The sequence below is a fragment of the Simochromis diagramma genome, unplaced genomic scaffold (genome assembly GCF_900408965.1).
Source record: "Simochromis diagramma unplaced genomic scaffold, fSimDia1.1 OVJJ01000602.1, whole genome shotgun sequence".
Lineage (NCBI taxonomy): Eukaryota > Metazoa > Chordata > Actinopteri > Cichliformes > Cichlidae > Simochromis > Simochromis diagramma.
In genome coordinates, this window is record NW_024387040.1 from 6,564,892 (window position 1) to 6,636,980 (window position 72,089).

General features: G+C 39.0%; 1 long non-coding RNA gene across 1 annotated transcript; it reads right to left on the minus strand.

Annotated features, from left to right (window-relative positions):
- Positions 1–22,538: 22,538 nt before the first annotated feature.
- LOC120741549 lies at positions 22,539–36,019 on the minus strand. Its single transcript, XR_005697637.1, has 6 exons — positions 33,633–36,019; positions 31,274–31,453; positions 30,774–30,880; positions 28,493–28,564; positions 26,661–26,750; positions 22,539–24,628 (listed from the first exon to the last, which is right to left on the minus strand). It is a non-coding gene; the product is annotated as an uncharacterized LOC120741549 (long non-coding RNA).
- Positions 36,020–72,089: the final 36,070 nt, after the last annotated feature.

Here is a 72,089-nt window from a genome sequence, read left to right on the forward strand (position 1 = left end):
GTGAGGGCAATGTTGTGGATAAGAAGTTGGATTTACTGAGCTAGTACATCATATTTTGTCATGCAGCAGCACAGCAGAAATAAGACATTTTTAGAGCTAGTTGTATCTTAAATTTTCTATTAACAATTGGATCTAAAACACGAAGAGAACAAGAACTGAAACCAAAACAAGGATGCACAACACAGCGTCCTTTGGTGAGATCTTAATGTGAACAAATGGTGCTATTTACAATTTGCCAATTTTTATATCCACGAATTAAAGTGAGACTGATGAAGTTAGAATATAATCATCCAAATGCATTGCTGTATATAGCAGCTTAATCTGCTTTATATTTACTAGTCATGTTTTCTATGGAAATAAGAGGTTATCCCACAAGGCCCTGGATCAGCTGATTGGAGTCTTCCCATAATTGGGTTTATGGAAGAAGCAGTTTACTTTTTATACCGCTGAGGTACTGGATGTCCCTGGGACATGAGCAATGGAGGAAATGATGTTTACAGAAGGATCCGAGTGCCCTTCTCTCAGAGGTGCCTAACCACTTTACATTACAAAAGAGAAAAACAGCGACAGGGAAAGCTCATTATGCACCTGATATTTACCATTCAGCCAGACAATCTAACACATTGGGTTGTTTTCATAATTTTTGTTTCTGTATTTGATAAGATATGGAACACAGAGCTGACTTTTAATAAGGCACATGTACCACACTGCCTTTTCTGCTCCCCAAGAATCAACATTCCACCAGAGAGAGGCAGAAAGATGCATACCAAATAGGAAATCATTATTTCTGCCTTTCACAATGCGGAAAATGAGGGGCATAAGGTTTTTCTTTGGTAGCAGAGTAGATGGAAAACATTTAATTTAATTTTTTTTTTCTCTAACTTGGAGCTCAGCTCTCATATCAAGTTACTGTAAGCTTCAGACAGATCGCCATGCTTCCACTTGTGCTATGTGTATTCAGATGCAGACACCCAAAACAAACTAGAACTCTCTCATTTATATGCCATAAGGCCTATAACCTCAAGCATAACCTCAAGCACAGACTGACTGATATATGAACAGTAAACAGTGATTTGTGTCTCTAACAGTTTTACGAACTGAGAGAAAAAAGAAACAAATACTAATTAATAGCTTGAACCTAATGCTTCTTTCACGTTGTGCATAAACGAGTCAGTGTCACCTGGTCTTGCCCATTAAAAAATATCATTATTTCTAATACAATGTTGGATCCTATTAATGATGCTTTTTCAAATGTTTTGGCCGATGGCAGCTCTGTGGATCCTTTTTAACAAAGTTTTCCCAAAACTTTATTCATCACTGCTGAGTTTTTTTTTTTCTTTATTCTTTTTTGCTGGTTTGACAGCTTCATGGTCAGACACTCAAACTTATTGGCAATATTCTCCTGTGTCCTGAGGAAATGAGCCCCTCATCTGAGTGACTGTTAAGGAATAGCTAATTAGCCTGATTGTGTTGAGCTGGGAAGTTTCTACTCTGTAATCTATGTCCATGCAGCTGACCTGACGCTGATCTATGGTCGAGTTCAGTTATGGGTGTTCCAGTTCCAGGTTTTCATCATTTCATCTGTTAAACTAAGCTTTTGCGTTAATACTATTTTCCCACTTAAATGGGTTTGAGTGATTTAGGTGACTTTGAATGTGGCATAGTTGCTGGTGCCAAATGGGCTTGTCTGAGTATTTTGAGAAACTGCTGATCTGGTAGGGTTTTCCAACCATTTCTAGGGTTTACAGAGAATGGTCAGAAAAAGAGAAAATATGCAGCTTGCAGCAGTTCTCTGGGGGAAAATGCCTTGTTGAAACCAGAGGTCCGACTGCTTTAAGCTGATAGGAGGGCAGTGGTAACTCAAAAAACAACTGCCTCCAACCAAAGCATACAACGTTGAAGCAGATGGGCTACAGCGGCAGAAGACCCCACTGGGTGGTGTTCCTTTGAGCTAGGACAATATAAGATCTGAATTTGGTAAAACTATCATGAAAACATGGATCCAGCCTACCCATGGTGATAATTTAAAGGACGATAAAAAAACGTTTTAAATGTTTCAAAATGCCATATGATGCTATCACAATGATAGTATCATGATACAGCAATTTTGCAATATGTGATAAAAATCAAGAAATCATACAATACATCACAATTTCTGTCTAACGGAAACAAACAAACCAAAACAGAAAAAAATCATCTTAAAAAACAGGAAAATAAGCATGTTAATACATGTATTTATTAACATGTATGTATTAACATCATTATTCAATTTTAATGAAGTGTCATTTTGAATAATTAGCCCTCTGAATTGTTTCCTCATTTTCTCGCTTGGATTTCTTTTCCTTTTCTCTGCAATTAAGTTAACTACAGTCCGCTTTACCTTTACTAATACCTCTGAAGTCCCTGCTTCAAGAATCTTAAAGAGGTGGCTCTGTTAAGTTAAAGTGCCAGTAAATTAAAACAGTAAGATTTACATTGGATCACCATATCAATAATTTTCCCACCGCTAGAACTTTAAGATATTTGTTAAGTTCTCACTTGCATTTTCCTTATACAACATTATTTTTACTTGATTTATACTTAATTCTTATAATTATCTTGTATAAGAAATGTCAACGTTAAGACAAAACACAGAAGTAACATCCATCCATCATCCTTTAACCCATCCCTCCTCTTTCGCTTATCCACTCATGAAAAACAGTTTCCAAATGTTCGTTCACCTGTGTAACATAAATGTGTGCTGCAGCGTATCAACAAGAATAAAAAAATACACGTATTTGCATAACTTTTCTGCCTCAGCTAAATTATAGTGCATGCAGAACTGTTGATGCAGCAACCCCAGTTAAGGTCAAGGCTGTAATACAGCATTGGTCCAAAGTTGAGTGTATTCAGATTCGGCTCGTCAGTACCAGATCATACAGCAGGTCAAAGTGCATTTCAGATTTAAATACTAAAGCTTTGTGGTTTATAATAGCTTGACTTGTAGGCCAAATTCATTTTTTCATGGGAAAAAAAAATAAATCTTTTTAGGTTTCATATAAACGTTTTCTCCAGATTTGTAGTGGCAATATAGATAGTAATAAATTATTTATTATTGTTGGCAGCAGATATTGTTTTATGCCACAGTTTGTAAGGGTTGAAATGAAATTTAGCTTTATTCCCTTTCCTTTGGTAAGACAAAACCGACTACTAATAACATATATGTACGTCATACATTCATACATGCAGTAACCTTTATCATTAAAAAAATTAAACATCCAGGGAATTTTGGTCATATAAAGAATTCACAGTCAATACACTATTACTGAATGTGCTTTATGAATATGCATTTATTTTTCTACCAACAGTCACCGTGCACAGAAAACAAGCCACAACATGTTATTTGGAAAACTGGCTTAATGCACTTTATTTCTGCATTAATAGAACAACAAACATGGAAAGCAGGTTATTTTTAGAGGGCTAAAGGCAGAGGGATTACTGTTGGGGGTCTCGTCCACCAGCCACTCTGGCTTGCTAACAGATGGCCACTCTGTCAGACCTGGACCACGGGTCAACATTATTTGCATATCAAATCAGTCTCTGAGCAGGAGTCGCTCAGCTTGCTTTCACCTGTTCCCCTCATCCTCAAAGACCATTTGGAATACCTGTAAATTATGTTTCTATGTACAAAGCAGCAGACGAATAAATAGTTTATAAAAGAAAAGAACAATTCCCCTACAGCATCCATTTTTATGTGTTTCACTACATATTTCTTAGATTAGCTTCTATAATAAGCTGAATTCTAACAGTGGCTTCCAGTGGCACCAGTACAGAACAATCAGTTCATCTTGTTCTTTACTGAATGTTTTAGTGTCCTCCTCGAGCTCTGGTAAAAGAACCAAAAACTGAGCAGCAATGTTCCCTCTAATTTTTCATGTGTCTGAGCGAACACACAAACTCCCTGAGCGGTTCCTTGGACCACTGTGAGCGACATCAGAGGTGTGCACAATTTTGAAAACACAACTCTTTTTTTTTTTTTTTTTTAATAAAGCTCTGACTTGTATTATGAGTATGAGTCTGTGGTCTGGGAGAGAGTCCTGTAACTCTCTGTCTGCAAAATACTTTATATAATGACCAATGTTGGGCAATTAATTATATAGTTACTTATTCAAAAAAGTAACTGAGTTATGCAAACAACAAAGTTTTTTGCAGCTGTTTACCTAAAAATGCAGCCGAGGCGTTTTTTTTAAATAAACATTTCAAGCTATTTACAGAACAATCAGCTGTTCTGCATCAAATCTGATGCCACACAAATTATTTGTGCCACTCCAAAAAATAATTTCTGTCCACTATGAGATAAAGGAGAACAACAGCCTGATACCTGCAGGCCTGACAACAGGAGATGTATCACTGCTGTAACACCTGTAACATTCAGCAGTCGCCTCATTGTTCTGACACACACAACAAAACTATTGACTACACTACACACTAACTACACAAGATTTGCGCTAAACGTCTAAAATCTCTCACATCTCAAAGCACCGCCGTCACTCCTAAAACTTCCCCCCCTCCCTAAACAACTAAATGCCATGCTTTGATTGGTCGACATGGTACATTTTTCGACCAATAGGAAAGGGCGGGGTTTTTTGGTTTTGATTTTTGCTCACATGCGGAGAGTACTTTCGAGCATTTTCCTTATAAAACGCAGTTTTTACAGTTTCTTCCCGCAGTAAATATAAACAACGATAGTATTCAGGAAGAAAACCAAACATTGCACATTTTTTTATCATAACTTTGGTTTTACGTGGTCTATCAACACAATTTAAAAACTGGTATAAAGTCCACACTTTTCCCGTCAGTTGTTCCGTCTGTACTCCTCACATCTCCAATGGTTGTACACGTTGTCATTAACGTGGCTTCACTCCACATCAGCCACGCCGCTTGCTAGCTAAAACACCGGTGTCGGCACATAAGGACGCTGTCATAGCCTGTCGACGACGTTGATTAGCTGCGTATAGACGAATGTGAATCGCATTATTGGCTGGACTATGCGATAAGGTGGCATTGTTCTGATCCCATACGGGAGCAGCCAGTCACTCACTGACTAACACTGAAAAACAGAATTGTTAAAGTTTTAATTTTAATTTCAATTCGGGTTAGATTTTTTTGGTGCGCAACGCAGATTTTTTCTGCGCAGAGACCGTGCCAGCAGTGCGCAATTGCGCACGCGCGCAGCTTAGAGGGAACATTGCTGAGCAGTCTTGTTAATTAAAGCCACACTTCTTTGATTACATGGGTTTGATGTGTCACATTCAGCATTTCTACATCAACCGTGGAATGAAATGTCCACAGTTTAAAAAAAAAAAGGGAAAAAAAAAGCTTAACAGAATGATAATTTGTTCTGACAAATGTTAAAGTTTTCTGCAAAATGATTTCTCCTGTCTGAAAGAAAGGCCTTCAATTTTCATGCCTCGTAACAATGATGAAAGACAAAACCTTTGCAAGGACTTAGGTGCAACATATTTTCTACCTTTTCTCCAGGATTTCTTCTCTGTCGTGGTTACGGACAATGAGGTTTGTAATGAACTCACTCACTTATCCTGCTCGCAGGGAGAGACGCCGTGCATGACTTCGTCTTCCTTTTCAGGTTTTCCTCCACCGCTTTTCACCAGCGGTGTTTGCTGGGACACAATTTGATCATATAACACTGGCTCACCTCCATAAATTAAAGCAGGGAAATGTGATTTATCTTCTTTCTCTTGCGGTTCCTTTCAGCTGACTCTCTGAAATAACAGCAAACATAAATAGGGGGTATAAAAAGGGGGCTCTGAACGCTCGAGAGAGTGGATTACGCCATGAATCAGTTTATTAACGGTGGGCCATGGAGCAGTGTCGGTGCGAGGGGAATTTATTCATTCATAAAGCAGTGTTTACAGCATTTATCTTCACCCGAGAGCAGGGCCCTAAAATGTAACAAAGCACACTAAGACAATGATATGGCGTGATGGATCTAGGGCTTCCTGTGTCAGGGCCGCAAGCCGACTCTGAGGTATTCCTCTGCTGCTCTAGGTTTGGAGAGGAATAACATAATCTTCGGCGCAATGAAATGGAGCGGACAATGTTACTATTGTTTCTGAATCATGACTGGATCTGGTTAACACAATATAATCCTTAGTCAGAATGACAAAATGAGAATGAATGTTGTGGGACATGCACAGAAACACATATCCAAATGCATGCCTCACATGAAGAGACTCACAGACTCAAATATTCTTTCACTACAGTGGTTTCAAACCTTTTTCCACAAGCTACATCTTAATGAGCTAAACCCCTGGAGTGTACAATATGGTCAGAAGAAAACTGTTGACTTTGATTTTGGATCCAAACCATACGGGTTTTTTTTCTTCTTCTTAAGTGAACACAGTTACTGGAGGCAGACTTTGATGTTCGCTCAAGCTTGATAGCTGACTCTGGTTAGTGCTCTTTAGTGATGGGACATTCAAAAGAGCATTAGGATGTTTGAAATTTCAAAAGGTAAATGATGTCAGTGTCAGGCCACAGACTCAATCAGATTCCTAGCTCAAAAGCAGAAAAGCCAAAATAGCCCAGTTCCTTTCAATGAAAGCTAAGTGCTTTATACAAAAGAGTTTGGTCTCCTATCAGAAAAATAGAAACACACATTAAAAATACTCATTAAATTTAGAAATATATAGAAGGTCCTGTGTTCAATACCACCATCAGGCAGGGTCTTTCTGTGTGGAGTCTGCATGTTCTCTTTGTGTTTACGTAGGTTCTCTCCGGGTACTCCGGCCTCCTCCACAGTCCAGACACATGCAGTTAGTGGGGATAGGCTAATTGAAAACTTTAAATTGCCCATAGGTGTGAATGTGAATGGCTGTCTGTGTATATGTGTTAGCCCTGCGACAGACTGGCGATTTGTCCAGGGTGCACCCTGTTTTGCCCTAAGACAGCTGGGTTAAGCTCCAGTCAACCCCCCCCCCCCCCAAAAAAAAGGATAAGCAGAAGAGGATGAATGGATACTTCACACCTGAAAATAATCACCAACAAGAGCAGCTTGGTATGGCTTCTTGAAATTGTTTTTCAAGGTCAACTTTGACCTTGGCCACTAATAGTGAAGGTCAAAGTCAAGAGCTTAGCCAAGAGAAGTACTCATGTCCCCCAAGGCGTATTATCTTGTTGTGAAGTTTGAAGCTGATAATCATGTTAGGTAACATGAATTTATCATTTGGTTTGACGCTGACCTCAATCAAATTTTCACCAGAATTAAATCAGCTGGAACTACCATCACACAAAGTTTGCAAATGATATCTTGAAAACTGTGGATGCTAGCCTGTTAACAAACAGACAGAATGCAGCAGACAGGAAACTTGGAAAGTACTGAGAGACTCAACAGATTTTAGTAGGGTTTAAAAAAACATATAGGATTTGGGGGCAGAAGAAAATTTACATTAACTCAGCATTCTTTTATAACACCCACTAATATCACTGCACTGACGTGCAATCATATATATTGCAGTGAAATGATTATTTTCTCAGTAAACATTTTGAGTGATACTGTAGATCATATATTGTGGGGAGAAAAAACATCAGGTCCCTACAGACTAGCCCCATAATGTCAAAATCTAATTGCTTGCCCGACTCCTCCGAAAGTCCACCAAGTGTACACCAAGCAAGCACAGAGATGGTAAAGGCATTTTGAGATGAAATGTTGAGCAGATGGCACCTTGTGGGTGGTACCGGCCATCTCTGATATGGGCAGTCATGCTGGGTGAGATGAAGTCTGTGGCTGATTGGTGTCTGTCTGACCCACTGGTTGGTTGATTACTAGCATCACACACCACAGGATGCAAGCCTAGTGTTTGTGCAGTGACAGCTCCCTGAAACAATCATTTACTATGTATTGACTTCATTGGTCATCAAGAAACACAGCAGAAAAAAAAGAAAAAAAAAATCAGACAGAACGGTAATCTGTGTCACATAGCTGACAGTCAGAGGCAAGTGCTACATTATGTGTCCTCCTTGTACTAAGGAGAAATTCATTTCAAAATTCCAGGCATGAAATAATCATTTGTGCTGCCTGTTTTGTAACATTTTCAGTGTTTTCACAAAGCATTTCCACTATGTCACGTTTTCTTTACTCACACAAAGGTGCCTTGGCATTGTTGCATCATTAGATCCAATTTAGTAAACCATGTGACCCAGCGATATTCTTCTATAGCCTTGATAAAAATAATAGAAAGCAAATGCATTATGTCAAACAACATGTCAAAAGTGCATTAACTGTGGCCAATTTATGGGTGGAAGCCTGTATAAGCACTGAACTCTGCCTCTTTGCTCGCCAAATTACTGTCTGCAAAATGATTGCATTACACACAAAATTGCATTTTCCTCCAAGCCTCTGTATTTAACTGTAGCTGAAGCCACAACACTGGCCTGCTGTGAGTAAAATACTCAGGCTGCATCAAACTCAATTTGTCGAATTATTGCCAAATCTTTTCAAAAGGTTTTTGCCGCAACAGCATTTCTGTCTTTGTAGCTCAAACAAGACCTTCCTGTGAAATACTAGAGCAGGGACAGATATTAATTCATGTATATATATATAAATAAAGACAAATGTCTTAGTGCCCTGTCCAGGGTGGACCCTGCCTTTCACCCAGTGTCAGCTGGGAAAGGCTACGGCCCAGCAACCTTGAATTGGGTAAGTACATTTTAAAAAATTGATAGTTGCATCTAAAGATACATAAGAACAAACTTGTTGTAGGTCTCTTTGTCACTAGTTATTCTTTAAGCCTATGAGTAACACACACAAACTGTAAAGTGATTCCAAGTAAAACTTTAGTGAATAGTTATTTTAAAGAAGAACAAAATAATAACGTTAAAAAAATTGCTAATAATCTGATGATTGATGTTACTTTGTTTCCATTCATTATAATATGAAATATTAAAATAATAAATTAGCACTGCTGCCTCACAGCAAGAAGGCCCTGGGTTTGAATCAACCATCTGTGCAGAGTTTGCATGTTCTCCCTGTGTTTGCATGGGTTCACTCTCGGTATTTGGGCTTCCCCCCTAAGTCTAAAGACATGCAGTTAGTGAGGTTAGGCTAACTGATTATTCTAAACTGTCTGTAGGTGTGAATGTGAGTGTGAATTGGTTTCTTGCCCCACAACAGGCTGGCAATCTATCTGGGATGTACCCTGCCTCTAGCCCCATGGCAGCTGGGATGGTCTCCAGCCCCTCCAGTTACCCTGAAATGAATAAGGGGAAGAATATGGATGAGTGGATAAAGGGGCCAGCTAAGGTGGTTCTGGAATGCCTCCAGAGGGCCTCCTAGGTGAGGTGTTTTTGGGCATGTCTGACTAGAAGGACGCCCCAGTGCAGATCCGGGGCACTTTGGAGAAATCACATTTCTTGTCTGGCTTGGGAACACCAATTAATTATTTTCGCAGTCATGTATTTGTCTTTGATATATTGTTTATGAAAAATCTAGGGTGGGTGGATAGAAAAAAATACTGGCCTCATTAGTTATCTTGGTCAAATGCTAGTCCTTGTGGAAGCAACTCTTGGAATGAATCCAAGCAGTTATTTTGATGTCACGCTCTAAATTACTCTACTTCCAATGATCAGACAGACATAACATACTGTGTGGCACCGATGAGTCTTAATACTATACAAGCAAACAATTTTGCAAGGGTACATCTTCCCAGCTTTAATATCGGCTCAATATAGATTTCCAACGTGCAAAGCGCCACCACTAATCCCACAGGAGCACTAAACAGTCGCCATGCTAAATGTATTGAAGACTGTGAGGTAGTTCAGGCAGGCTATGATGAACTGAATCATACACACTAGCACTCCCGAGCCTCTTCATGCCACAAACACACATTCCCAATCTGCTGTTCGATTTAAGCTGCAGAATTTCCTATCCCTATGGTATATCAACGCCCTACACTCCCTATGCAACACTGCCTGCTATTCCAACTCCTCCACCAACACCGTCTCTACTTTTAGGCTCCAGAGGGATATTTACTCACTATTCCCCAATTTCTGTGTGTATTATATTTACAGGGAGCAATGAGCTTGGAGGCTAGATGTCAAATTGTATACTGCTGCTTTAATAAATCAACAAATCAAAAGAATAGGTTAAAAATAATTTTATTTTTATTACAGTAACACTTAGAGAGCTGCATTTTAGCCAGCATTTTAGACTTCGTAGATAGATTTCTATCCAGGATTATTTGACTGCCATAGCTTACAGTGGCAATGGTAGGCTCCTTAAATTAAGGGAAGACTTTACAGTGTCTGATTTAATCTTTTAATCTTTCATGAGATAAATGTCTTTAAGTTAAATACTGTAGTTGATATTCACCTTAAAAAAAAAAGCCTTGAAATGCAGCACATTGTTGTTTGGCACTCCAGCTGTTACTGCTGTTTTTGTCCCACTAAACAGCGAGGCCCCACTTGGCTCCCAGCATCTCATTTCTCCTCCTTCATTACTGGAGCGCAGAATATTGATGCACGTCAGATTTTGCTGCATTCTGTCGATACGAGACAGGAGAATGGAAAAAAACAAAATTCTAACACACAAAGAATATCCCCAGATAACCTGGGAATAGCCGCTGCAGCGACATGGCTGTCAATTATCAACATCACAAACAGCATGTTTATCCCAACGCACCTCACCAGCACCTGAGCAGACTGGTTGACCATGTGTGGGATTCAAGTAAACAAAGGTTTGAGTCGGTACAGTTTGATCATGTTTGATATTTTGCTTTGTTGTCCACTTGAAGAATATAGTGTATGAAGGCAGAAGTGTGATATTTTCATTGGGATAAGTCTGCTTTATCTGCATGATGGTTAATAACTGCTAATATTTTTTTTCTGTTATTAGTGAAAACACTGAGTATTGTATAATAATAATGATAATAATAATAATAATAATAATAATGCATTTTATTTGAGGGCGCCTTTCAGAAACCCAAATCTAAATGAACATATGTAGATGTTCATTTAGATTTGTGTGATGATGGGGTAATGGTAAACACTGTATTACATAGAAGTGAGAGACTTCTCTATTTCAATAAGCCTACATGCTTAAGTGTGCGTTTGTCTGTAAGCCTCTGTTGGGGTTTTTTATAAAGCAGCTGTGGCCAAGACTAGCTGTTGCTAGGAGGCGAATGAGACAGCTGCATATGGTGGGGAAAGGCACAAGCCAGCGGGCAGGCAGCAAAGAGGCAGAGAGTGACATGGGGCTATTGTGAGCCAGTGGCTACTTATGTCACGGAGCAGAGTTCCTGCTCCACATACATCACTAAAGTGGACAAAAACAAGAAGGAAAGGACATGCATGTGTATGTTCCAGAGCAATAAAGTACTGAGAAAGAAAGAAAACTACTTTCTCAAGTAGCACCTTTCAAGCTTATAATACATGGTGACTTTTCCGATGTCCTAATTTAAAAGCATGTCGTTGACAACATGACCACAAGATTCAATCTAAAAAGCACAGAATTAAAAGTTAAAGCTACATCTTGCCAGCAATTTTGACTACAGCTGATCAACTAAAATCATCACCATGCATTTGCATGTTTTAGCCGACCAGTTAATTGCAGCTTTCATCTACATGTATATCCCTCCTGACTTCTATTGGTTCAGCATTTTACCCTGTAAGACATTTCTGTGAAAATGTTGACACAAACACAAAAAAGATTTTTGGTACCAGACACTTTTTTTTTTTTTTTTTTTTTTTTACAGTTGTCACATCTAAGGCAGTTTGGAAAACCTGCAAGTAAAGAGTCAGTGAGCGATCAATGCACCATCAGTTTTTTTGTTTGACAACAAAGAGTTTTAATTAACTAAAACTGTTAATGAATTAATCACATTTGCATTGATGAGACAGCAAACAATAACTTGGACACTGAAAAGAAAGCCATTATTTGGATACCTGTTGGCTACAAAAGAAGCACTGGCAAGGCAGTCTGAGATTTATGGTCCGGTTCTCATATCCATTTGTGTAGGTCTTGTGTAGTTATATAGCGATGCAGCTATTCAAAGAGCTAATGGTGTATTACCCACCGGTGATGGCATTATGTGTTGAATGCTGTTGAGCCAAAAGGTTTATATGAATAGGAAAGAGTACATCAGTGACAGTCATGAAGTGAAGGAAAGAACAGAACAGTAATAATAACAACAATAATAATAATAATCATATAACACCAATTCTTTGGAACTCATTATGCTTGTTTGTTAGTACAAATGATAAATTTGAAACCGACATTTTTCTGGAACAGCAAAAGGATATATTACCACTTGAAATAAAAATATAAAGATGTCTTATTACTCTCAAGTTCCAGTTCAGTTTTATTTTACCTACAGTTAGTTGAAACTGTGAAATATCTACCTTAATTAATATGATAATTATCATTAGCATCAGTAGTTCTACTCGTGTACCTGAAAAAAATGTTGGTAGGAAATAGTAACAAAGTTTGTCCATGATGTGATAAAAAGCAATCACTTCAAAGTTATGTGGAGCTTACAGTTGGATAACTACATTATTCAAATTTAACAACAATCCCATTTTGGTATTTAGCGATGTTGTTTAGTGAAACTGAACCAACAGATTAAGTGTATTTCTCTAGGCAGCCAAAGCAGCTGTGAAAACAATGCCGTCTTGGAGTCACAGATTGGTATTCTAAAGACCATGAAGGCAAGAAAGGGTGGAAACATAAGCGGGGTGCTTAAGTGTTCCCTCCTGCAGTGATGCTCTTGATTTGTCCGTGGCCTTTTGCACAGATGAAGCATAAAACACTGTCCATGGTGCTGAATTCTATCATCCCCGTGTGCGCACCCTTGACAACCATTAGTTACAATAGCATCTGAGGCCTTCTGGATTATAGGTGTGATCTTACCATTTAGTGAGCTTTGCAAGTGTGGGAGATGTACTCTTATTTAGCTTTGGAAAGTGCACAAAGTCAAAAAAATTGAAGGTTATTTAAGTTCTTTAAGCTGCTGCATCTTAAAAGCACTCATTCTGTTTCATTTGGAGGTCTTTCAGTCAAAAGCATACCAGTCCGCATCTGGTGCTAGATTATTTGCATGAAGCATTAAAGAAGGGCACCACTATTATACCTGTTCACCTGACCTTCTGCTAAGAAAAAGGTGAAAAACAGAATCTTTATGTGTGCATCCATAAATTCAAACTACCCCGCTGAAATAGTGTTAAGTGTGTTTTGTAGGCAACCATTTACTTTAGTTTGAGGCTGATCACACTGGGTTAATGCCTTACGGTGATTTCGTTTATGGTGATTATATTTACGGCTCTGCCAGAAACATAAAATGCATCACTTCCTGTGCACCCGGGGATTGAGAACATCAAAGACTTTCCTGAGGGTTTTGGCAAGCTATGTGCACAATGCTCAACTCTATTTGAATTTTTATTATTGAACCTGTTTCTCAGAGAAGATACAAACAGGTGAAGACGGTTCAAAGAAGATATTATACTCTCAAATTAGTACTAGTCTTTTTTTTCCTCACAGATGCATGCATTTCATGTAAAACCATCCTGTTTCTGTAAATAAGTGACATAAATGTGCACATGTATGTGTAGTTCTCTCTTATTGATATTGCTGCATGTGGAGATAAACAAAAAGTGATTCAACGCACTTGTTCTTGTGAATAGCAGAGGAGACTATGCATACAGCTATTGTCCAGGCCCCTTGTAGCAGCACTGAGTATACATTTCTAATGTAATGTTTTTTTTAAAGCTATGCTCAAACTCTGCCAGGGATTCTGCACAAAAAGCTTCAGCAGTGCTGAATGCGCTTGCATATATTACTTGCTAAGCATTCATATACAAATCCCTAATCCTCTCTGAAAGTCATGCAGTGTTCACGAACCTTCTCCCTACAGTTATATTGCTAGCTTGCTATAGTTCTACAAGCTGATCTCATCCAAGGACCTTATTAACTACTTGTGAAGGGTCTTATACCGGGGGTCTTCCCTCTAGAGTCTTGATTAGGCTAATAAAGCATATCCACAGGCATGTACCGCACAGTGATTTGGCCAATTAGGAAGGTGACAAACCCTGGACGTAATCTCTATGCAGACACTCAGAATCTCATGTTATGATAATGACGCGAGGGGAGAATCTTGAAAAAATGGCCAGATACAGCAATGTGCAATACATTACTACATCCTCCTTTCGTACTGTTGTACCAGGCAGGATACAGCTCTAGAAGTGCCTGCACATCATAAGGTGACAGTGCTTGGATGGAACTCTCTGTGTCTGTGAGAAAAACAAAGATACACACACACACACACACACACACACACACACACGTTCTGTTGACAGTCTTTTGGTCCTGATGAAGAAGTTGCGCTTTACCCAAGGCCTAAAGATATTTGCATTGTGGTGTCTACACAGGCTCTTCAATTTCTAAGCTACAACTTTTGCAACTTTAATCAGCAAATGACATGCTAAAGGCGATTATGTTACAAAATGTAAATTATTATATCAGGTATAATAGTTGCCAAGTGTCTCCTAAGGCATACATCTGATGATAGGATTTTCTTTCTTCATACTTAATACTTTCAAGCAGGTATATTCTCAAGCTGCCAAGACAATTAAGAGAAAACAAAAACAAGACGGCGTATTGATCCCAAACGGCGGGGTGATGTTTGCAGCATGTGGAAGCATGTTTGCCAAGCACTTAGAAGCAGGTAGATTTGAGATGAAGGAAAGGAACATTTTATTAAACTGTGACAGCCTGATATCACAAAGCCAAAACGGAGCATGCAAAGCTGACACCGCCTCTTAAAGATAATCACCAATCCCACCTTAAGATGAATATTTGATATCAAGAAAAGACACAGCGTTGTGGGATGTAGCGTCAAAATCAATATGACAACCTGGTTTTGATAATAAAGGAAGTGTGTGTGGGATTTTTTTTTTCTTATTCGGAGTGCCAGCTTTTTTTTTTTTTTAACCTCAGTTGAAGGTGACATAAATCACTTTCTTAGTGAGAGCTCACATTCCACCTTGAGAGCACCTAGTCCCATTTTTATCAGTATTAATGGTTGTCCCCTTACTTAGCCAAAGCTATTTCACACTTGGTTAAGTGCGGTATGAGAACGTCTCCTCGGCTGTATATTTAGCTTGGCCTTCCTAAATATTTTCGAGATCCCTAATCACTAAGCAAAAGCTACCATGTGCACTAACACACAATGAAAGCTCACAAAACTAATTCATTCTTGTTTCCTCTATTGAGCATTTCTCGGCTAAAGCACCACACTGCCTGTGGTGAGGTTGTCTGTGAAACCTAATTGGTAAATGTTCAATAATGTTGAGCAGCTTTGACTGCGTTTTATGTTCTGGTCGCACACGCTTACGCACATACAAATCCACACAAACCCAAAGGCGGTCTGATGTCGGCCCTCTTAAAAACCATCGGCTTCCAGTGATGCTTAAAACGACGAAGCGACTTTTACAAAAGGGCACAGGACTCATGGATTGGACTCTTAATAAAACACTTCTAAGAGAGCCGGTTCACAGACAAAGTTGAACCAGATTTCACAGAAAAGCCTTAAAATTAGACTTCCCAGGGCAGAAGCTTTGCTGGTTAGCTATTGTTAAACTTCCACAAAGCTAGTCTTCATCCCTCACCCCATGTGGCCTCAACAGAAGCACAATTTCTCCCCCCCTCCTGTACTTCCACACACTGAGGGAATGTGGGTCAATATCCACATTGCTTCCTGTCTTCCTTTTAACCCCCAAAATGCTTATCCTCCTTTTACACCTGGCTCGCTCACTTTCACATAGATCCAGAAAAAAAGAAAGAAAAAACACAAACAAAGTGTGCACAGTTATCTCATGCACATGTGCCCACACCTCCATACGCACAGAGACACACACAAAGATGGGTTCTGCACCAGGTGGAAGCATTTAACATTCAATACCCATTCCTAAATGGAAAATTCTGGTTGGCGATCTAGCCATAGCTAGTGGGGGCAGTATGTGCATATAGTTTACTTATTATCTAGAAAATATGGAACTTTGCTTTCATAACAAAAAATAATACATAAATAATAAAGAAAAAAAACTGTATTTCATAGAGAAAAAGCGTAAAAAGGGTTAAAATTTTAAACATTGACATGGTTGAAGCACAAACACATATTTGTGTGAAAGTCACGCCTGTAACACTAACATATTGCAATAAAAATCCTTAAAATATAACAAAAAGAAACACAATAGTTCCAAATAACTGGAGATTCTTTTCCTTAGAAACTTCTTAAGGGCTTATCTGTCGTACTTTTCTTTAACTGTATCGTTACTGTTACGGTGCTGGTGCATTACCGTGGCCTGATTCAGCCCGTTAACCACTATTATAACAGCCTGCAGTATATTCTGTGTAGCACACTCAAACACACTAGCCTTAAGATATATCTTCCTGAATGCCTTATAATACTCTTTAAATCTAACAATGCATGAAATAGAGTTTGTTGGTCCATTCATGGCCGTGAGATTTGCCCAAAAATTCTATTTGACTTTGACAAATTCTGTGCTGCACAGGAACAGCATGCAGCATTATTCTGGGGGAAAAAAGGGGGTGGGGTGGGGAGGGAGTCTCAGAACAATTGACTGCAGATAATTACAAAAGCAAACACACTTGGTGGCCATATAGGCCTAAAGTATTTCTAATTTCACAGATGTGATCAACCTTACCGGGAGTCTTTTCTCCCTCCCTGTATGTGGTGAATTGCCTGACTCCTCCTGGATGTCTATGACAGCAATGATGAAGTGTTAAACAGGTTTCTGCTCCACACTTTGTCACTCTGCTGTCTATATGATCCTGAGAGTCTCCTAGGTAGTGGCAGAGAGCTTGCAGCACAGCACTGGACCATGAAAGTGCCAAGTTTGCCCTTAAAGCTGCTGGTATACCCTTGGGAAAACACTCTGACCTGAGTAATTTTAAGGTTTAAAATTCAACTCCAGCGAGGGCAGAGGTGGTGTTAATACAATGATGACAAACATTACTTTGACAGGAATAATGAGTAACAGCTCTGTAGCAGGAATATTGAATGTCAAGGCTTCAACCAGCATTAAGTGCTATTGTTGACTATGTTGAACCCAACTGTTCATTTGCCATGAAGGTCAATTGAAAACATTTAATGGAACTGTTAGGCTCTCCTCCTTCTCTGCCAAGAGCCTACTAACATTACCTTTAAGTGCGACTGCAGGTGTAATCTGTCAAATGGGTCCCTCACAGTGAGTCATTGGCTGAGCGCACCGATTCCGCCCAGACCTCTGAAAAAGCCTGTGATTAAATGGGAAGTATGACATAACTCTTGTTTAATGGTAGAAAAACAGCAGCGAGTGTTGGCATACAGCCTGACCCACGGATCATAAATTCTAGTTCCGCACAGATGCTGCTTGTAAAAGGTCAGTATGACTTTGAATCATTTTACTTATAAAAATTAAAAAGCAGAAGAGGCTAAAGCATTGTTTTCATTTGTTTGCATAGCCCCACGTGTAGCATTTGTCAATGCAAGCCTGAGGTTGTTATCAAAGCTTGGTAAAAAAATATGGAAAGAAAATCAATGCAGTTGATCTTTAGGGAAGCGTCACTCCTTATCAATGTGCAGCATTGCACGTGTCTGCAGACCAGCTCGCCGCATGCAAATCGGCTGAACGAAACAATCAACACAATGCATTAGGACACGGGCTTGTCATAAACTTCACCCAAGGGTGTGATAAAGAAAGCTTTTTTTTTTTTCCAAAGAAATATAGTTTCTGAAATATTACAGCCAGTGGATCATCATCAAAGTAATCATACTGGAGGAGACCACACACACGGGCTGCGTCCGTCCTTTCACAATTTCCACCCTTTGTTGCTGTGATTAGAGAGCGCTGCAAGATAGGAAAAGATGATTTTGAGGGAGGAAGGTTGCACTGAAAACAGGGGGCGAAGCTGATGTTCCTTGCACCTCTCACTGCACCTTGACAAATATCACCAAGCGTCAGTTGTCTATACAATACGACAAAGTCAAAGTCACTGTTTGCCTGACGTCCGTGCCTTTAAGAAAAAGTCGAGCAAAGCATATGACACAAAATCGACATTGCCTAGGGTCCTACTCAGCACAACCAAAGCGGGACAACAACTCAGTGACTTATTGGGAATGATCGACTTTTCCCTTAGAGGATGCAATGAATAATTCTCTTTTACCAGGAGAGGAGGAAGAAAAAAAAAGTCCCCCAGGGTATTGAACCAAATCGTCTTTTCTCTCTTCATTAGGAAAAAAAAACGTCTACAAAGTCTTATCAGCATTCTGCATTCTCCACCATTGGAGCTCAGATAATTGATTATGCTTAGGAGGTTCACTATTGGATATGGTGTGCCTTAGTAGTGGAAAGAGATATAGCAGTAAATTAAGTTTACCTTCCCAGGGCACAGTGAGACAGATTCACTGACCTCAAAGGACACAGTAAAATTGAAATTACATTATAGGGAAAAAGTTTCATTCAGAAGCATTATCCCAATTGGCCACACTGCTTCCTCATATTTCCTCCTTTAAATGACAGATTCATGAAGTGAGTTTTCTTGTCATCTACATAAACTACGTTTTATTGACTCAACTAATACTGCTATACTAAAGCTACTGTTTTACTGTCCAAATAAAAGCATGTAACACTTGCAACTTTTCCCCTACTTTGACTTTGCAATTAAACAGTTTTTTGCCCTTCAATCCAAAGCACATTTACAACAAGAAGCAATTAAACCAGGCAGTAAACCAGGCAGTTGAGAAATGGCTCTCTGAGTCGCGGCCACGTCAGCTTGTGCAACCATATGAATTACCAGGTGCGTTTCATTCAGCTCCAACTGGTTTGCCAAATGCGATGCTGGATTTATCTTCTTTTGTTTGGGCTGAACTGTTTGTCTATCGCTTTGTTCCCTCTGATTCAAAACTCAAGTAAAAGAAGATAAAACTGTTGTTCTCGCTCAGGCAGTGCCCTTTAAAAGGAGCAGAGTTTTTCTTAAGGTTAGAGCTCACAAAATCATTAACTGACCTTCCCTTTGCCTCCTTCTGCCAGAGTACTTATAGTTGCTCTCTGAAGAGTGTCAAGCTCTGTGCGCTGTACGCGAGAGGTGTTGACAGGAAAAGCCTCCGGTTTTGTCTAGAGCACAATAAACACAACAATCTGCCATGCTCAAAGTAAAAAGCTTCAACTGAAAGGGTGTAATTTCACTTCTTTCATTCTTTAAGGCACAACAAAACTACATCTGGTGAAGCAGTGGAGTTAAAGTCATATTAGAATCAGAAGACGATTCAGCGGGTTTGTGGCTGTGGTAGTTGGAATGGCATCTCTGTTAATGTTACAGATAACAGTTTTTTTTAATCTTCATGATTTGGTTAATATTTTTTTCATGTGAAAACAAAAGAAAGTCACTCACAAAGTCAGATGCAAAAACATTTCATGCGGCAACTTGATATCAAGAAGAACTGCATGTATTGTTATTCAGTCTAGTCTAGGTGAGATTTATGCAACTGCCTGAGTCGTATTAGCGAGAGTCAGAGAGACTCATTTCATGGGTCTCTGTCGGGAAATGTTCTATCGCTCCATCTGGGTTGAGGGAAAGTTGTCGAACCAAGCAAAGGAGTTTATCCATTTCAGAATGGTATTTCTCAGAGTGATGGGAAGGTGAAGCACGATACGGACAGGGGAGATTGCTGCAGCACTAACGCGGCTGTTGCACCAGACTGTTTTGGTGAAGAGAGAGTTGCGCCAGAAGGCAAAGCTTTTGATTTACTAGTTGATCTACATTTCAGCCCTTGCTCGTGGCCATGAGCTCTGGGTAGTGTCCAAACGAAAGAGATCCATAGAGTGACTTGGCTGCGCCCTGCCTTAGAGATGGATGAGGAGCTTAAACAGTGGTTTCAGAGGACATTTGTCAGTGAAACTTCTGGTGCCAGTTGGACTCGTTAGTAAAGATATCATACTATGAATTGACAAAACTATGTTAATAATAAATGTAAAATCATTTTTCCCCTTGAATTGCTAGTGGCAGAATCTGTACTGTTCTCAAATACTCTAAGGATTCTTTGTAATTTATGCCATGCTTAATTTAGCATTACTGCTTACTGTTCACTCTCAGGCGAATCACATTCAAACTAGGAGCAAATTCTTTAGTCCAATGAAATCTTAATCGGGTTTGTTTTTACCTTTAGTTTCTTTTGCCTGGCAGACGTAAACACGGATATTGTATTCGGGTGCAGTGTGGTCTCAGTTTGGTCCTAGATACAACTCTAAAGAAGTTAATTTGAGGCAAAAACATGATTCAGGCTAAGGATCACACAATCTTTTAGCTCCATTGAGTGGGAGTGTTTTGTATTTTAGGATTCAGCAGAGCACACAAACTGTAGCATTTGTGGTGTAGTGATAGAAGCTATCCGGAGAATGAATTCGGTCTAACAAGAAATGTCTCTTTCAGCAATATATACACTGGTTTACACTACAGGAATTCCTGCCTTTACTTCTTTGCTGCCTCTCCAGACACATCTGAACAATAGGCCAACTTTTTCAACTAAGGGGAAAATGCTCCAAGTTTACAAACTCATCAGTTACTTTATATCAAAGCGAAGTGTGTTCACTGTATTTTTACCTGTACATCATTTTTTTAAATAAATTATGCAATGCAATTGAGCACAAAGAACCTACAGTGAGCAAGAGACGACACCTTGAGTTAAACAGCTACTATTTCCTGTATTATGCAAAAAAGGGCACAAAAAGACCACACCGTATTACAAATGATTAATGATTCCATTATACAAAAGAAATACAAGTTTTTCTTGGAGCATTGCAAAAACAGCTCCTCTGCTACATTTCTGAAAAAAAAAAAATTAAAGAAAAGGAAAGTGTTTGCTGAACGTGTGGTCAAACAAACCACTTAAAATCTTCTCTTAGTGTTAATGTCCCCCATAAAACAACCAGGGACACTTGCTCCACGTGAAAATGTATGTTCAGGCAAACAATATAAACTGCCCACTCTCTCTGATTACTGTAGAACATGGGCAACCATCTCAGAACACTATCTTACTGGCTGAGAAACTGTGGGTTCATTTAAGGCCTCCCGAGAAAGTTGAGACTTTTCCAAGTTGGTATATAACAAAAACCTCCAATAAAAACATCTGAACCGCAGCTTCTTTTCTTTACAGTCGGATACATCCTCTGTTCATGAATGTTTCTTTTATCACAGTCCACAGAGGGACCTTGGGAGATGAAGGGGCAATTAAGGAAATAAATAAGAGCCTGTACAGACACTTAGCTTGATCAAGACCAAGCATTAAATAATTACTGTAATTCACTTAGGTTTCTTTTAAGCTGTGTAACGATTTTCCCTGTTTCCCTCCTGCATAAAATTGATCTGATGAGGAGGACTAAACAAACGACCTCTAAATTAATTGGGATTCTCTTTGCGCGAAAGTAGTGCATCTATCTGTGAAGGAATTGTAGCAAAGCTTTTAAAGAAGAAGATAGAACATCGCAAATTAAAAAGAAAGAACATTCTGAAAAGGCTGCTGCCAGCTTTGCATCAGCCGGCATTGAGAAATGTAATGGAATCGAAGGTCAGTGATACATTGAAAGAAGCATAGCCACCAAGTGAATTGGAATATCACCTTGTCCTGCTCTTCAAAGAGAGTAACAAAGAGAATAAGAAGAAAGACGCCGGGGAAAAAAATGTTCATGCACACACATTTATCTCCCAGCTCTGTTTTACGGCATCAGTGTTGAGGTCAGTGAGCTGTAAAATAGACCACATGTGGGGAAGGGATGAAAGAAATAAAGAAAAGAAAGATACTACAACCAGCAAAACCTAAGGTGGACATCACAGGACATGATACAAAGTTAATCTCGACAGCTCTGGCCAAGCAAGTTTAGGGGCCAAATCCTCTCAGAATCAAATCACATTATCTTTCTAACGTGGCTGACGATCCCCATCCATCTTCCAGAGGCAGAGGCGAAGCCACGAAGTGCACAGCAATCACCGCGACGTACTATTCTATCCATCTCCTACTCCTGGTTGTGGATCAAAGAACCTGTGCTCCCTTTGAAGTGGAGGGGTTGTTCGCTCAGGGAGGAAGGTATGCTTCTTTCAATAGGGTAATGAATCACATTCTTCCTCTAATTATCTCTCTGCACGAAGGGAAATTGCAAAAACATCATTGGTCCTCTGGCTTTCTTTCTCCAGCAATGATGGCAAATGTGAGCACAGCGTTTCTGCAGGTGTTTGACTTCAGTCCATGGCGCTACAGCTCTGCCTGCTCTGTTAATGTGCAGCGGAGGAAGAAAACCCACAGACGGCATTAACCCCAAACCAAGAGTGATGTTCGTGACTAACGGAGAGACAACACTGACATGTAATCATCATCAAACCAGAAATGATACATTGCAGAACCTCTAATAATAAAATAATTAAAGGCAAATTTCCATGCAATGCCAAGTCTTTCATTTATAAGATAACTTCACATAATGATGGAACCGGAGTTTGTGGGGGCTGATGCTACACATACTAATAGAGCAATTAGAGAGAGATAATTTCCAGATGAGCACCACTAATACAGTAAATACACTGTTATTAAAGGTAATTACAGCTTTAAAGGAGCAGGACCGTTGATCATCCTCCCACAACATGAGATCGATCTTGCCTTAAGACAACATGTGTATATGTACGAGCAGCAAAATGATTAGAGGCAACCGCGCGACCAAAACAATTCCTCTGTTTTTTTTGTGTGTGTTTCATAAATGACTACAATAAATATTTGATTAGTTCCTTGAGACTTCCTGCATGTACTGCAGTATATTGCTCTATTTTTTTATTATTAATTTTTAATTTATTTGCCACTTAAAGAACATTAATTTGTCAAATTAATGTAGTAATATGAACAAAATGCATTGCATTATGTTGTTTCTAGCTGCACATTATGCTTGTAGCAACACCCCTATTCATTTTTTTAAAAAATTCATAACATCCAACATTAAACTCAACTTATTGTAACTGCACTCTGTAAAGTGTATGTACTCTACAGGTATGTTGCACTACTCTTTATCTGTACTATGTTAAAATGCATGTCTGATAACTACAATAGGATGCAACGTGAAAAGGATTGTGCATGTATTTTCACACTGTATACATAATTGCAGACTGCCTTTGAAGTTCACTTAACTGTTTTCATGTAAAAACTGTACACAGTAGCAGGCAGCTATCTTTAGCCAAACAGACCGAGTCATAATTTATCTGACCAAAGAAAAATGTTAGCAAATACCTGGTAAAAGGCTAAATTAGTTGCTAATGGATCAGGCTATTTTCTTACTGGTTGCTCGCTCAAAAAAGAGAGAGAAAATCTGACAATATTCACCAGGTGGTAAGATGCAAAGAACTCTGAATGAATGCTGATGTTGTTTCATGTTTGTATGTGTTTCTATTTCAACTGAATTAGTGAGACAAAGGTCAGTGTTTTGTTGTTTTGCAGCTGTTAGCTCCTGTTTTATATTGTGCATGTTTCTTTCTTTTGTTTCTTTCTTTCTGTGAATGTGAAATTAAGTTTGTGTTTCTCTGGTTTCTTGAAACTTGCAACTTGACTAAAATTCAATGTTGACTTTTTTTTTTATTAATTAAAAGAAATCCCATATTTGCAACCCAATGGAGACCGTGGAAGAGGACGGATTTATCTGTAATTGAGCAATTTAAATGAAGACTGTTCTCTTTGTTATCTTTTCAGGGACAAGGACCATATCACTGTGCTCTTGCACATGAAAGTATAAAACGCTTAAGAGAACATAACAGCAAAATGACCACCAGTAAAGAACAGATCAGAAAACGAAGGTAGGTTGCAAAGTGGCTTGCATATGTAACAGGAGTTGTAGATAGAGTATGTAAGCAACTTACAGTACAATTTCTATCTGAGATTTACCAACTGGATGCACTGAAGGGCATGAAGCTGAGCTTCCAGCTGATATTGCCAGGCATTGAGTTCAACTGTTATCATGTGATCTACCTCGACTGGAAGCTGAGCTTGACTTCGTGGCCTGCCTGAACTAACACTTCGGTCAATATTGCTGTCAAGTGAAACAAGATACAGGCACCATCAGTCACATGAATCCTAAGCTGACTAGAGCCCCTTTGGGGCCACAATTTCCTAGTTTCTTTCCTTTAAAACATCTTTTATCAGCATATCAGTGAAAGCACAACATTTTCTCAAAGTCAGTCAGCTCACCACCAATATAATATGTAGACTACATCCGCTTAATGTCCAAGGGCCTTTGGAGGCTTGGTAATCTTTATGCAAATCAAATTTTTGGTTGTGAAGATAAAGTTTGACCTCTACTTTGCAATAGCTTGGATGACTTACTTGATTCATAACCCAACTGCGCAGACCAGAAGTGAGAGAAACTGCTGCCAGCTGCCCCTTAACGGTCTGTCATTCCTGAAATATAGCTTCTCCTTTTCTCTTCTTCATACTTTGCTGCTCTTTCCATCTTTTCATCCGGGGTTCATTGTCAAAATTCAGATCTATGTTTCACAAGAGATGATCTGCTCAGCAGGTGTCCAGAGAGGCTGACTGGGTCCTGGACGGGGCTGATAAACAATAAGGAAAAAGTTATGGACAGAGACCTTCTCATTTATGACTGCAGTCTTCGACAGCACATATATAGCATTCCTATAGAGAAGGCAGCCTGACTTGGCACCTGTACACAGGCCACAGCTATACAGGCTTCCTCTGTGATGTGTTTGGACAATAATTCAGTATTTGTGGCCTTAGATATGGCCTTATGAGAGGATATAGCAGATAGATTTCATAAACTTTCCACTGTCTGCTGGGCAAATGTAACTGTAATTCATATGGGCAAAGAAGGTCAGTCTGTGCTGACACAAAACAGCCCTGTGCAAAAACAGAAAACCCAGCAAAGGAACAATAGCTTGTCACATTTTCGTGGTTTACGGCTTGATTCTCTCTCTGTCATATTGTCTGGATTTGTCTTTGAAATATGAAGCGGATAACACAGTCTTGTAAAATGTTTTTCAAGAGGTGACTTTGGCGTGGAAGCAACATGTCCTTAAAGCAACATTTCTCAAAGGAGATGGCAAAATAATTTATCAAATTAAAACAAAGCAGAAGCCTTCAGCAAATGCCTCTCGTTTACGGCCGTTTCCTCCAAGCCAAGAAAATCTAACATGGTATTAAAAAGTGTCACACATTTCTAGGGATAAGAAGGTTTTAAAGAAAGCCGACTGCCCCCCAGTTGTGCTTTCTAAAATAAAGAGATAGTGAGGCTGCACAGATGGACAGAGACTGTCATTTTGAATTACCCTTCAGAATGTTGAGTGACAGCACAGTTCGGAGTGCACCTGCATCAACTCCACTGGCGTTCGGTGGCAGATGGACAGAAAGGTGGTTAAGGAGACAGCTTCAATCTCATCCAGTGCAATGAAGTCAGACATTTCTGTGGGGATTGCTCTTTTTATTTGCAACCAATTCCAATCTTCTACTTTGATCATACAGTAACGAAACCATCACCTTCAATAACACGAAATTGGAAAATGGTAATAGTCGTTTAAAAAAAATGGGTCTACCAGTATGAGATTTTCAGGGCCGATATCAATTACTTGCAATATAGAACAATGACTAATATTTTAAGCTGCCATGTAAACTTTCATTTTAATATTAATATGGGGGAGAATCTGAAAAATTTGAAGTGTTCAATGAATGTTTCAGCAGCAGACTAATCTTTTAAAATTGTTATTGGCAAAGTGACTGCTTCACCCACTGTCTGGGAACCAGTTTTGTTCTTTCACACGGAGAAACTCAGCAACCTGGCAATGAGCTGGGACAAAGGTGGTGTCGGTAACAACATTTGTCAAATCAGCCTGTTGGTAATCTCTTCTCTTGTCAGCAGTCATTTCTCTTCTAAAACTGAAAAATACAGTTTGAAAACTTCTGAAAAAGCAATCTCAGCTTTGTGCTCCTTCTCCAGGTTTGTTTTTTGAGCCCTCATGGGGCAGTAATGAGTGCCATTATGGCTTGGTGCACCAGAATGAGGGCAAATGAAATATTGTTATCACGGAAACAGGTCATAACAACTGTGACGTTTCCTGAACATCTTGGGGGGAAAGGCATCTTTACCTTTGCTTTTGCCTTTTGCCTGTGCTGCAGCATGTCTCTGACTATATATCAACTGGGGACATATAACCAGTCAGATAACATAGAATCATTCAGAGAAAGGTGCCTAAATCACTGCTAGAGGAGTGCGTTTTAATTTAATATGACAGTTATATAATCATATCAGACAAGTACTCATTTTGGTAGCTGGGAACACAAATACTGGATCTGATAATCAGCAGGGGTGATAATTGGTGAATCCCTAATTTGCAAAGTATATGGCTACCCGGTAATACTGTCAAAATCATCATCAGACACAAAGCAACTGGATCTCCTTTGTTCTTTCAGTCATGCAGCAAGGATTCGCCCTTCATCAGATTTCACTGGCAGCAAAAATAATTTCTTTGTAATTTCGAATCATTTGCAGCTGAAACCAAAGACAAATTACATTGAAATACAAATTGCTTAACATCTGTGTTCTCCGGCCTTGCTTTGCCTGGAAATTCTTACTTTTGTCTGGGGGATAGAGCAGGTGATGAGGCGAAAAGAGACACAGCCTGCAGCTCCTCCTTCGGGAAATGGTTTCTCCAAGGTTGCTTCCTAGCAAATAGCGACAGAGGTTGGCAAGAATTGAGATGCTAATAAAGATTAAAAAAGGAGACAGAAATGTGACAGTGGACTGACTTTTTGCTGCACTTACTATTTAAGCTAATAACCTCTATACATCTTCCAGATGAGTAAATGTTTCTAACAATGTGAATTGTCTTATCTAATGCAGCTAGTGCTAACTATTTTCTTCAAATAAAACGAAGACAGATTTGTCGATGATCTATTTTTATTACAAAACTAAGTAAAAAAAGAATTATTTCAAGATTACTACTGACTGTTGTTATTACCTCATAATTGTCAGAGTAAAGACAGATAACAGATAAGTTAACTATGGCAAGGTCTTATTCAGTGACCTGCAAATTGATGTGCATGATCTATCACCATTAGCAAGCTCTTTACACACAGTTACATCATGTGTCTGCCAGTAACGTTGCCTGACAATAATGTTTCTTGGGTGAAGGTCTGTGTGTGTGTGTGTGTGTGTGTGTGTGCCCCCTGAGGGGAGGGGGGGGGGGGGGGGGGGGGGGACAAATCTACAAATTACAGTGAGAAGACGGGAAAACAAAACCATTTTTACTAGGATGCGTTTATTAAAATGCAGCACGGGTTATTTTGGTAGCCAGTAAGTGTTAAAAAAGTGACAATTTAATGTTAAATACATGCGTAACTGACAGGGACAAAAAACTGCAATGTCATAACAGACCACCAGGGCAGAGTAGGGTGATTATTTAAAAAACAAAACAAAATACTAATACTACTACTACTTCTAATAATATTAACAATAAGTCCTCACGGTAAAAAACCCATTTAAAGAATGTCCTCTTTTCCTACACCTTAGGGCACTTTCTTGAATCTATATAATGACTTTTAGCCCAGCTCCCTCCAATCATATCCTCTGTGTGATTCAGCTCTCTTTGTTGTGCATCCTTCATGCTCCATCGTCCTGCTTCAGCCAGATTTTTTTAAGCACTTGCAGCTGTCTAAGCTGTAAGATGTACTGGGAGATGTATTGTGTGTTATGGCTTGGGAACAAATGCATTTTAGGAATGCATCATCGCTACTGCATTTCTAGCTGGCTTGGATAACGTGATATCGATTCATTAAAATCCTGAATTGATTTTTTAATATAAATTTATTTTGCCCGAAATGCCAGAATCTCAGGTTAAACCTCACAAAATTTCAACAACCACCAAACAGCTAAAGCAGTAAATGAGAGCAGGTACACGGATTCTGCACAAAGACATAAACACACAGCGCGGACCTGCCGACGGATCAGAATCAGTGAGATGTCGCCTTTCTCACCTGATGGCACGGACACGGTCGGGGCTGAAACCCAACATCTCACTGATTCTGATGCTTTTTGCACTAGATTCAGAAGCTGCAGGTTTTATCTCTCTCCAAACAATATTGACTGAACCAGCAGCAAAAGAAGATCCAAACTACGCTTCACATAAACATCGTCATGAATTCCCTCTGACTTTTGCTGTTTTGCTTCCACCACGATAAAATCACACTTCATGCACAGCTCTCTCTCTCTCTCTCTCTCTCTCTCTCTCTCTCTCAGTACTTCAAGAACAGTTTCCCGTCTAAAAATCAGGAACTTGCTTACTCTCCCCCTGTCTCTCTGGCCTTCTCCAATAGTCCAAAGACATGCATGTCAGGTTAATTGGTGATTCCATATTGGCCTTGTGTGTGAAAGGCTCTCTGTGTTAGCCCTGCAGTAGACTTGTTACCTGCTCATGGTGTACCCTTCTCCTCTTTGTCTGACAATAGGGGTAGAGTCCAGTGCCCGATGCAAACCTAAACTGGATACCGTGAAGAATAGATGGAAGGATGAATGGAGAGAACCAAGATAAATTGGTCCACAGAGAGGTCCAGCTTCATTGTTCATGGGTCTCATCTATAAAATCAATATCTGACAAATGACTTAAAAAGAAAAAAGAACAACAGTAGTGTTCATTTTCCATTGTTCACAGATTACCCTGGACCCCAAATCACACTAATATGCATGTGCATAGCTGTTACACTAGATCTCATTTTATGTATGTCTTGAAGCTCCACAGAGAGGTTTTTTACAGCTATCTTCTTTGGGTTTGCATGTTTTCCCTATTTTTACAGTAGCATCTAATCTCACAGCACCAAACATTCCTTACATGACTAAACTGGCAGTCAGTAGCATGTTCTTCTTCTGTTTTTGTTGTTTAAAGGTAGCTGGCAAACAACTTACCACCGCTGCCACTTTCTGACAGTAGTAGCACATTACATTTTACCGAGCACTGGTGTAAACAAGGAAAAAGTATATTTTAAGACAAAAAAAATTAATAAATAAAGATTTTATAACTAGTAGTTATTTGCAAACTTCGACTTCAGCCATGTTGCTAACTGCTTATCTAATCATGGTTGAGGCTGCAGCTTATCCCAGCTGACACTGGGTGAGAGGCATGGCGCTGGACATCCTGCCTGACCATTAGAGGCTTAATACAGAGAGGGCACAGACTGTGATGTGTTGTGAAGCCTTTTTTCAAAAGCACCAGGTAAAGCTGCAACAAGTCTATTCACAACCATCTCAAATCGTCTGCTGGGAGTGTGGTGAGGTTTTTTTGTTTGTTTTGGTTTTTTTTTTTAAGAAGAATTGGATTGTTCCCAGTAAATACTGGGTAGAATTATTGAATCAAAGTCCAGAAACTTGCTACTGTCAACATTCGATTTGGCAGAAGTGAGTTACCTGCTGGTTGTGTAAGGTTATCATGGTTTTGGATGCATATGAGTTAAAACCTTTTCACATAGAAATTAACATGTGCTATGCTGAATGCTAGGTTGAGCAAATGGCCCCAAATTTGTGTTGCACTGGCTACTGCACTCTGCCTGCACTATATACCACTTTCAAGCATTCATGGCTTGGCTTTTATGTGTATGCACTACTTCCTATCATTCTGGATTTCCATTGGTCCTGCAAATGTATATCAAGCCAGCCATGGTTGGAGTTAAACTGCACTAAAGGCTTTGCTTGATATAGTGAAAAAACATTTTATATGTGGAAGGCCCTTTGGGGTTATCCAAGCCTATGATGAACTTTGCCTCTCTGTCTTTTTATGCTACCTAGTTTGTCCTGTGACCACACACTCCCACTCCACTCTTTGGCTTTGTGCGTTAATCCAATATTTAGTCAACCAAAAAATGCATGTTGATTCTTTTTAGTGTCCTCTATCACTGCTGTGAGCTCATCTTCCAGAAGTTTTGTTGTTCTCTTGTGGTCCATGGCTATTCCTGACTAAGCCTTCATTTGTGCTAGCATGATGTAAGGGGGGAAATCACATGGCATGCTCCATAAATTAAAGTCATAGATGAGATGCTTAAAACCTACTTAAGCAAGATTGTTGCTATTTTAATGCCTAGTAAGCACGCCACTGAGAAAGATATTCTAATTAAGCTAAAATATACATGTAAAGGCATTTCTATAAAAGAGGGACCTGATAGAGATTAGACTAGTCTGTGGGACATGAGATGTGTTTTGGCATTTGACTGCTGAGTAATAAGGCTAAATGCCAACAGGCTTTATTAAGGCAGAACCTAGGCTGAGATTTCAGCTTTGGGCATATATACCATTGTGGCAGATTGCAATGAATCACCCCCTCAAATCCCTATCTCACCCCCTCCAGTCTTGTTTTTCACAACAACATGACTGCCAAGGCATCAACCCACCCGAGCTGCTGCACCTTTCTTCTCTTCTGACATAAATTGGCTAAAAAACAAACTACTTCATGGATGTTTTTTCTGTGCCCTCACACACATGCACAAAAACAACCCTCCGCCCCAAATACAAAATCTAATCCTATTTGACTGTGCCATTTTTGGGGACCTGTGGCAGGGCGAGGAAAGCAGTAAGCTGCTCTTGTCTTAAGGGCAGCATGTGGAGAGCAAGACACATTAATCACAAGGGCACAAGGAAGGAGCGTGAGAGAAAAGATTGGAGTGTGAGGTGGGTGGTTGAAAGGTTGTATTGGCAGAAATTACCATCACTGCTGTTGTCTCGCACGCTGCAGGCACCTGCGACCAAGATGGAACTGAATTACTATTTGTCCACGCAACATCGGGTTGAGGGTAATCACATCACAGCGGTTCTGTTTAATGAAAACATGCAAATGATAAGCAAAAACTCCCACAAGATGCGTCCATGAAGATGCAAAACAGTTTTCCGCCAGTTCATTGTTTTGTGCATCAACAGTCATGACTTCAGCTGCTCGCAAATGCTAATGAAATTGGCTTTAAATTTGTAATGGCAAGTGAATCCTGAGAGACCAAAGCAATATTAGGGTAAACCGAGCATGTTAGAGTATTCCCTTTAGATTTAGCTGAGTTAACAGTGGAGGTTTGAGGAGCAAAAATGGGTTTTGCAAACCATGCAATAGCAACTGAGGTGTTTAAAAGGGTTTAAAATTACACTTAGATTAATGGACAAATGAACAGACATGCAGATAGGAAACAAAGAAACATGTGCCACTAAGGAAAGATACCTTCATCTCAAGGGGAGAAAGATTTCAAAAGTCAGAATTGGCAACATTTCCCTTGGGGACTTCTAGTTGACACAAACGCCAGCTAAGGAGCGATTTAATGAAAAGTGAATTCTCTGCAGGGGATTTACCAGGTAAATTTCAGGATCAATTTCTTTTCAGAATCAGGAATGATTTGCTGATCTGTTGATAACAAAGGGGGGATTACACATACAGCAACAACAATGCAAACATCTGCAAAATCATACCACAGTGCTGATCAAAGCTGTATTATTTAACGATTGTACAGGTAGCAAGTTAACTGAAAATATATGAGAATAACAGACTTTTCTTTCTCAGCTTTTTGATCCAATCATGATCAAGTGATCAGGATTGTGATAAAAATGATCTTTTTCCACTTTTTTCCTTTTATTATTTATCTTCTCTAAAGAAAAAACCCCACATATGAATCAAACTGTGGTTCTGAACAACTGTAACACTCCTATTAGTTTGCAAACCTGGATAAACTGAAGCACTGGAAAAATAGTCCCTTTCACTTCATTTATCCCTGCAGTATAGCAGGCCAGAATATCAATGATATCATTATGTTCGATGCTATTTTAAAGAAGATATAATAATTTGGAATACTGGCTGCACAGGTTACCATCTACATGAAATTTTACAGTTGAGAATGATGCACCTCCGTCTCCTGCTAATTTGTCCAGTTACATTTATAGATACACGTTTCTAACTATGGCAGAGTTCCCACAGCAACAGTCAACAAGGCCATCCTGTTAAACTGGAAGGCGCAGCACTGTCACAACATCCATATACGGGAAACATGTTTTCTACCATTGAACATTTTCTTGCTAAATTTGTTTTTAATAAATGCTGAAGAACAGTTTTAATTAGGGAGCTGCTTTTTGAAGGTCGCAAATAAATCGAGATACTTTCTAATTATATCTTTTTGTAATCATGTAATTTTGAATGGTTTGTTTTTCTTAACAAATTTGAATGAATTTCTTTGGGTGACATGGTCTCTCCGTCTCAAGTTGAAGCACGAAAAAAGTAAAAAGAATCTGAATCTTTTGAGATATGAAACCTTCAGGTGATAACCTGCAGGTTGCTTGTATTTAGATGGTTCTGTTTCTGTTATGTCCTCAGCTTTGTGCGAGATGTTTAGTTAGGAGGAACTTTTAAAGTTCTGAATACTAAAGCACTGCCTAAAATGAAGACATTAGTCCAAAACATGTTCTTTAAAAACTACCCAAAAACATTCAGCCATCTATTTTCTTAAACTTATTTTCTTAAACCCAACATGTGTACTTTGAGCCAACCACCACACCGCCATCCCATGGCAACCCAAGCCAAAACAGCTGAGGGTCTTCATCAGAAATGCTAAACTGTAGGAGTGTTTATAGTTGGGAAATTATGTTTAGCCAACTGTGTTAAGTGTAACTGGTGACACTCCAGGTATGCCCATTGTTAAACACCCTGCTTGGTCAGTGCATTTACCAATCATGCTCACATTGATAGCTTGCATACGCAAGTGGGACAAGGCACTGGTTCTGACATGTGGTTTTTCTTTTGTTTTTAAATAGACAAATACATTAAATGCAGTACTTTACATTTGTTTTTGTTTGCTGCAGACCACCACTTACATCACCATGCCTCTAAGCTGTTGGTGTTTGATCTGCACTGGTCTTTATCTTTTCTTTTTTTTCCCTTTCCAGTGATAAAAAGAATCTGGCAAATTGCTGTCTAAACCTATATGTTGCAATAGACCCCATGCTGATATTCAGCTAGAATACAGAAATATCCTGAGACGTTAGTCTGTTAATGTAGAATTATCTAGCTGCCAAATCAGTATTTCCAAACTGTTTTATCAGTCTAAATATATTTCAGCTTTGAGTTAAAGATTTAGGAGTACGACTGTAAAGCCAATGCTTCAGTTATCTCTGTTTGCTAATGCTTACAGTCTAAACGACAGCCGTGGCACACAAACTCTGACACTTTGGTGGTATGGATGCTTTAAGTCCTGCTGATTTCCCCTCTTGACATTTAAAATCATGCAGCCATTCGTTTTAGCCTGAGGTGCTTCGCGGATCAGATGAAAGCTGTTTACAGATTTTCAAAGGTTGTTCAGAACCAAAAGAGATTGCTGAAGATGCCATTTTCCATGTGCTTTGTTCTTCTTCAAAACTCTGCTTGCAGATTTGCCAACATTTGATATCTGGCTTGAGAAAAAAATCTGAGCTATTAAGATCAGCAAATCCCACCGTATGAAAGAAACTAAATATTTTCTGCACTTGCACACAGATCACAGTGACCTGTTGTGTGTCCAGTACAAACATTTCACTAATGGGCTCTCAACTACTCTCACCATGGTGACCACATCGCTCCTGCTGAGTCTAATGCTGGTAGTTGAGTAGTCTGGCTTGATGGACTTCCTTTTTCAGCTCCTTACATGTCAAACCAGGAGAATTATGTGCTTTTTGACTTCTTTCCACCAACAGGAGCAACATTTTTCAAGAGAAACCCTTCACAGATAAAGCAAATAAATGTTAACATTTAAACACTGGAATAATCTTGTACTTTAATGTCATTGTGCTTGTAACGGAGTGATAAATTCCGAGCATAAACATCGGAGAGACAGCAAACGGTTGCAGTCAGAGCAAATGCAGAATGGAATAAAAGCATGCCTTGATGCAAGATGAGGGAAACATGTGAGATGGTCAAAAGGCTCTTGGGCCATGAAACATTTAATTTCCAACATTTCGTGTTTTTTCCCACATCAAACCACTCTCACCAAAAACCATCTATTCCCTTTTCAGTAGGAGCCTCACTCAATACCCCCTGCCTTGCAGTAGCCATGCAAAACTGGGACCATCTGTAGCTTCAGTAATGATGATGGCAGAGAATCCTAGAAAGGCTTTGAAAGCCTTCTCTTTGACTTTGGTGGGCCAAGATTAGCAATCAGGATCCGACTGCTGCTCTTGGAGCATTGCAGTAGCTTTGAAACCTCAAAGGAGCAAAAGAGGGAGTGTCGCTTGTAATCCTCTTGCATCTGGTTTTCTACATTTCTATCTCTGTTACCACATGATAACTTTATAGAAGTCAGAGCAGTCGCTACTCTCTCTATACATGGTAATAAATTATTGTTTTTTACTATACATGCAACGTATTTAAGTCAAGGCTACAGTCAACAAAGCCCAATTTTATTTTAAAAACATAAATAATGTATTAATGGAAATGTTCTACTGACCCTCGGCTCCAACAATTCAGTTGAAGGACACTTGAAATGAATCAAGCAAAGAATCTCAAGTCTTCATTTCTTCCCAGGACGGGTCCTGAAAGCGCAAGGTGATTTGGCAGATTGATGTTCACAGTTTTCTTGGCTTGTGGTAACTTCTAACTCATTTTAATGATCTATTACTGTGTCTCTCAGGTATGGATGAACATGAGGATGTACTTCTTTCTCCATAGACTAGTGTGCAGGTAAGTGCCCACAGGTTTCACAGTTTCAGTCCAGGTGGGTTTCATTGGTGTGCAAGACTGGGTTTGGCAGGTTTCTCCAAAGGTAAAGCAAGTAGGCACACCAAGAAAGAATCTGTGATAACTGAGGTAAGTATTGAGCATATTTCAACAACAAGAAAACAAGCTTTCATTGCTACGAGGCCTGAGTCTCATTACCGCTCAGTATTGCTCAACAATCCAGCGAGGAATTGAGAGGATGACCGAGGTTATATACTGCAGGTGAATATACCGGTAAGTAGAATCAGGTTTAACCCAGACAGACACGATAGACAGAGAAAGCAAATGGGGGAGAGAGAAGGTGGGTCAGGACCTGAGAGGACGGGGGAACTATGACAGGTTTATCGTTTCTCTTTGATCAGGGCTCTGACATGCTTTGTGTGTAGGTGCGAGTGCCTGATATGAGCTGTACAAGTGTACAAGTGATTTGACAGCTGTTTCTGAAAATCTGAGATGCTTTTATGAAAAGTTTCTTTTTTTTTCACCTAATTATGAGAACAAATAAATTTGTGATGCTTTTACATTTCAAAAGCAAAGCGTCTGAATAATTCACTAGGGATCGGGATTTTGGACACAACAAATCTTTCATGTTTTGAAAAATGTGTAAAATATTGATGTTCTCCTTGAATCTATGCACAGTCAGAATCCAACAGGAGACATAAATCATGCGCAGAGTTTTCTTCTATTTACAATGCAAAGCAATTTAACGAGAAGTCTTTTTTTTTTTTTGCCACGCATTCATTTACTTTGAAAATGTGTCAGGATGAGCTATTGTGCAATCAAACATCTTTTCTCTGAGATTTACCCCGCTTCCTACCACTTAGTTAAAATGTGCATTTACATTGGATCACATATCTATTAATTTTTTATTTTTTTTTAAGAAGCAGCAAATATTTGCTATGTTTTCAGATATAAAGAACTGAATCAATGTTTTCTCAGTGTATTATAAGATCTACATCTTGCCAAAATTAAACTGGAAACTTTTCTTATGTCTATTTTTTTAAACATTTTTTAAGACATGTATTTATTTGAACTAATCGGCTAATGTTTTATTACAGTTCTTTTGCCATTTACCAAATTTATAAATACAAAAAATCAGTAGTAGAAGAGTTTGAGGCCTAGCTGTTTTACTTTCATCTGCTACTCCTTCACTAGGATTTGCTACTTTGGATAGATCCACATATTTGATCTGGCACTTTCAGCCTTCCTGATGCAATCCTTCCAGGGACCACAACACTCATAAGTCATGACAGTTTGGATTATGATTGTTATAATTTAATATCTTTCTCTGACACAGATTTAGTTTCCATTTATAGCAGGATAGTAAACATGGCCACATGGATATGTGTACATATGTGCATCCACTATGTCCACATATCCATTCTCTCACGCTTATCCATTTCAGGGTCGCAGGGGGACTGGTGCCTATCCCAGCTACCTGGACAGATTACCAGTCAGACAGACAACCATCCATACCACACTTACACCTATGGGCAATTTACTATCACCAATTAACCTTACCCCACTGTGGGAGGAAGCCAGAGTAGCTGAAGAGAACCCACGCACCACACAGGCTCTAACAAGATGGTGGATTCGAAGCAGGACCTTCTTGCTGTGAGACAATAATACTAAGCACCGCTCCACCAGCATGCACTGTGTGAGTGGAGAAATTGTTTAGTTACTTTCTTCAAATATTTTAATTGAAATCAGTAGCTTCTCCAGTGACTCTTTCATCCTCTGGATAAAATCAAATTCCAATACCGTGGACTTTAGCAGGTGGTGATAGGTCTCGTTTGCTCTGCAGCATCTGTAAACTCAGTCATGTCACGCATCAATCCATTCTACACCTGCTGCAGGTTGTGGTTAGTGTTTAGTTCCCCGTTGATCTCCAGACTAAAAGGAGGACTGGTGTCACCAACTGCATGCCAGACGGTGAGGTAGCAGTTTGTTCAACAGCAGAATGACATCCTCTCTGATATCAAGGACTAACACAACAGCAGCCTGGCCAGCGAGCCACCTGAGGGGAAAACCAAAAGATGCAAAGAGCCAAAGCTCACTGGCTAGCACTCACTGGCTTTGTTCTCTTGGATGAATAAATAGCAAAAATTAAAAATGAAATGCTGCAGTGGGGTTCCAAATATATTTGAAGGCCAAGTAATATAAGTCAGCAGTATGTCCAAGTAAAGTGTTGAAAAAAACTGCTTTTACCTTCAATTAGTCACCCGACATTCATCCACTTAAGGTTCATGAATTACAGTGGTCTGAATCATTCAGATACTCCCTGATCTCTATTTCCTCTCATCAACTCGGGAATTAGTAGCAAGGACTGTGCCTACGCAGTTCTGCTGCTCTGTCTATAACAGAAGGTTATGCGTAACAGCACAGTGTCCTGTGTGAGTATTGTGCGGGCTACGTGTGATATGCTTTCATTCCAAATTAAAAGTTAGCGTGCCAGGAGGTGGCGGGATCTGGAAAGGAAAGAAATGAAGACACAAAGGTTTGTTTAGAGCATTTAAAGTGGAAAGCCATGGCTGTACAATATATGTTATATTATTATTAAAAACACCAGTGGTGAGTGTTCTATAAGGGGAGAAAATTACATCAAAAGCAACTACATATGACTCTTTTCAAGACCCAGAAAAAGGCTTTACGGGTTCTTCTTAAGACAATGCTGCTCCTAATCCTCTCTTTTACTGTCCATCTATTTCCTTAGTATCCTTCACACAGTTCATATTCTAAAGAATAAGAGTAAATACACAGCAGAGTGTCTGTCTGATCAGTTCTGACCTACAAATATCTACATTTCAAACTAATTAGATCTGTCTTCTTAAAAAAAAATCCATGATTTTTATTGCTGCATTTACCGCAGAGTTAAAGCCCACAGTGGATGTTTTTATGAGAGTGCACGAAAGATGAGATTTAGGTTGCATTTGTCATTTGAGCTCATTAAGAAGGGAGCATTTCCTGTGTTTTTCATGGTGTTTTCTCAGAGCGGGGACTTATGGTTGGAGGAACTAATAGAAAAAAATATTTAATACACTTCTGTGAGAAATAACAAAAGGACCGAGACTTAAAATGGTAAATAATTTATAACCATTTCCTTAGGAGTGATGTATTATGTCAGAACAATTCACTGACAAAACTGTCACCAGTGTGAAATGTAAAAAGAAAATTTTGCTCTGCTTCCATTTTTTCTCCAAAGCCCAATCTCCCACAAACTGTCATGTCATCAAGGCCACGAGATCTTCCCTTTTCAAACGCATCTGAAGCAGCAAGTCACAAGATGTCTAAGAAATCCCTTCAAGGAGTGATCTTTTAACTGTGTTGTTGCGACTCACTAAAATCCTTGTCAGCTGCGAGATGCGTGTCAAACATACAAAGTAACAAACCAAGGGTTGTTGGTTATGATGGCTAATTATGCATAGCGTAGAAAACGGGTTACCGCTAACTGTGGATCATACAGCCCGTGAAAAAGAAAAAGGAACGATTATGTATTCTCCGTCAGTCACAGTTAAATTCCCTTCATGCATTCAAACAGGTTTTTCTCAGCATTGTGCAGCAATCTTTTGCACAGATTATCTGTAACATCATTTCCCTCCATGGATGGCTCTATAATCTTTAGATGCACAACTTAGCAAGTCAGAAAAGAAAGTCAGAAAAAATAGAGCCAAGGCAGACAAAGAGCAAGGACAAAGATTGCATGCAGAGGAATATCATTAATCTGACAGTATATGTGGAACAGGTGCTGTGCCTCGCAGAATGAATATAAACCAGGGGTTTTGCTTAATGACCATTCTAATCACTGGATTTCTAATCCAATCTGTCATACCCATCATCCCACAGGATATTGTGATTGAATGTGATTGATTTCAACATCCTGGAATGAGTCTAGGATTACATTAAGAGACAGAAGCAATTGACAGTCTGAAGCCCCGGAAGAAGTCTGGCAGGTTTTAAAATGCTTGGAACAAACCTACCTGCCAAGTACCCTGATAAAGTGCATAGTCAGATTATTGGTGCATTTATCAACGGTTGGCACATCAACTACTGATAGAATCTAGTTTTTCTTTCTGTTTACTGCACTTGTATTTATGATTTTTTTTAATCTGCACCATAGGTACTGTAGGCAGCATATCTACAGAGTAGGATGTACCAAAGTAACGTGTTCCTGTAATCACATTACACTTGTCAGTAACGCAGTAATGTAACGCTAAATTTAGCCATTACATTACAGCTTAGTTCTTCAGTTATCTGCATGTCAGATGGGTAAAAGGCGGAGGAGGGTCACACACTTCAGCAGCATTTGTAGAGTAATTTTTATTGCACAAAAAGACAAGAGTGTGATGTTAAATTGCAAACTGTGTCCAGAACAGAAACAATGGCATTATAATCCTAATAGAACTTCGGCTCTTTGAAAGTATCTGCACAGAAAGCAATGCTAACACTGGCTGCTTTGCTGTAGACTCTGAACTTCAAAAGGTAACAAAGACAGTGATGAGCAGTCAGGTGTGAATCCTCCATGTCTACCTATTCATGTTGCTGCAGTAGAATCACTATTTTGTGTTGTCGGGTTTGTGTTCATATGTAAAAACTAAAAGAAAGATCACATGCGTGTCTCAATAGGTCACACATACTTTTGTGTATGAGGAACTGCTGCCTACGGTTTAAGTGCACATCAGGTCATTTTACAGAAAAACACTAAATAAATAATTTGTGTAGTGTTCCTACACAGACTAAGGACGGTAATGGGTAGAATGTTACTTTTTTTGACTAAAGACCCCAATACTGTTGGATACTAATTGATAGGGCTGTGCGATATGACCAAAATCTCATATCCCGATATAAGAATTCTATCGTCCCGATAACGAAAAAAATCATAAAAACCGTAGTGTGGTTATATTACATATAAGAGAAAGAGAGAACTTTAAGAAATTAATATAGCCACTACAGTGACCATCAAAACGATGAAAAAATATTGCCGTAAACAGTTTATTTTGCGACACCACGAAACAAACAATAGCATAAAATGAAACGATAGACGTTTTTATATCGTCATCCGATATATATCGTTATATCGAACAGCCCTACTAATTGATACTAAATATTACTATAGAATTAGATGCTCATTTACAACCTTTTTAGACCAGCACAGCCACAACTTCACATAGGAAATACACAGCCTCTCTCCTCACTAGCAGCTGAACATGTGAACATTAGAATCGCATACTTGAAGAAGTATCTTAAAGATTGTCATCCTACTCTTTCTGAAGAATTCAAGAGGTCAGTAAAGCTTCTGTTTCACCAATATCTAAGTATCCAACAGTTATAACGCATCTGTTAACCTTAGCCATTGAACTGTTAGCAACTAACCACATTAGCTGTGTGTGGCGTTATTACTGAGCAGCTATGTCTTCTGCTTTGACTATGTAGTGCTTTGGTCAACAACTGTTGTTTTTAAAAGTGCTATATAAATGAATAAACTTGAAACTGGAATCTATGTCTAACAATAAAACAATAATGCTAATGTTGGAGCTGGGCAGTAGTGTTATCAGTCCTGCTGAACTGTAGTATTAAAAGTAGTGTTATTTTAACATGATAACACAATTACTATGTTTCACAATTACAGATTTCTGTTGACTGAGGCAAAGAAAAGTCTACCAGCAAATAGACAGAAGCAGTGGAATCCGACCTTATTAACTCTATTTGACCAGCAACAAACATATAGTGACAAATCATTAGGAACACAGGAGATAGACAGAACTCTAGTGATAACATGAAAAACCTTATTGTATTAATTAAACTGATAATTTAAAAAGTTTCTATTTTCGTCTCACTTTATTTGAACTTTTGAAAGGTATATATTTTTCTATGTTATGTGAGAAAAAGAAAGCTTTAAATGGAAATGTCTCTGGGGATTAAGCTGTTGGCTCACTTAATTAGCACATCTAGTCAGCACTCAGGTGTGTGCAAAATTCCCTTTGGAGTGATACATTATGGCAATCACACAAAAAGAATGCCAACCAAGCCAAGGCATACACAATCACCTCTCCACCACTTAACATAAATACTCCACTTTAAGCAGACCCAGACTCCAACATTGTGAGTCTGTATGTAATAGTGGGGAACCTTTGATGCACTACAGCTATTGCTGTTCAGTGCAGGATGACAAGGTTTACATTCAGTCCAGAGTGAAAAATATAAGAGCATCAAAGTTACCTCTCTCGTCGTGATTCAGCGAATTTGTTCTTCCGAGCTGATGCAAACAAAGAGTGCTGCTGCATTGAGAATGAAGATATTTTATATGCAGGCACATTCAACCTGTTAAAAATTGTATGTGACACTTGAAAAAGCCTCTGCTGTAACGATTAATCTGTGCCACAGACGCTGTTGTCTACATCTATTAAAAACACAGCGAGCCTTTGCGCACTGTTGCATTGGATGACATCTTTCTCCAATCCAATAAACACTTGACATTGTTGTTAAGTTTGATTGTATTCCCTGATTGTAAATACAGGGGAAAATCAGTAGAATCGACAGATATTATATGTACTAGATGTACATTTCAGTGATGTTTGGAAAGAAAAATATATATTACTGGCTGTGTAAAAGAATGGATGTAGTGCAACGATGTTTCTATGTCAGCTCAATATGCAGGATCTGTCTTTGACTTTTCAAAAGTGACCCTTATAAGCAGCCCATGAGGGATGATAAGCAGATTCACATTTTGCCCAACTGATGAATACTGATGGGATTTTTTTGACAGCGATGATGAATATTTTGACAGGTCCCATTTCTTCAGCCATTGCTGATGAAGTGGAAAAAAAACTCAAGAGGATATACATATATATATATATATATATATATATATATATATATATATAATTTTTTTCTTCATGTTAATCCATGTGAATTAATGTGAGATGTCCATGGTGCAGTGCTGGTTCAGAGTAAATGCTGAATAAAAGCTGTGAGAAACAATAGACCTAGATAGGAGCTGTGATGCTGTTTGCCTTTTAAGATTACACTGAGCTGTCATCATTGGCTTATACTAATGAAAACAAGCTTATAAAGATGATGTGGCACCATTCTTTTACTTTGCGCACTACATTATGAGTCACAAGGAGAGATTCCAACTAAACACAGCATGCAGCTCTGGAAATATTTGCTTTTAGTACTCAACTCAGTCTCATTAAATCCCCACTACAGTAAGAAAAATCTTATCAGTCTAATACCAGTGCTTTTATTGCTATAAAAACAATTGTTTTTTAGACCACAGCCTGGTGATGTCTTGTTTATAAAGGAAGCCATTATGTTTGACCTTGAGACATGTGTGTATCTAATTGCTATTCCTGCTCAGCAAAAAACGCTAAATGCTATGACTGGCAAATGGAAAACAGCTTTGTGTACACGATGGACAGAGAAAATGTCATGCACACTTGTAGGTGGATGATCTGGAAATAAACTGGACAAGAATTAATGTGGGCAGGGAAATTAATCCAAACTTAGCTCATAAGGTCAGTCCACTAACTTTTTCTCAGACTTAAATTTCTCAGCATTGGAACAGATTTCCTTTAAAGTTTCTGCAGACATTTGTGGATCCCTGGAGATTTTAATGAGCCTTATTTTCTCACCAAAGCGAACAAATTTCATACTAGCATGCATGTTCCCTGCAGGAAGAAAGCTGGAGTGTTTCCACAAATTCTATGCAATGCTGCTTAAGCCTCACATAAATATTGAGCAGCTTTAAGACTAAGGGTAAGGTACAATTTCCTCCCTTGGACTGACTGTAAGCTATAGAAATTGATACACAGTCAGCTAAAGAAGCTAGAAGTATGGCAGATATTTAAAAAAGTTTTTAAGTTATGTGTAAGAGGAGTTTGTGAGACTTTGTTGTCTTTATAAAAAGACAGATCCTACTCTAAGTGTGTGAGCAACAAAGGCTGGCCTCTTTGCTCTCATCCTTCAGGAGAACTACTGTACTGCAAATTGCTCATAACCTAATAGCAGCTATAATGAAAAGGTGTCAGAATAAAGTGCATCACAGCTTATCATGAATAGAGTTGTGTATTGGCCCCTGCACCAAATAAAACGCCTACAATTGATCAGCATGGCCACTGGAAAATGGAGCGATGTCAAAAAGATTTACCCAAAGATGATGTGGCAGTAGATGAATTATGGGAGGAAGGCCAGCCACCAAATGCTGTGGTCCTAGCATTGATGAAGATCTTATTCTGACCACCCTCCCACGCTTTGTTGCAGACTATGAACAACCCTTCATGGCAGTGTTATGTGCAGTGCCCTGCCACACTGTCATAAAGAACATGCCAAACATGATCTTTAAATCTGATCAAGCATCTGAGGGATGTGACACAGAAAGCAGCCAAAGTACGGCACAAAGTCACTACTTGCTTCTTTTTATTTTTGGAAGTGGGAAACAGGTGTAGTGATTGATTAAAATGTGCAACCATCTACTGTTTGCACACATTGTTATATTCTCTGTCAAGATGATGTCCAACTGCTTCAATAATTTTGAGGTGTGCGCTGTGGAGAGGCCAGTCCATTACTGTGTTCCATTGTGTGTGTGTTTTATATCCAGGTATGCTTTTACTGATTATTCAGTGTATTTTCAGTATTGTCATGCTTTTTGATGAGATCTTTAACACCATTGACTTAAGTGGAACACCAACCAATGACAGAGCCTCCACCATGTCTTATAGACTTCTATAGAAACTCATTGTTGTACCTCTTGGCTGACCTCCTCCATGCATATTGATGACAATTTAAACCAAAAATTTCAAAATTGAATTAATAACTAATAAGACCTGTTGCCAGTGATTTTCAGACCAGCTCTTGTGTTATTGGCATGCCTCAGGTTCCTCTCCCTCTTTCCCTTCTTTAAGAATGACTTTCTTTTCTGCTGAGATCACTTCTGATGAGACTTTAGCAAACAGTAGATTGATCAACTGCAGGGTCAGATGCATCCTTCTTTTGTCCTTTCTGGCCCAGTTTACACAAATTCTTTTTAACCTCCTAAATCCCGAGGAGTGAACTTCTGGTTTCACAGGATGTGACACCAGGTCTGTTGTATAAATAAAAAATAAATCTCACCTAAAAGATATTTGTACGAACACTAAACACAGCTAAAAGAGCAAGTAATCAAATTCTACAAAAAATGCAAAACATGCATTCTCCTCTTCACCCGACGGCATGTTCTCGGACAAGCAATGTATCAGATTCCTAAACTGGAAGTTTCATCACGCTCCAAACAAAATTCACTGAACGAGCAGCAAAAGGGGACCAACGTTATGCTTCATGTTTGAAAAACATTATCATGAATCTTCCAAAAGCTTCCAAAACTTAAAGGTACTATGATAAAAATGCACGCCTTAATCTCTCCGTGTGCTTCGAGAGCAGTATCCCTTCAAAAATCTAGATTTTCTGCTTTGTTCGTTTGTTTACACATAAAAATAAATTATGTACCAGTCTACCATTATATACAATAGTGTTTTCATCTATGCTTTTTGCTTTGTTTTGTTGTTTGCAAAAATCAACTACAATGAGAATTACTCTGTCAGCATCATCCTTTCAAAGGTAATAATCAAATGCTGATTCTTGGTTTCCTTGAATTTTTGTTTTACCACACATTTTCAAAAATATAGAGAAGAAAGGATGGCGTGAGTTTGTAATAGCAGACAAACGGTCAAACTCCTGTGGCACCAGACACCATGCTGAGATATGCCAAATTTTTGCTAATAGCTTTTTGAGAATCACTTTGTTGGTGCTAAAATACTATTTTATGCCTAAAATAACTGGCATGTGTTATAGTTTGCATTTTTCATAGATTCAAAAAACCAGGAACTGTTTTTCAACTGACTCATAGTAATAAATTGTGTAATGATACAATTTAAAATTGGCTCTTTGGTTAGTTGTCTGTTATGTGTAGACCCAGCACTGGTTCACCACTTCCATAGGAGCCTTTTCAGGCTTGGAGGATTCATGGATCAGTGTAAAATCACTTAGCAAACAAACAAACAACATAGATTCTGTTCATATTTTCCCTGGGCTGTACTGAAAATAGGTGAAAAACCAGCCAAAGGCCTAAAAAAAAAAAAAAAAAACCTTAAAAAATGACAAGTCTGGCTTTTTGGAACCACAATTTGAAGAAATAAGAGATGGTTGGAGACTTTAGCACAGTGCTATAACTGCTGCTAACATACCTGGTACTATAGAACAATTTTGAAGTCCATGCCTCACCAGATCAAAGCTGTTTTGTCAGACGAAACTTCAGGAAGGTGGGTTTACTGTTTTGACTCATCAGGGTAGATACATATATTGACTAGAGAAATAACTCTCTCAGCCAGAGGAAATGCCATTTATCCCAGATCAATCATCAAGTCAGTTCTTGTCTTTTGATTACGTTCATCCATTTTGAAGTTCATACAAGTGAACTTTGTTTATCATAAATGTCTGGCATTCTTTTGATCTTGTGGGTCATTTTGGAAGATGATCTCAAAGCCTGGGGGTGTCTTTGTACTTCAGTCATCTGTATCCAAAGCATGACACAAAGCAAGCTCACTGGTCTGATTAAAGCTTGACAGAACAATCACAATTTCAGGAACAAATCAGAATTTTTGAAAAAGAAAATGGATGTAAAATGTTGAGTATAGTATTTTGGGAATAATTTCCTTTCCTCTTGAAGTCCCCACTGGAGAAAGGGGGGAAAAACAAATTAGAAATAACCTCACTGGGAGAGGGTCAGGCATCTGCTACAATCTCCCCTCCGTCAGTTGGAGAAAAGAGGCAGCTTTGCATTCTGAGGCACATACAGCTCCCCTGAGCAAAACATAAAGTCAAATAGCATAGAAAGATTTCACTACCATGACCTCTACTAAGACGATTCCTATATACTACACACAATTACTGTGTTATTGACTTGCAAAACAATGTTCATGCCGTATCTATCTGGGACCGAGCAAGTAATCAGTGAGACATATGGGATTAGGTGTTGAGGGTAATGATTGGTTCTGTTGTTGTTTTTCCTTTTTTGCCCCACATTTATGGATAAATGAAGGTACTTAACATAAGATTCTTTATCTGAATTCCCAGCCAAAGTCATTGTTTGCTCCTTTTAATTCAGAACAACACATTTTTACAAAATAGTCTTTACAAATGTGTCAATATAGTAGAATTCAGGTTTTCAAATTGCCTGCTACACAGATATTTAGGGCAGTCCCCAATCTAAGACTTTCTGACAATTAGTCAGTAGTTCAAGTGGCAAGTTGTCAAATTGTTATAACACTATGCTACATAACAAAAACATCTGTTGTAATGAGCCTTTAAAAGCACAAACCGAGCAGTCTGCAAAAGCACTGAAACAGACTAATGTTGGTGTGACCCGGCCATGCTAAGTGACTCATGTTATGTTCATTTTAAAAGATAACCCATGTTTCATATAGACAAAGAACAGGCTTGAAAACTTCTGCCAGAGTATGTATTTGACTAATTTTTAGACTCCATCATTGCCATCTCGAGAATGATCTGGCAGTTTGGATTTTTTCACCAACATATTTAGTTCAATTAAATTCCGTTTTATTTGTATAGTGCCGGATAACCACAATAGTTGCCTCAATGTGCTAATATTGTAACACCCTACAATATTAGAAAAGAAAAAAAAAACAATAATCAGAAGATCTCTTCTGAGCAAGCACTAGGCCACGGGAAAAACAGCAGCAAGACACCTCGGAAGACCCGGGCTAGGAGTGAGGAGAAAGCAAACATATTTAACCTGTGTATCCAATAACTGCAGGAACTAGCTGTGTAAATATCTGTGACAGTCTGAGTGACGGTGACCACTTTCTGTGGACTTGGAGTTTTTGTTTTTTTTAACCAAAAACCAACCAAAACTAAATCAATAAATCCAGTCGAATCCAATTTGAATTCATTTAACTAATTAAAGCACATTTAAAACAACAAATTGCTTATAAATTGTATAAAGGAGAGGATTACATAAAAACAAATACAAGCTACAAAACACATAGACACAGGCACACATACCCATGTACACCAGTAACCCCTTCCAAGCAGCTGGTTTTTTAACTAATGGATATAGTTTAGTATGAGCCTCAGTTTACAAATCCACTTAGCCTTTAATCGTATTGTAACATGTAAGGCACTGCCTGCAAAATGTCAGTAAAACAGTGTACTAATTTAATCCCAGATAAAAAAAAAAGTTGAAAATAATAATGCAGACACTGTGTGGATTTGATGTGGATAAGTATAGCCTATGCTAAATGACATGTTTACATCCAATGGAATATTTCTTTCAGTTCACTGAAAAACTAGCAATTTTGTATTCATACAGTTTCTCATTCAAGAAGTGTTACCCTCATTTTATGTGAGCCACCTTACACAAAGATGCTAAGCGTAGATTAGAAGGGGCAGTTTGATTAGGTAAGGATTTTTCTGTCAGGGGGAAGAAAAGGTAAAGGTCTGGGCCAATGCTGGCACATCCCTCCTTTCTCTTATCCCTATACTGATTAATAGCAGAGTCTCACAGTCCTCTGACAGATCACTGAGGCCCAGGGAAACCTCCAGAGATGAGGCTCCCTGCCAATTACCTTCCTCAATAATGTCTGTTCAGTGCCTGAATGACAGGGACCAGCCCCCAAGGATCTTAGTGGGCTGCTATTAAAATGAAAAGGTGCAGTCCTCATGATTGGTGAGGCTTCATATGAAAACATCTGTAGGTAGGGAACAAACGAACAGTATTATTACTAGACTTTTGCCATCTGATTCAGATTCAGAGCTGTTATATACAGGATGAGTTTGAATGTGGAGAGCCTACTAGTCAGTGAACTGTTTACAAACACACACTCAAACATATGAACTCATCATACATACGTTGTATACATAACCCCATAACCCAAAACATGTCTTAAGAATAGCACACAGCTTACCATGTGTAAAAAAGAGCAGAAATGGCATGAGCAGAAGAGATAGGAAGAAACTTTTTGATTACATGTCTGGGGAAAGGGGTGAGAGCCTTCAAGGGCAGGGCACAAGGACTTCAAACTGTGCCACCTTTGGAGAACTTCCCTCTGAGATAGTGCAGATAAGTGGGGCTGAAAGGAGAGATTAGGAGCTCGTAGCAGAGTCTGCTTCTCCCTGCTGATTTGGACATTCATTTTAATGCGACACTTAACACTTATTCAGAAGCTAGACCTGAAGACACAGAGTTCCTCTTGCTGCAGCCACACAAGTCCCTAAGCAAGGAAACGGTAGCCATCGTGGGCATCAAAAATGCATTACCCTGTGCTCTCTGTTTGTTCAGCAGCCTCACCGGTGGCATGGCTTACTGACAGCAGAGTAGTTTGCAGTCTGAAGAAAAACAGACCTGAGCTACGTCCAGCAAATTAAATAGAGATTCTTTACATTTACATTACAGATACACAGAATTACTCCCCCACTGTTAAAGTACCTCACATTTCTTATTGTTTATTTATTTATTTTTTCATGATGGAAACAATATGCTGCCATAGAGACATACTCTGCGACAATGCCCTCATTCTACAAACCCTGGTGTTATGTATAGGAGGAATTCTATACATTTAAAAAAATACCCCAGTATTTATCTTCATACCTCTGTTAACAATATAGTGGAGAGTTTTAAACCTAATCTACAATTCCATATCAGAGAAGAAACTTTTTTTATTAACATGTGAGGACTTGATGCTTAACTCCATTCTTCTACCAGCATACAGATCGATGCTGTACCAAAATCTCATTAATTGCTGCCCTATAAAGCTACTTACATCCTGCCTCCCTGAGAGTGGGACCATCCAATCCAATAGGGTCAACAGACACTCTAAAAATCAATTCTAAAGACACTAAAGGCATAAAGTCAGCCACTCTGATAAGGAACATCAGCAAAAAGGTGTAACTGAAATTTATAGAGATTTGCCTTCCTCTGCAAAAGTTTTGTCTCCACCTGTAAATTGCTTTATTGCTTTGCCTTTTCAACACTGGCAGGCTGTAGCAGAATGCAACTCGGTGTAAAACTGTGCCAAATACTTTAATCTATTAAAGTAGCAGCCACTAAATACATGGGGAAGGCACAATTTCCAAAAACTATATACGGTCAACAGATTTTTTGTTAGGTACACCTGCCCAACTACTTGTTAGTGCAAATATCTAATCAGCCAATCACATGGCAACAATTCAGTGCATTTAGGCACACAGCCATGGTCAAGACTACTTGCTGAAGATCAAACTAAGTGATGTTAAGTGGCCTTGAACACTGGATGGCTGTTGATGCCAGACAGGCTGGTCTGAGTATTTAAGAAACTGCTGATCTATTGGGGTTGTTCCTCACAGCTATCTATTGGGTTTGCAGAGAACGGTCCAAAAAAGAGAAAATGTCCAACGAGTGGACATAAAGACATGATTCCAGAGGTCAAAGGAGAATGGCAAGACACTGTCAAGCTGATAGAAAGGCAACAGTAACTTAAACATCTTAAATCTTAAAGCAAGTGAGCTATAGCAGGAGAAGGCCACACTGGGCACCACTCCTGTCAGCTAAGAACAGGAAACTCGGACCACAATTCACACAGAATCAGTAAACTGAACAATAGAAAATTGGGAAAGCATCATGTGGTCTAATGAGTCTCAGTTTCTGCTGCGACATTTGAGTGATAGGGTCTGAATTTGCCATCAGTTTGGCATAAACAACATGCTTTGTATCAACAGTTCATGCTGGAGTAGGTGGTGTAATTGTGTGGCAAATGTTTTCTTTGCACACTCTGAGTATTTTTGCTGTTCATGTTCATCCCTCTACGACCACAGTGTACTTGTTTTCTGATGACTGCTTCCAACAGGATAATGCAACACATCACAGTCAGGTCAAGTCATCTGAAACCAGTTACTTGAACGTAGCAATGAGTTCACGGTACTCACAGTGTCTGATGAGTGTACACAGACGAGATCTGCTTTAAGTAGCTCTACAAATGATTATGGAAATAGCAAAAACAATTTCAGACATGTTGAGTTACATTGTGCTATAACCCTCTGTGACAGAAATCTGTCATCTCTGGACTACTCATTCACTAAACAAATCATTTGCAAAAGATAAAAGGTGAAATTTCCGATTCAGTCATCAAACTAAATCGATGTATTTATATGAGACCTCTGTTCTTGTTCACTTTCATGCTAAAAATTTTCTAGAATATGTGGCATGACATCATAAATGGATCTTTTATAAGATGTTTTTGCCTTTGCTTGACAGTATAATTCCAAATAAATCCAAAACTCTCTGGAGGAAACTCATTTCAAGCAATTGCAGCCACAACAACGCAGCCAATTAGAATGAGTGTACTGCAACAATGGGTCACTATCAAATTATTTTTCTCATTTCCCCTTCTTGTCCTGAACAACAACAGTGCATGGTGTGAATATCCATGTCTTTTCCTGGGCAGAGAAATTGTTGTCTTCTTCACTTCACACTGGCAAGACATATGGCTAATGGAAAAAAAAAAGAAAAAGTTTGCGGGCAGAGTGGCACCGGATTTTGATTTTTGTAGACGTGAGCACACCCTGGTATTTCCCCTGCAAGAAAACAACAATTTGTTCTCTTGCATTAGCTATGGCATTGACATTCAGCTCTGCTCTTGCACCCTAGCACCTAGTATATATCTACTAGAAGAGATGTTTCATTTCAAGCAACCGTTGCCTGTCTTTTCCTGGTTAAAACAGACTACGTAAAAGGAGTGTAGTCCATATTCAGTGGAAAACACTACAAAGAACACTTTGTGGGCAGAATATCAATGCGTTTTTTCAGAGTAATGTGACAAGCATTCATCTTGGCCTATGGGCTCTACTGAGCAGGAAGAGAAGAATGGGAAGCCTGAAAGTACTTAATAGTGTTTTGGTTCCAAAGGCTGGAAGGTAAAAAGAAAATTAGAATTATCTGTAATGTGGTAACAAGAAAAAGTGGATCGCTCAAATGGTGCATTTCCAGATTAAAAAAAATAAACTACCAGAAAGCATTCTGGCTAAACTAGAAAAATACATGTATGATGGGTGACACTCCATAATAAAATGTCAAATGTCTCAAGTCAATTACTAGAATTAAAATGGCCTGTTTGAGTTAATTACACCAGTGAAATTTAAAACTACTTAAAATGTCAAATATTTATTCAGTACATGTCAGCCTGCAAATGGCCCAAGCCTTACAAAAGTGGAAATTATGAAGTGCGTATAACCTTTTGTACTGAATCATGTTCACTGTATAAATTATTGCTTTGCTGATGATACCTCCCCTATGTTTAACAATTCATTGGAAATTCACAAAGGGAGCATTTCATGGCACCAGCAGTGCCACAAGCAAGATGCACACTACACAGGGTATCAATTGATAATCGCTCTTTTCATCTTTCTGAAACCCAAACCACCCTTACACACCCTCGACTCCCAACGCAGAAAACTCACGGACACGCTTGAACAAAATTTTACCAAAGAAATACGATACCAATGAAAGGGCAGAGAAGAGAGAAAGGATCCACCTCTTTGTTTGACTTGCCAGCCAACTGAATTGTCAATCCATTGACCTTCTGTCTTCTGCCTACAGGAAATCAGCGAAGGTGGCATTTGAGTGGACCCGCCTCTTCAGCTGGCTGATGAAGCTGAGGAAGTCATCGATACCTTGGTGTTTACGCTCGATCAAATCAGTAAATTACAGTTAGGTGTGAAGCATAATAACTGTGCGCATGCAAACATCTTAAGTATAATTTTAAAAAATAAATAAATAAACAGAAGTAATCACTTCTATCATCGCTCCAAAATGATGCTGACATTCGAACAGCTCTTTTAAATGTGTGAAGTCAGAGGCAAAGATGTGTACAGTGGTAGGCCTGCTGTAATCCCTGCAGGTGCGAGCTGATCTCTCTGCCTTGGCTGATTTCACCCATATCACTCAGGATTCTGAGCTATTCTGAGCAACTATTCCTTTTCCAGATAAGGGAGCATTTTTACTGTATGATGAACCCTACAGAGTGACATTTTAGTGCAAAACCTTTCACAGCTGCAGTAAATCAAGATGTATCCAAACATAACCACCAATGTAACAACTATGTGTTATGTGAAAGAAATTCCTAGTAAGGAGCACCACAGAGAATAACCACCAAACTCTACATAGTCCGTTAGGCTATTTTGTATCATTGTTTTGGTTTTAATGTTCAAAGTACTCTTCCTTATCTACTAAAATGTAGCTCTCAGGAGAATCATGCAGCTTTTCCTATCAGATATATAATTCAAAAATGCTATTAGAACTGACGAGACAAATAATACAGAAAGGTAAAGAAGCGAAAAAAATGGAAAAACACCAATAAACAGAGAAAAAGAGATAATTAATGTTTAACTCTTTAGCTAGTCAAAAGAAGGCTAAGTGCAAGGTAGCTGCCAAATGCTGACCCCTTCAGTAACAGGCACAGCTCTCTGATAGGCTTAATAGGAAACTGTACTAATCGCATTAAGTGACAAACATCATCGACTGGTCTGAGTAATAGGGGCCAGCTGGTGTTAAATAGTTCAGGGAGGTTAACAGGCTCTGAGCTTTTTTATTGATTGCAAGTCTGTGGGGAATGGTGAACAAAAACATTTCCCAACAGGCCTTTGTTCTAAAGTTGTGCATGTATGTGTACGGATAGTGTGGCAATGAGAGGAAACTATGGGATCAGAACGATGCCACCTTGAAATGAAACCGAAAAAAAATATTGTAACTGAAATAAATGTACTGAAAAATCTTGTATTGAAACTGAAAAAAAAATTGATAGTGAAAAACAATTAATTGAAACTGTAATTTCTTTGTTTCCGCTTACAATTTTTGTTTCAATCCATTTTTCGGTTTCAAACCATTTTTCAGTTTCACTCTGCTGGCACTGTTTTGGCATCCGGGGGCGCGCTGGGGGGGATTCTGACCCGCATGTATTTGCATATATTATAATGCTGACCAATGAGTGGAGAAAACACTGACGGCGCGGCTGCGGTCACGGACAAATTGCATGTGTCTGTTCGGGAGTGGCAGATGCTCAGAGGTCCAGCGGTCCTTCTATATGTGAGAAGCAGATTTTGTGTTTACTTTTCCTTTGCCAATCAAGATAACTAAAAGTATAATTTTCACCATACAATTTTTTTAAATTAAATTTTTTGCCTGTCCCATTTGGTTCTTTAGCCGTCAGAATTGTTGTCTGAAGACCAACAAGGATACCCAATGGATTTACTTTGCCAAATATCTGTGAAGGTTCTCAGTCATCCAAGTCATCGTAGTCAAAGGAGCTTGCAAAGAAAAGCGTCTGGACTTCTTTAAGTTGCTTGAAGACGTTTCACCTCTCATCTGAGAAGCTTCTTCAGTTCTAAGGTCAAATGGTGGGGAGTCCCAGATTTAAACCTAGTGGGAGTTTCCCCCCACAGAGGGACAAAAGGACCCCCTGATGATCCTTTAATCGCCTGAGCCAAGGTGTGAAACTGGGTGTGGGTCCCAATCAGCCAGAGTTTCAGGTGAGCTCATTGTGAAACCTGGCCCCTCCTTATCATGCGAATTCCTGAGGTCAGATGGCCCAGGATGTGAGTGGGCGTTAAGGCGTCTGGGGAGGGAACTCAAAACTCGATTATAGATGGCAGACAGTTGGTGTCGTAAACCACCGCCTCTGTTCAACGATGGTCGCTCACAGTGGACATAGATGGCTTCTTTCACTCCTCTTTCAAACCATCTGTCCTCTCTGTCCAAAATGTGAACATTGGCATCCTCGAAAGAGTGACCTTTATCCTTAAGATGCAGATGGACTGCTGAGTCTTGTCCTGTGGAGGTGGCTCTTCTGTGTTGTGCCATGCGCTTGTGAAGTGGCTGTTTGGTCTCCCCAATGTAGAGGTCTGGGCATTCCTCGCTGCACTGTACAGCATACACCACATTGTTAAGTCTGTGTTTTGGAGTTTTGTCTTTCGGGTGAACCAGTTTTTGTCTGAGAGTGTTGCTGGGTCTGATCCATTGCCAAATGGATCATCACGGCCTTGCCATATTGGTCCATTTGATCAACCTTTGTTGTTATTGTTTATTTTATTTTCAGTTGTTACAGATGGGACAGACATGACTGAGGGATAGGAAAGGGAGAAAGAAAGATGAAGGAAAAGAAAAACAGAAGGGAAGAGGGACAGTGAGAAAGGGCACTTAAAAAGAGAAAGAGAAAAAAAATCTCCTGGATCACCTGTTGAGAGAAAAAGAAGAGAAAACAAGCAAACAAAACAGAGCAACATACTAAACACAACACCATCACGTTAATCTAGCGAAGTGTAAACAGCAGTAAATACTAAATATTGAATGTTGTTGTGTAGCAAGCAGGACGGACAGCGCATAATGTGCTTGGAAATAGCAGCCAATAGAGGTGTAGTTTATGTCTATGAACAGTGAACACCTGTGTGCACACCTGTGTGGATCATCGCGCTTGTATTCAAAAGGTTTCCCCATGTAATGGTCTGCTAGAGGCTGTAGAGAGCCATAGCCCTGTCCCCCAGGGCATGAAGCAGGCATGGAGGAGATCCAGCCTCCAGACATCCAAGGCAAGGAGGCAAGCAGGCCGCCCCAGGCTCCGCAGCAGCAGGGAGGCCCCAGATCCCAGATCCCAATCGGACGGCCAACACCTCCTCCCAGCCCCCCTGCCCCAATGGCCAGCAGAGAACAGGGGTGTGTGAAGACCCCATACAATTACTAACCTTGTCATCTCCTGCACTGTCTGTTTTGGGCTCTGGGCTTGTCCTTCCCAGTGCTCATGAGACTGCTTTTGGTGCACTGTGGTATGAGGTGCTAACCTATTGACAGTGTTGGGAAGGTTAGTTTTAAAAAGTATTCCACCAAAGATTATAGAAGTAATGTATTCTGAATACAACTACATGAATGTACTATTGCTGTGTGATTTATTACTATTACTGAAGGCTACTCGCCATACCAATACCAACTAGATGTTTAAATCTTAACATAAATGAGTAACAGTAGGGTGGACATTAGGTAAGGCTGCACTTTTCGCAGCGATCTCGTATAGAAAACTATTCCGCGCGTATATAAAACAGGTCCGCGGCTCTGAACCGTAGTAAAGGGACCTCTGGCTAATACCTCGGGTCGGGCTCGTAGCTGTAGTTGTCTGGGTCAACTTTGCTAACGAGAGACAGAGAGAAGCGTTGAAAGGCTGCTCCAACGGAACTTATTGTTTCAGAGGAAAACACGAACACGGTGTACAGTCGAGTCTTAATAGCTTACTTACAAGCTGGGCTCGTCAGGCACTCTTTTTGACTGCAGTGGTTATTATTATATTTACATGCTTCCAGCTCCCGTTTCTGCTCGGTGACAACTCCTTTTCCTACTTTTACTTTCTCTCCCTCCCTCGCTCACAGACACATGACGGGTATGGCAGTCCATTCTCCCTGCAGCACGGACTACACTGCCAATGAGGCTACATTGTTTAGGGTGATGCCTGTAACACTCTGCTATTGCCTTCATATTAAATAATTTTTGTATAATAATATTTAGAGCTTCTTATTGCGTGTTTTGTTTGGGTTTCCACCGGCGTGGAATTACCAAAAATAGAGAGACCATAGCCTAACATATGAAACAGGGAAATACCGCCATGTAATCCATTTATTTCAACAAAGTAACTGTATTCTCAATATCACCTATTGAACAGTAACTGTAACGGATACATTTACTCATATTTTGTATTTTAAATACGTAAGGCCAGTGCATGTATTACGTTACTCCCCAACACTGCCTGTTGATGAGATCTTGTGCCGTTCCTAAAACACCGGCCTCCAACCCCTAAAGAGACACGGGTGTCCCTAAATTTAGCAAATATTAGCTTCAGGCTAGCTTGCTACGACGAATAGGCTAATACCAGCATTTTACCACAACTTCACCAGATGTAGCTAAAAAAACTAAACTAATGTCCAGTGCGGTGCAAGGTTATTATCGTTAACGAAAACTAACGAAATAACGAAAACTAGAAGTGAAAAAACATTTTCGTTAACGGAAATAAAAATAAAAACAAAAAAAGGAAAACTAACTAAAACTGTAATGAGTGTTCACAAAACTAACTAAAATTAACTGAATTTATAGCAAAAATGTGTTTAGTTTTCGTAGATGTGTGTGTGTCATACAATAGTCAAGGGTGAAAATGAAGTTTAGTTTCCAGATTTTTTTCTTGCTGTGTCTCATTATGCCAGCAGGTGGCAGTACGTTAGTCGAGTCGTCTGTGTTGCTGCTCCGTCCACGCGCAGAATCATGTCAGAAAAAGGCAGGAGAAAGCGCCAGAGTCCAATTTGGGATTACTTTGAATATGACTGTGTTTTGGATAAAGCAAGTGTCTTGTAGTGGAAAGAGACAAATTATGAGGGACATTTCTAAAGGGGAAAAAAATCCCACAAACCTTAAAGTGCACTTGAAAAGTTCACACAAGAAGGATAACCTAGCTTACCTTGAGAAGGGAGCACACTCAACCCTCATCCCCAGAAAACAGAAGCTAACACCAGGCAAGGCAGCGTGATGCATCAGACAACAGGACGGGGATATCTACACAACTGTGTGAGTCAATTGCCTTCAAAAAGTTTATCAATTCACTTGAACCAAAATTACGAACACCCGGTGCTGCAAGAGTTAATAGTCTCATTGGGGCCAAGATATAAATTTTATAGTTGCCTGGTATCAATGGTTTTTCATCTGCCTTAATTTATTTATTTATTTAAAGAACCCATAGGTGGGAATGTGAGTTGTCTGTCTCTGTGTGTTAGCCCTGCGACAGACAAGCAACCTGTCCAGGGTGCAGGGTATGGTAGCTGGAATAGCAACATACCCAAGGATAAGCAGAAGAGAATGACTGATATGATGAAACTGGGATTTTGTTGCACTTAATTATTGCAAACACAACTAAAACTATAACTGAAACTAATCAAAACTAAACTGAAACTAAGGATTTTCAAAAAAATAAAAACTAAACTAAATTAGCAAACAATTGGTAAAAACTAATTAAAACTGATATAAAATTGAAAATCTGAAGTCAAAACTAAATAAAAATAAAAACTAATGAAAATTGCAAAACTATTAAAACCCTGGTGCAGTGGGACAGCAAGGAAAGATGACAAAAAATGATTACTTACCTACAGTTTAGAGGGTCAAACTGAAATTGAAGCAGCCATTGAAAGACGGGAACAGAGAAAGATGGCAGCTTGGTCAGCACTAGTGGCCTCTATAATGTATGCAAATACATGCGGGTCGGAATGTAGCTGAGCTAATATATTACAAAGAAATTGTATAGGTTTTTTTTTTTTGTCATCTCTTCATTCGTACATGTTTTTAATCACAGTAACAGAGCTACACAAACCAATGGAAATTGTTATTTTACTTTGATATTGGCACAGTCCTCATTCCCCTCCCGAGCATACATTCCAGGTTAAAATTACCCTGAATGTTTGTTTTCAGTCCCTCTTCAGACCAAGATAAATATTGCCAATCTGGCTTCTGCTGGCTCCTGCTCAGTTCCTTCTCCGTAGCCAAAAAGAAAAATGGTCTGCTTTCCCAAAGGGGCAGAGGCAATAGAGCTATGTGCAAGGCTATCAGGGATGAGCAACTTAGGGACGCTGTAGAAATTAGATTGCACTTTCTCTCCTAAAGAATGTCATTTATCTCCTCAACCTGAGCCACCTGATTGGTGGGGATCGCATTCTTTGTGCAGAAGTCAGGGGTGACATTTTGAGACATTCAGCCAGAATGGAATATTTGGAGTAAGTCAGCGCAATAGCTCAAATGTTGACAGCAGGGGGTATGCCAAGCCCTACGAGAGTACATCCCTCAAGTGAAACATTTTTAGAGATTGTATCCACCATATGCCAGATGGAACAAGATTATGATGTACTGTCTATTCTGACAGCATCTGGCCTTGTGCAGGCTGACAGAGAATACTGATTTTTTTTTCCACACATTAATATCTACCTGTCTGCATATTCTTATCAACATAACACCACTATCCTTTCTTTGACTGCAAAGTGTGTATATCATTCAATGCTAAAGATCATACAAATAAAAGTTTAGAATAAATCCCTTTGATGGGATAAAATAGAAAAAATCAAGTGGAATGGCTGACAGCTTTGATGACAGGGTACATTCAACACTGAGCAAACGAAAACTATGATACATTAGATCTCAGTTACACAGCCTTTCAGTGTGGACTCTGTCTTTTATGGGCTTATATCAAGACTTGAGCATAGTGGTGAGTTCCTGGCTTCAATTGACAGCCTCACACTTCCACTATTGTAATTAGCCCCTTGGAGACGTAAACAACACGCTGCAGAAGAAGATATCACTACTTTTTCATGCGCCTGTTAGGAGTTACACATCTAGTCCCAGTTGAACTCACTAAACTAAAACCCAACAACTATATTAACTTTTAAACGCAAAACACGCCAGTAAATCGACTAAATTGTTACTACCGGCACTTGTTTAGTAGATATTTTCTATTTGTAGGTTTGGATTAAAAAGAAGGGGAAAAATGCACATTTCAACATGGAAATGTAGCTGTGCTATGTTTACAAAGAAAGAAGACACACACTATATTTAAAGCACAGCACAGTATATTCATCATAACAATATAAACAATGTATTTTATATTTTCTAGGATAATTTAAACTGCCTCGAACCATCTATCTAATCTATTTTAACTATAAATAGTCAATTGCATCACAGAGGGGGGAAAAAAGTGTTGCATTAAATTAGGTTAAGGCTAATTACTTTAAACACGTCTGCCTGTCACCTAGAAAATCAAGTTGTTTTGTGCACTGATTGTCTTTTTTGAATGTGGAGACAAACTCCATGCAGCACAAGGACACAAAGTGTCACTCCGCGATCGTCTCTGATTATAATTACAGCTGCAGCCAACACAAGATTTTTCTTCCTTCTACCTTGTTCTATTGTGAGTGATTGAAAAGGATAAGATGCAATGATCTTGGCCTTCAAAGGAAGAAAGAAGTAGAACTAACACAAGTGATATACTCTTTTAACTCAGGCAGTATTTTTTTAGATGCGAAACACAAATATTAATTTAAAACGAGAAAAATACCAGTAACAGTTACCCTGAAAACCTTCAGATTTTGAAAATACTAAACATAGGCTCCATGAAACACACACACTTTTACACAGCCAGTGAAATATCCAATCTTTTCTTACCTACGCTATAAGTCCAAATGTTATTTGGCTTTTCTGATTGATTTCCTATAGTATACAACAACCCAAAAAAATGTCTGCTGCCTGCTCTGTCAGCTCTTATGGTGAACCTTGACTGCATTTCAGCTTGGCTGGCCGAACATTAAAAAAATATTTGAAATACAACAAGCTTTAAGAGCATAAACATATTGATAGCAATACGGGGTTCTCGGTTTGTACCATAGAAAAATATTAACAGTACATGATGGGTAGAGTTTTCTACCCATCATAGTCAACTGAGCACAACAACCTTTACTAACATCTGCACAGTTCACAAAAAACATGACTTCTTGTTCTGTGTTTCCCAAACCTGTTATATTATTTGGTCAACAGAGCTTTGTGAGGCAATGTGAGGACTGATGACTAACCCCGGAAACATAATGTATCATCGGGTGCTGAACAAATAAGCCTGATCCAGCAGCAGGAAAGCCATATTCTCTTCCATCAAACTTCTTTTTAGCCATTTAGACATGTCTGTGTGAGTGACAGTTGCCGCTGACTCATCAGAAATGCTGCTGATTAAAATGGGTAATAATAGTCCCTTCAAATATTAATACATCCTAATGTAGAGTGTAAATGCATTCGGCTAAGCCTGCTGATAAAAACAAATGACCTGCCCTGTGTTGAGCAACAAACAATATATTAACATAGTCCCCTCAGAGATGCATTTTTGCTCATTTTTACTAAATTGCAAATTGCAATTATCACAGTTGACAGAACCAATAAATTCTGAGTCCCCTGAAACATTGTGCAGACAATGAATTCAACAGATTCCTTGCATGGCGGTAGAAGGATTAATAAAAAAAAAGGCAGAAAGCTATTGCCCATTATGACATGTTTAAGGTTCTTCTGGAAAGTCCTTGCACTGGTTTAAAGATTGATTACAATAATGTAACCATTTTACAGAACCAATATTTAGTACCCATGTTATTTTATGAGAGCAAATGGCACACACCAAGTTTATGTTGGTCATCAAATATAGTATAGAATAGATAGGATATATATATTTAATCAGAAGACAGCCTTGAATGAAGGCAGCTTTTTTTTTGCCCTTTATGGGAAAAGACACTGAACTTTTTGAAGGCACCTCATAAAAATTTAAATAATAAAAAACCATAAAGTAGTTGTGCTCATCTATCATAATACATGCCACTAAATTTAACTCCCCTCCCTTGCTTGTGATCCCTGAATACAATCTGACAAGTGCATAAGCAGCTACTTAAAACCAAGCCTTTTTCTCTCTCTCTCTTTTTGTTAATGCTGTGCAGTTATCTAAAATTTCCCGGGGCAATGTTGTCTGTGTGGACAATAAATCATGCTGTAAAATTATGTGTGCCTGCCTTGAAACAAACGTAAGTCTCCGAATGTCTCCATCAGAAAGCTTGCTTGAGCCTGCAGGTTACATTTTTTAAGGGTTTAACTGAATTTTACAGGAAAAGACTAGTTTCACAGTGAGCTACATGAAAAAGTATGAAGCGCAGATGATGTCGAAATATTCCAGTGAATGGTAAAACAGATGGAGCGTTTTCTATCAATATGTCAGTTTGATTTAATAGTTGAGAAGGCAAAGTATGTTCTCTCATATGCATTCATTCTACTCTGATACACCCGCTTTCTCTCATATATTTCTCACATATTTACATGTTTTTTTATGCAAAATCTTGCTTTAAGTGCTTATCATATTTCTTGTAGCACGCCAGTCTCCTTAAATAGTGCACTCAGATGACTAGTAATGGAGGAGAACATATAAACAGATAGCCTTATTAGATACCTAGTTATTGTGTGTTGAACTAAGAAGGATTACAGGGGCATTACCACCTTATTGCTCAGACCGATCTTATTAAGTCACATAATTTCATCTTGCAAGATGAAACTACTCTAAAAGGTGGCGTGTGGAAATTGCTACTCCCAGCGCTCGATAACAGCTATATCTTTTTTTGCACAATTTATCAAAAGAATTTGGCTTCTTTCTTACTTTTCTTTTCTTTTTCTGCTATCTTTCCATGCTTTGCATTACATCCACCTTCTGGACAAATTAATCTTATCCAGAGTTGTGTAGCATTGGCGCTGGACTAAGAAACAAATTCTAGGTCTTCCTTTCACCAGCTACATTTTATTCAGTTCATTTATATAGCACCAAGTCACAACCACATTCATCTTAAGGCACGTTATATTGTAAGGTAAAAACCCTACAATATTAGAGAGCAAACTCAACAAACACACAATCCCCTGTGATTCGTCAATTGGCAACAGTGGGAACAAAGAACCTTCTTTCATAATAAGTCCCTCAGCAGCCTGAGCTTTTGCAGTCTGCTTAGGGTCATCCAATTCTCTCTTACCTATAAGCTTTATCAAAAAGGAAAGTTTTAAGCCTAATTTTACAAGTACACATTGTGTCTGCTTCCCGAATCCAACGTGGGAGCTGGCTACACAGGAGAGAAGCCTGATAGCTGAAGTCTCTGCCTTTGATTCTTCTTTTGGAAACTCCAGGAACCAAAAGTAAGCCTGCAGACTGAGAGTAATGTACTCTGCTGAGGTTATGTGACACTATCATGTCTTTAAGATATGAAATCAAAGACCTTCCCATGAGATTCCAGAGGTATTCCTATTTCACTCATATTTTCTTGATATTTCCCAATGTCTCCTGCCTATAAGCCTGGAAAATCTCTAGAGGAAAAAGCCCCTAAGATGCAGGCTGATTGGATGTCTCAACTCACACAGGCCTAAAGATTGGTCGCAGAGCCCCTGGTAACTTCAAGTCACAGAGGAAAAAGGAAAAATGTGTCTTCCTGACAGCTGAGTAGTTGCTTGCTGTCACCCAGTGTAATTGGTTGTAAGAGGGTGCTGCAGATTGCTGTGATCGCTTGTAGTTTGCAAGGAATATGCTGACCTATCTGCATACACACGCCAACTACCACCAACGGCTGGTGAAACATGAAAAACTGTGATGCAGACTGGAAAAAGAGACGTTTAAATGCAAAGTACAACTTGCACCTTTTGAAATGTATTGGTTGCAGCATTAAGGCATAACTTTTACATTGAAGGCGAGGGTGTCAATTCTTTTCCGTCACACTCTCACTCCCAGTCAACAAGTACTTAGCAAGTGTTGGTTATCTTCCATGCAAACTACACGTAACTTTAGCAACCTGCTAGCAACTATAATAACCATAAAAAGGTTTTGGTTTTGACCTATTTCACCTGGGAACCACTGGTCAACTGGTCAGGGAATGCATTTTTTTCCATTTCCATCTGACTTAACTAGCTCCTTCTAATACAAAGGTGAAAACTTGGCACAGTAACTCTCTCTTCTATGAAAGCTGTTCACATTCAGGAGTTGTTCGAGTTTCTCTATATGGTACCTAGCAATGTTTAAGTTTCAGGTAAAGTTTCAGTCTGGTCTGCTTTACTGGCCCACCTGTGGGCAGAGTCTCTTCTACCCACATTGTTCTTCTTGCACCTGCTGAAAGTTATCTCATCAAGCTCTTGGTATTTAAAGGATGGATATTGCTGCATTTCTACACCAGACTACTAATGCCATTAAGGTGTTGTATATTTAGACAGTGTCCTATAAACCTGTTCATCCCAATTCCTGCGTTCAAGTGGAGTTTTGCAGTCACCACCAGCCACTCTTGCCTGGACCAGTCAGTCACTCTTTGTACCTGCAAAGCAAAGTACTTACTTGTAGACCATCTGCCTCCTCACTCTCCACCCCTACTCACCTATCCACTTTTAATTTACACCTGTCAGCCATTCATCCCTCCAGAGCATCTGTTCAAGAAGTAAACACGTAAGACAACTGAAACAAATAACAAATATTACAAGGTCCGTCTCACTTCTCTGTTAGTGCTCCTGGCCATGTTTCTGTTAAAACACCATCTTCTCAAGCCATTTGCCTGCTGTTAACTCATTTCTACCTCTGTAAAACTGCAGATTGGTCTAAGTTTGATTTCGGCCTCCAATTTGAGCGCAAATACGACAAAATTAGTTCTCAAAGGCCAAGCCTTTGACTTTTCAATGGCTTGCCAGAACTGTAAGCCTTCTCTGGAGCTTCCTCAAATTCCTCCCATTTGTGGTTTGGTCTGCAACCACTACTGCCAAATCTGCTGTAAGATACAGAATACAATTAACCATATAACACAGCTATCTCTAACTTTAGCTCATTTGGAAATATATTACACATACACAGACCATGTTGCCTTCAACTTCTAAATGAAATGTGAAGCAAGAGGTAATTTCTTTCATTTAACTGACAACTGTAATTTGAGGCACTTGGCTGTGATCGCTTGAAGACTGTCCACAATCTCCTTGTGCTACTGTGAGCTCCCTCCCACTCTTTATGACAAAACGAAGTGCTGCTCCTTGTTCACACTTCATTACCCACAGTAATGCCTCAGCACAATGATGTATGGAACTCTTTTCACTCCCAGACTTGCTTCTGGCAGGGATGGCTCAACAAACTTGTAAAAGGGATCTAACAAAAGTGTTTCAAACTGCAACTTTTATTTCCTTTTCTTAGTTAAAAAGCAAAAACTTAAAAAACACTGGTGTGTGCAACCTATATGAGAGTACAGCATATGTGAGGGTGTGAAAAATCTTCATAACTACATAAAATGCATGTGGATAGACACCAACAGCACTTTCTCAAGGTTGAAACATACAGTTATAGGTTGAATAAATTGATATTTATGTTAAAGCCGCATGTATGAGTCCTTACAGTTTCTTAGAGAAATAATTTCTAAACTAGCTGTGACTGGTTTGCCAGGAGCTCTGCTAGAATTTGTGTATACAACAGAAAAGTCCTGTCAACAAATAGCTTGGATTTAAGTCTAGGTGCATCAGTTTACTGAGATGTGCAAACATACATGTACACTATATAAGCACTGGTTCTGTATACTATATAAGCACTGGTTCTGTCTTTGGGGGTCATTGTCATGCTGAAAAAAGTGGTTGTCAATTGGAGATTTTCTGATTGCTATTGCATAGCAGATTAAAAAAAAAAATCTGACATTTCAACATTTCTACTTTCCATCCCATCAGTTTTGACAAAAACCCACACCACTGGCTGAAATCCAGCCCTAAACCATGACAGAGCCTCCACTATGTTTTACACTCAGTATCGTACTTGTCCCCTGACCTTCTCTGTACAGTACATCCTAATAGGGATTTGGAGCAAAAACCTCAAATTTATATTCATAACTCAAACCTGTTGCTGCTCATTTTCAGTCCAGTTCTTCCATAATTTGGGATACCTCAGCTTTTTCTCTCCATTTCCCTTCCTAATGGCTTCGTGACAGCCACTCTTCCTCTAACCTGATTTCTGATGAGGCTTCGGTGAACAGTAGGTGGATAAACTGAAACGCCTGATTCATCTCTTAGGTCCTGTGTCAGGTCTTTGTGTGGAAATTTTTTTTTCTTATGAACATCATTTTCAGGATATTATTCTTTTGTTCCAGACATTTTTGTAGGGCAGCCACTTTTTCTTTTGTCCTCCAATTCTCCAGTTTGATCAAATTTGTTAAGGACACAATGCCCACCATGTGGAGATATGGCAATTTTCAGCTAATAGCACTTTGGGAATCATCTTGTTTGTGCAAAATACTGTTTTATGCCTGCCAAACTGTATTATCTTTGGCATTTTTAGTAGATTCCACTGGGGAAATAGAGCACTTTGTTAGTAGCAGCCTGTAACCAAGGCACATCACTTGCTCCTAAGATACCATTTCAAACTGGTACTTCACTAAGTTACCTGTTTGGGCCAGTCCTGTTAAGGTCAGTTTAAATTGGCTTAACAAAAAAAAAGAAAAAGGGAAAAAAAACATTCTTCAGAAAATGAACAGGTACAAGAACTAGACTGAAATTGAATAAAAACACATTTTTTAATGTGTTCAAGTCCTTCATTAAAAATGACAAGAAAGTCTGGCATTAAAATAGAATGTAATGCGCTGATTTTGGCTTCTGAAATAAACTTTGTCTAAATTCACTCTCTCCACTGTTGCTTCTTTGCAGTCACCACATGTCAAACTTAGAGGAGACATTACAGTCGAAACATGTTGGTAGGCAATATTCAATATTTTTATTTATTCATTTATTGTTATGTGTCTCATTTGGCGCAAATACAGTAGAAAAAAGTGCTGTGCACCAAATAACAGTGTTTTGTTTCGGTTCGGGTTTACCCAAATTTCAGGCTCTCTACATTTTTGCTATGCCACTTTATCACAGATATACATATTTATATCAACAAATCAGACATAATGCGGCTAACTTTTAAACCTAAAATGTTAAATTACTTGAATATAATTTCTATTTTTTTGTTGAAATTCAATAAAATACATAATAAATGGTATTCTGAGAGCTTGTTAAAACGTCTAGACACTGAATAGACATGAAAATCACTGTACTCAGGAGGCATGCAATTTTATATAATAAAGTGGTGTATGTATTTTCAACACCAGTTAATAATTACAGTCATCATAACCCAGAGCCCTGCTGCATTTCATTCTATTAGTTGAATAGAATCTGATTTAAAGCTAGAATGCTGTAAGAATACAAATCAGCTGATGGGCAAAAAAAAAAAAAAAAAAGAGGCTTACAAGCCCATTTGATACTGTTCAGAAATTAAAGAAGTAAATGAGAAAATTAAAATCCAAAATCCAAAAAATGTGAACGACTGCTTAGATAAAAGAAAAAAGAGGAGGGGTTAATTGCCGTCTGGATTTGGTAGTTTTTTTTATTAGCAGCGTTTCTTGACTTTCCAACCCATGTCTGAAGAATAGAACTGCTTTACTAAAACAAATATTTTAATAAAAGCTGTTGACATGGATGTTTAATCTTTACAAGACTAACAGAAAAAAAAAATAGTGATAGTAATAGTTTAGTCAAGCAGAAAGACAATGCTGTCCGAAAGTGACAACAACGTTTCTTTTTAAGAAAAAGGATGGGCAGTTATGTGGAATGCTTTTCAATTACGGGCAAAGCATCTGAAATCCCATCTCTGCACCTTTGGTGCTGCTTTATACAATAAAGGCTTTACAGAAACATGTTAGGGTGGACAGAAATATATAAGAATGACATAATTAATTTTCATTGCAATTGCACAGAGACCTTTTCTTTCTTTTGTTGTTTTACAAGCTCTACATCTCCAACTGACAACAGCGAGTGGAAAGCAACACTTCACAGTGGTAGTTGAAACCTTTAGATATATTCTTAGCTCTTCCTTAGCTTTGTTTCATTTCACAGAATCACACGAGATAAGTGGTATGAAAATGCTAAACAGACCAACCATGTGTTTTTCTGTTTTTTTAAATAAAAACAAATACCATCCTAAGTATAGCTCTACACGTAAAAAGAACATAAGCAAATATCAGTAATTAAGGGCTTTGAACGTCTTTGCAATAATTTAAGGGAATTTTTTCATTTTATATTGATGAAAATTAAATCTTTGCGTGATTCATTAAGAATAAATAAATAAATCGATGGCATTTCCATATCATCTACTTTACCATATTACCTTAATTATTCATGGAACAGAAGGTGCCAAAGGTGCGCGATTGGATTGAAAGCTGATGAGTGTGGAGGCAATTTGAATACAGTGATCATTGCCACATTCAAGAAACCAGTTTGAGATGATTTGAGGCATATTAAATCTTCCTGGTGGAAAACAAAGACGGTACACTGTGGCTGTAAAAGAATGGACATGGTCATTAACAATTTTCAGATAGCCTGGGGCAAAAAAAAATATGTTCAACTGGTACTGGATCCCAAAGATCTTCTGATTAGTGGCTGACCTGCTCTGCCACCTGAGCTACAGCCACCCTATAATAATATATAAATATTATATATATTATTATAATATTACGATAATATATAAATATGTTGCAGCAAAAATTGAAACCAGGCAGCTGAGAGCTCATCAAACCAGGCAACGATTTTCCAAACTTCTGATGTCCAGTTTTGGAGCGCCTCAGTTTCCTGTTCTTACCTGACAGGTGTGGCAACTGGTGTGGTCTTCTGCCACTGTAGCCCAAATGCTTTCAGCATCAACATGTTGTCCATTCAGACCAGTTGGGGCTCTGCCATGTTTAAAGTCACTTACATGGCCTTTCTTCCTCATTCTGATACTTTGTTGAACTTCAGCAGGTCACCTTGATCATATCTACATGTCTACATGCATTGAGGTGCCATGAAACTGTATAGTGTATATCATAGTAGTACAGTTATATGGCAAATATTGTTATGAAGCAGTGTGCGGGTATAGTATTTGTGCAGGATTTTCATAATCTGTAGTGCCAGCATGTAATGCAAATTTACACACACTGACCTCGGAATAGAGACTTAAATAGGACTTAAACAGCCATTAATCCAAAGTGAAAAACATACCAGATCACTGCAGAGGCAAATCATGTCTATCGCAGGCTAATACCAGCTACTCCACTGAGATGAAATACTCCTGATTATCCTCCTATTAACCTACAAAAGCCTCCAAACAACGGTCACATGACAGCACCAAAGTAAGTCTTATAATAGCTCTTTGTTGGCTGAAATCTGGAGCAGGCTGATAATAATAATTATTCTTAACAGTGGATGGAGCTAAACGACAACCTAATTAGAGGGTCAGAATGTGAGTGGCCACTTAATTGCACAATGACATTAATCTCGTTTGAGTTATTACAGATTTTTTTTTTTTTGTTAAAATATTTTTGTGCTTTTGAGAAATAATTTCTGTTCACGCTTGCCAAAGAGGATTTGCCAAAATCTCCCAGATCAGGCGCAAATCCTCGTGAAAGGCTAACTGTCAATGATTACTGATGGTATATCAAGTGATTATTAGCATATGTTCCCACTCTGATATCTGCGAACCAAAAGCGCACGCCCTAAACAAAAATCCTCTAATGTGAGGTTTTTTTTCTTTTCTGAATAGCAGAGACCATGCAGAGTATCAGGAAAGTGACAGAGCCAAAGATTTTCATCAGCAACCAAATGTGATGCAACGCAGCACAATAGCGCATTGCTATATCGCTGCTGGGTGCCCCACAACAGAAATGGAGTTTTGAACTCACAGGCAGTGGTGTAGTTTTTTGTGGTTGGAATATAGTTATGATTCTCTCGCAGCCTCATGCACACACCTCCCACAGCGACACTCCAGAGGGACTGCCACACTCTCTAACAGACACAGTACACGCATCCACAGGTGTTATTAGGATATTCACACACTGTAACCCCAGAAATCTTTATATTTTCAAACAATAATTGCACTATTTTCAAGTTATTTCAAAGTAAAATTGATATGAGCCACCGTGCCCTGCCGAAGACGTTTCTGGTCAGATGGGTGAGCTGGTTTTTGCAACGTGGATTCAGAATATATTACAAGCAGAGTTCTTGTGCAACGTCGGTATTATTTTTCTTTTTTAGATTAAGGCGTATAACCTAAAAAATATTTTTAAGTGCTGTGCTCAACCCTGGTCTTATAGATTTTGCTTCTATTACATGACAAGTGCTCCTTGGAAACTTTGACCAACTTGGTGTTAACTCGCCTCTTCGTCACCTCCTTAGTAACTCTTTTGGTGTCTCATCTGTCTGTCACAGCCCTCGTACCCTCTGCTCTCTCCTCCTGTTCTCTTCCTTCCTGTCATGCTCCTAATTAGGGACACATGCCACCAAATTTTTAAAACAGAAGCTCTTCTTATTCGGTGTGATGAGTAAACCATAAACATATTTTTATGAAAGCACATCCAGCCAATTATTTGAACCTTAAAATCCAATCATTAATGCACAATTCCACCCAAAGAGGGCAAGGAACTGGCCAGACTCACCTGCTGCTACAGCAACAGGAGGCAACTCTTCCTCCATCCCTGTTAGCCTCTTCTGCACTATTTCACCATCATCCTCCCTTTTCTTTTCTTTTCTTCTCTTTTGAGTTAGATATGTGCAACCCTGGTCTCACCTCAGTGAATTACCAAGCCATTAAATGCTAACAATCAAATATCTGTGCCCATGCCAAGACATGTAAAAAAAAAAAAAGTTTTGCTTTAGCACATAGAAAAATCAAAACACATCCGTGCATTTGAGGGTAAAAGTTTTGTCACAGAGCTATTTTTTTTTTCTTTTTTACATCTCTATACATTTTGAAGTGGAAATACAGATATCATGGTGCTTTTTTAGATGGTTTTTATCTATACTGGAACATCACACAGACTGCACCTCTGCAAAGAGGTGGAAAAATGCTTTAGAACCATGCAGGGTTTCTTGCTGCATAATTTGGTTCCAGGTTTGCATGAATGTGCTCAGTCAATTGTTTATGCTCACGCTGCAAGAACAGTCTTTCGACCAGAAAGAGGTGGAAGTAAGAGAAATAATATGAGCATCCACTGCAAAGAACACACTGGACAGAAGTGAATCTGTAACAGTTAAAGACTGACAAACAGCAAACCAGGATGCTGAGGGATACTTACTATAGCTGTTCATTTCCACATCTAGATTGAAAATCTAGTAGTGATGGTTTTGTGCTAGAAGATGAACAGATGGTGTTTCTCTAGAAAATTTACAGAGCTATACTGCAGCCACTTAGATGAAGAAAAAAGCTCAGCATTCTGGTTAAGCGTGAATTTCTTGCTTACTAGTCCAGACACAGCCTTAAAGTAACAAAGGTAGCTAAGAGCCTAAAGGCAACATCTGTAGTAGGAGAATAGCAGAGCTCCTGGCAGACTAGTCACAGCTAGTTTAGGCATCGGCAAACTGACAAATTATGTTTAAAAAGAAAACAAAAACAGTTGGAAAGATTGCCAACAAAGCTAGATTTAGGGAGATCCAAATCAGGTGATCAATCAGTCGGTTTGCTCACAAATACAACAAAGAAACTATAAATCCAGAACAGTGCTTGAGAGTAAAAGAGCAAAATGAAGAAGGATCTGTTGTTGCATGCAGGTTATATAACGTCTGCCCCAAAACAGTCAGGGAGTCTAACCACTTGGATTTTTCAAGGTTTCTAGATTGTTAGGCTTTTTTTTTTCTTTTTCTTTTTACAGTCAGAATTAGTGGAGTGTCACTGTACAGCTGACGCCCATCCTTTACGTTTTACTCAGACACAGTTTTTTCTCACAATCAAGGGTCTACAGAGGGCTGACTGAAAGATCAAATGACCTGCTACCTTCAACTAAATGCACTGGTCAGTCAGATTTGAACTGGTATTTGAAACTTAGGGATGAGGATGCTTGAAGTAACAGCTGACTTTTTCGTTTTTGGATTTCTGTCAAGATCTATGACCGCCTTAACTGTCAGATTGGGCTCTCGACTGAAAATCTACATTTAATCTACATTGTAAATGGATACAAGAGTATCATGATCTGCTGTGTTCTGCATTATATTGAGCAGTGAAATGTGTCGCTGTTAAACTTAACAAGCAGCTTTTTTTTTTCAAATGATGTGCCTTTTTGCAGCTTTATAGTGATGTGGCAAATGATGTGATGTTGTTTTGTTATGCTCCGTGCTGTGAAAAGATGATGGAGGCTGACAGCAGATTCTTTTGATATTTGCATGTATCCAAATTTTTTTGTTTGGTTCATTAGCAATGCTCCTCATGTATGTCAAGATTTCTCCCTGGGTTGGCAATGAATTTGTGTGTTTATCAAATGGAAGAGAGAGAGAGAGGAACTAATTTCATTGCCAGTTCTCGCTTCCTTGTTGACTTGACGATGTTTTCCCCAGTGGTACATTGCGTTTCACTAAAATCAGTCAGATTTCTCAAACGTCGCCCTGTTTCAAGGAACTGCCATGCCTCTCAGATATGAACGTATGCACTGCAACAACTTTGTGTGACCAGATCTTAAATTCATATTCAGCATTCAGCTCCCATCCAGAGCAGTTAATCTCTGTTGTTAGCACTTCACACATTAGCATCTGACTTATTATCATACCCAAAGGTGGTACCTTGGATCAAACGCAAGGATGTACTGTTTAATATTTCTGCCTCATTAGAGTATAAGGGCTTTTGATTACTAGCCTTTGTGTGCCTCTGTCAATTTGAGGCGGTGATGTCCTTTGCTGTTCAGCAGGAAGTGCAATATTAATAGCGGCGGATCTTCACTGCTGAGCTTCAACACACCAAGTTTTAGGCGGTGCAGGTTCTGTAATTGGTCTTCATGTGTCACCTGCTTGACTTCATGTCACATGATATTCCTTTGGGAAAGCTACTCTACCTATTAAACATATTTCACTGTCTATATTAATATAGCCTTTCTAATGTCATGATCTGGTATTTCACATCTGACACTGCAAGGGCCATGTAGTCTACATAACCTTGTTCAACAAATGGACCAAATGCTGTGTTTGATGCATAAATGCACCAGTGTATTTCTTGATTCTTAATTTAGCTTTTGTTGGATCATCGTCAAAATAAATTATGCTCTCCTTGTGAGTGTGAGATCTTTGGTTTATTTTGACCACACTCAAACAAGGTTGCACATTAACGTGTCAGCTGCTTTTATCTGAAGCTGAGCAACAATACAAGTGATTATACAAGGTCTAGGAAAAGTGGTAATAAAGTTCGAAATGCAGTTCTCAAGAGGCAATATTGAGCTTGCCCCATGACCTTTAAGCAAGACGCACTGATTAATTTCACCTGAATCCAGACTTCTGCTTAATGGATCACAACATGCTGTCACTGAGAAGGAAGAGTACAATCTAACCCCTTGTCATTATTATGCATATGAGCCTATTATCTGCTCATTCACAAGTCTGTGAGGATACATTTATAGTAGCTGTTCTGGAGCATCCCTCTGCTCTTCTGTGTGAGCCAGAGCAAACTCACACTCCTCAGGTGCTTATATATCAGCCCTATATGCTTGAGTAATTATAGGAAGAGGCTCAGGCTAGCATGAAGGTTGTTATTGTTTACCATGGATGAATACACAGTGTGATGAGATGGGCCGGCTGACTGACGATGCAAGAACTAACCTGGTGTCAATGCATCGATTCACCCACACACTCGGGCCAGTGAAGCCCACAGCTCTTGGATCAACCCCGCTC